The sequence below is a fragment of the Ctenopharyngodon idella genome, chromosome 1 (genome assembly GCF_019924925.1).
Source record: "Ctenopharyngodon idella isolate HZGC_01 chromosome 1, HZGC01, whole genome shotgun sequence".
Classification (NCBI taxonomy): Eukaryota; Metazoa; Chordata; class Actinopteri; order Cypriniformes; family Xenocyprididae; genus Ctenopharyngodon; species Ctenopharyngodon idella.
The window spans coordinates 14,299,906-14,371,994 of NC_067220.1; the positions used below are offsets into that span (position 1 = coordinate 14,299,906).

A 72,089-nucleotide genomic window follows, 5' to 3' on the forward strand; every position below is an offset into this window, starting at 1 on the left:
GGTTCTTTTGAACAACCTTCAGTGCAGAAAATTGTTTTTCTCCCGAGAATAGTGCAGTTCTAACTATTTCAGAATAGCAGGGGCTTTCCTAGATGTCAGAACTGTTGATCATACTAACCAGCCAGATTTCAGCCCCTGCTTTGAATGGTCTGTAAAATAGTACAAAGGAAGAAGAAGAAAAAACACTCAGAGCTGCAGCTTGACAACAGAGATTAATCAAAATTATAATCAATTGCCTATACTATGCTAACACTTCGGGTGTGCATTTGTGTAATTTAAGAAGTGCATCTAAGAATTATTGTGTGTTTGTGAGAGTATTACCACCTGTGTGTGTGTGTGTGTGTGTGTGTGTGTGTGTGTGTGTGTGCGCGCGCGCATTTTTGTGACATATCAGGACACAAATTTGTATAATGACATGGGTATGACATAGATATTACAAGAAGAGGGTGACTTATGAGGACATTACCCCATGTCCCCATTTTTTTTTTTTTTTAAAAAGGCTTATAAATCATACAGAATTAGTTTTTTTGAGAAAGTAAAAAACAGTTGGTGTTTCCTGTGATGGGTAGGTTTAGGGGTAGGGGTAGTGTAGGGTGATAGAAAATACGGTTTGTACAGTATAAAAACCATTGCGCCTATGGAATGTCCCCACAATTCACAAAAACAAACCTGTGTGTGTGCGTGTGTGTGTTAAAGGAGGGTTTACCCAACTCACATCTTCTGCTTCTTGATTAACTCTCGCTCTGGGGAAAACTGCAAGTGAACCATTTTATTTACAGATTTTGTATTTTTGTTCTCTCCCAGCTAATACTTTCTCCAATCAGCACCTTAGAGGGCAATAACAAAATAGCAGAATAAATAAATAAAATACTAAGAACGCTTATGTGGTGAAAAAAACCTTTGAGTAAATTTTAGTGAGCAACGAGGGAATATGGCCTCCAGAGAATTTCAAAAACTGTGTGAGCGCGTGTGTACGCGTGCTTGCCTTTTCAAAGCATCCAAGCAGCCCAGAAAAGTAATTACTCTCTCTGCAGAACAGAATGAGAACAGAAACGTGTGTGTGTGTGTGTGTGTGTGTGTGTGTGTGTGTGTGAATATGTGTGTGCGAATTTCTGCTTTTCAAAACACTGTTCCTATGCAGGCAGGCACACACACCCCCACACACTTAGACAGAACAGAGTGCTGATCTTTAAACTTTTAGCATACCTGAAGGTGATAAGGCTTCATAATAGCTATAAACTGCAATGTGTGTGTGTGAGAGAAGGAGGCAGTGCACAGGAGTAAGAGTGAAACAGTATTATTCAATCCCATGACTGTAAGTTGCTAATTTATCTGCAATATGTCACTGGAATTTAATGTGATTTGCAAAGTGATGTACAACATTTACATTTGTCTATAGTGCCTTGGACTAATGAACTTCCATCATTATACAATAGAATATACTAAAATTTTTAATAAAACCTTAAAAAAGTTGTGGAGCAACATCAAAAATACTATGTATATTTATGTATTTATGTATAATGTGCGCATACAGCACACCCTATACAAATGTTGTATACAAATTCTGGATGACCTACTCTAGTTTCCAAAAATATAAAGCCAATGTACTGTACGCTGCATGGAATATTGTATCACACAATGCAATGTGCTTGACTTGATTTTCCATTCACAGTGTGACGCATTAATAATAATAATATTTTTTAAAAATTCATTTTTTTCTCATGTGGTCAAGCTGTCAAGACAATTTTGAGCATACTGCACAATGTTCACACATAATTTGCAAAAAAAAAAAAAAAAAAAAGCTATTATGCTACTCCAAATAAAACCTTTAAAATTTATTATCATACTACCAACGCTGCTGGAATTTATTAGGCTGAGTCTTTATAAAGAAGAATGAAATAGTAATAATATCAAATTTGGTAACTTTTGGTATAAAAATACTGTTAAACATTTTATTTTTGGTTACTTTGACAGCCCTAAAAAATAAATATTATCTTTCATAAGGTGCAAATGTATTGGGCATTGCTTTCAAAATCCAAAAATAAAATAAAATAAAATAATCTGAGGGGGTGCATGCTTTAGTACTATGATCAAGACTCTCCCACCCTCTCTTACATAATCCTCTTCTCTTCCTCTCTTTCAATCACAGCTTTCATCCGAGTGACATCGAGTCAGCCTTCTGCTCGTGGCTCAGGTCTTAAAATTAACCCTAACACATACCTTAGCGCTAACACATGCACTTTTTAAGTATTCAAAAGCAGCCCCTAAAAATATACCAACATTAAGACAATTAAAAGAGCATGTATGTGCACTCACACCAATACAAATACTCTCTAAAGGGGAACAAAAATGTGTTAAATTCGGCACATTGGATGCCTGCAACCAGTTCTTTGGATGTGTGTGAGAAAGAGAGAGTGAGATGCTTTGACAGCGCTCCATCTCTGCCTCTGACATCAGCAAATTTACCAGCTAGACCCTTAGAGACAAGCTTTAAATATCCCGTAGGATCATACATATACACTGTCTGTGACACACACACACACACACACACATAAACTCTGATCGTTCCTGTGCTTTATATGGCTGATTATACAGTAGAGATCAAAAGAACACTCTGTCTAAGAGTGAAGAGGGTGTTTGTTGCTGTCAATCTCTCTCTTCCCCTCTCTCTCTCTCAGGCACATACTGTACATGCAGCCTCCCATCACTTTTAAATCCAGAAAACTTCCAAATGCATCATGTCAACAATGACAATAATCATTATTCCCTGCATGAACATTTGACTAATCTACCCAGTGGCTAACTTTATTGCTCAAGGTTGAGCTTTCACAACTAAGGAGAATTAAAGGGACGGTACAGCCAAAAGAAAAAAATTCTCTCATCATTTACTTACACTTATGTCATTCCAAACCTGTATGGCTTTCTTTATTTTGTGGAAAACAAACAAGGATATTTTGAAGAATGTTTTATTTGGTTTTTGTCCAGACAGTAAAAGTACAATGAATGACATGCGGGTGAATAAATGATTTTGGGTCCATCAACTTAATGGAGTTCCCAATTATGTTTTATTTAAGTTAAAATGTTTATTTTATGATAAAAAGAAACAAATTAGACAGTTGTTGACTGACATACTGCAAAGAGGCTTTCAGCAACAGGGACAGGAAGTCACCAATTTCAGTGACAGTTGGCAATTTCTGGCTATATGATGTAGGCTTGAGAAATGTTCAATCTTATGCAAACAAGCAGCAACATGACAGAGCGAATACCAATGGGAGTAAAGACACATCTCCAGTGAGATACCGAATTTGAGTGATGGTAAAGTCATTGTTACTCTGAGTCATAAAATAAATTTAGAAGATGAAAAAGTTTCGTCAGGATGGGTGAGTTTGATTCATGCATTGAAAATGCATTCTTATGCACTGCACTGCAGCAGCCTTTCCTATCCAGAATGTCAGATTTAGCCCACAAGAAAACTGATCCCTTGTCAAAATAGAATGACATCTTATTTTTAAGTGTATTGAGCTATAAAGAAGTGGTGCTTATTCAAACTGTGGCATGAGGCATGTGCTCCACAGATCAAGTTTTTCATTTTGTATCTATCTAGACACCAAATATTCTAGGACTGCCACTGATGTCCCTTCAATAAATAAATAATAAAATGCCCTAGGATCTATAAACTGAATGTGGATAGGATAGCTTATGTTATTTTGTCTTGGAAGAAGTTGATGAAAAATGTTGAGTTGAAATCTTTGGAAGAACATCAAAAAGATCTAATTTGTTATTTCTTTTTCATGGGTGTGTCACCCAGGGCCTCATTTATAAAGCGTGCGTACGCACAGATTTGATCTTAGAGTGTGCCTACACTTAAATCCATGCCAACGCTCATATTTATAAAAACGGTCTTTGACGTGGAAAAGTGCTTAGCGCCACGTCAGGGTCTGAGCAGACATACGCACTTTTCCTGGTCAGATTACTGCAGGTTTTTGGAAATCTAAGCTATTCTTGCAGCTCGCTAAGGATTTGGACGATGACTGGCGATCTTTTATATGTGAATGACATTAATTAGGTGTCGTTTACTCGTTGTTACCTCGCAACTTACAGGACTTAAAGGATCTGCTGCTAACATCTTGGTGCCAGATACCACAGCACACCTTCAGGGGTCTAGTGGAGTCCATTTATTTAGACGGGTCAGGGCTGTTTTGGCAGCAAAAGGGGGACCAACACAATGTTAGGAAAGTGGTCATAATGTTATGCCTGATCAATGTAGAAGGAAATTCACATGGCTCTTTTACATCTGACAGTTCAAAGTGAGGATGACTGATAAGCTTCAAAATGACAATAAAAGTGCACTATAAAAGTAGTCTAAAAGAGACAGAGTGAGTCGAATTTTGATTCATGAACAAATCATGTCGGATCAGTCAGATTTCTGCTCAACTTGTAAACCCAAGAATGACTGGGAAGGATTTCTTATGGTGACAAATCAAATATTTTTCTGCAAAAATACAAGAGAAAAAACAATAATAATGGTGTGTGTGTGTGTGTGTCATCGTGGTATTTGCAGTCACCAAGTCACCGCTTGTTAATGCTCAGGTGCAAATGAACCGCAACAGAGGTTGTGTCACCACGGAAACAAAAGTGTAATTGAGGTGACCGCTGGAGGTTAATTAGCCCAATAAAAAGCTGGTGATTTAGTGGGTGGGTTGAGAGGAGAAGACCTGATGTCAAGTTCCTGGTTAGCAAGTTGGAATTTACTATCCAGATTAAAACATGTAAAATTGCATTTACACAGCCATCTAATTTCACACATACACAAATTATTGCTATATTAAGATTGAAATGCTAGCTTACTATGTATTATGCAGTACATATATACTGCCTATTTTTATATAGCATATGAAACAGAATGCATCATGCAAAAATAAACATTTCAAACAGTAGCATGCTATGTTGTTGTCACACTGCATTTTTAATTCAGCAAGATGTATCATCTCAGAAATGAACACTGACATTTTGTATTTTAATCTAATTTTATGCACACAGGTCTTAATTCTTGGCAGTTTAGTTAAATGAGTGGAGGAGTAGTATGCTAGTGTGCTATTCTGAACCATTATTCTCAGAACTGTTATTTGAAACTTTCAGTTTCTGTTTTTCATTTGGGCCTGAAACGCAAACTTTTGAAACAGGTTTCAAAGTGAAAGTTTTTGAAAACAATACCATTATTGTCTGTGATGTATGTGCATGCATAATGTGTGTTCAGTCTATATGCACGTAGTGTTTCTTTACACGCCAACTACTGGCCTAGCAGCATAATACAACTTTTTAAAAAATGTTTTCACGGATCTATGTGAATGGGTATCTTTTTTTTTTTTTTTTTTTTTTTGATAATGTTGTCGTCTTTTACGCCTTTTGCATTTTTAGTACATTGTTGTCATGTAAATGTACCCTGAGAGGACCATAAACAACCTTTCAGTAGCATTACGGAGATTCTTTTGTGGTGCACTTTAGTGGATTTTTCATTAAGAGATGGCATTTTCTGTGAATATCTGGGTCTATATAAGGTAGAATACTTTGTGAACTGTTTACAATGCAAATCATTTCATTTGATGATCTATGGATAGAAGTAACACTGGGATGATGTTGTGGAGGACAACTAAATCATGGCGGATAGCTGATGTTGTTTCCTTGCAACAGATTTCCTATCCAAAATTACAGATTTTCTGAAAAGCAGCTCAGATTAACTGGTTTACAGTTCTCAAGGGAGTTTGCCATTCTGCAGTACAAAGTTCATCATTTCAAATCCATCTATAAGTCCATCTATTTTTATCCCATCTATTTTTATCCTTATCCTACAGGTATCCTATGTGGGGTCACAGGGAGACTGCAACTCATACATACTGTGTGTGAAGAAAATCACTCTTGTGTTGAATTTTAACGCTTTAACAGTTTAAAAATAGTGACGTTAAAGCAGGTTCTTTTTGACCCTATGAATCACCCGTAGTTCAAGCCAGGGTTGCCAGGTCTGCGTTTTTTTTCTACGTCAAATATTATTTGTAGCGCCTCCCATCCAATAATCGCAAAAAGATTTGTGATTCTGTTACTTCTTAAAGTTTCAGTTTTCAAATTCTGTCCATTTTATCATGAAATTCAAACAATAAATGGCGTTTTGACGCTCTTAAATGTGGCGTGTCAGATCGCTGTAATGATCAGTTCAGGCGGCAGCTCGGAGCGCGAGTCTTTTCTTCCTCATTAATACAAGTTACATCTCGAAAAACATGAATGAACATCAGAGGTATGTTGAAATATATTGTACAACTTACCAGAATGTATCATGTCTCATGTAATCACTTTATTTGTGTTTCAACCGCGGAAAGACGTCAATAAAACAGCTTGTGAACAATATGTCACATCGTGTCACTTTTATCTCAGGAATGTTTTCCAATGTTCACATTTCTTTAGCTATCTACATATATATATATATATATATATATATATATATATATATATATATATAAAAACACTAGAGAGGACCTTATTTACTGTTAATTATATGTTTGTGCAAATTTGCCATGAAGACAAGTGCTTATGAAAACTACCTTATGTGATACTAAGTTTTATACATTTCAGTTTTTATTTGAGTGTAATTATTATATATGAAAATAAACAGCAGCTGAATATAACACCTCTGCTGTTAATTGTAACCTCTAATATTGTAGTGTACCAAATGAGAGGGTTCCCTGTATAGTTTGCAACATTATTTGGGAGAGATTTTTTTTTTCCTTAATAAAAACCAAACTATCGGTATCGGCCGATATCATTTTGAATAATCGGCTATCGGTATCGGCAGAGAAATTTAGTATCGGTGCATTAGTATCAGAATTATTCAAAATGTAGAACTACTCAAAATGATGTGTCCAAGCACCTGATACTACTTCGAAAACGTTGAGTTAGAACTGTCAGCGACAGCTTGTGTGGTGTCAAAGTTACTAGAGTAATAAGGAGGCAGCACAATTGTGTGATATTACTTTTACACAACAGTGAAGTCCAATAAACACAGTTAATAATGAGTGAATTATAGACGCAATATATGATTTAAATATGAATAAATTATTTAACGACTCATTCATTAAGACAGTCTTGTTTTGTTCCTTAATGAATCAGCATTTTTGAATGAATCAAATGACTCACTCATAAAAATGGTCACTTGGTGGTGCCACCTACTAGTGGAATGATGTAACCTGCAGAAAGAGTCACTAAAGCTCCACAACTAATGCAGACTCACAGCCTGTCTGACACACGCAAACTTGCATAAAAAAAAAGCTAAAAGAGTTAAAAGTCACAGTGCTATTAGGCTCTTGTCAGGGTAATGTCTCGCTTACTCAGCTGTGTTTGCTTGAGTTGCACTGTAAGTTTGTTTTCACTGTTTGTAGATCAGTTTCTTTTGTCTGAGTTCATTGGTTTCCGTGGTTTTTCATTGATTGATTGAGTTGTATCACCTGTGTCTTGTTTCTTTGATTCTTTGCTTGCTTGTGTATTTAAACCCTGTGTTTGTTCGGTTTATTATCTGATCTTGCATGTGTTATTGGTTGTTCTGTTGTTGTTGTGATTTCTGATATATATATATATATATATATATATATATATATATATTTACTATATACTATACTTTGATCTATATTATACATTTTTTATAAATTAAACAACAACGGCAGCTCTTTTTCATTCATTGCTGCAACTGTGTGTGACAACTGTTATATCAGCACTCAGAATACTGCTCGTCCAAACAGATTCAAGTTTGCGGCTGAATTAAATTGCAAAATCATGTAACTGAATTTAATTGAAATCATGACTGTTTTCAAAGAGGTTTTCTATATATTCCCTCTGTTATCCACTGGCAAGGCAATAGATCAAACGCTCAAAGTTTTTATTATTTTTATTTATTCAAAGAACTTAATTATAGTTGCTTCTGCATATTAAGCTGGGACAGGAGAAAGTATTTTAAAATGACATACTTCACCTTTTAAAAAAATGTCTTACATTTTCTGATTTTAAAATATAAATGTCAGTGGTTTCCTTGAGATTGCATGGGAAATGGTCTTTAATAGTCATTTTCGTGGTTGTCTTTTTCTCTCTCTCTCTCCGTGTAGTGAAGGAGTAAGTGCAAGCCCTTTTGCTAATTTGTGTTTAAACACAAGCATGAAGAAGTACTGAAGTTCTGGCAGAAATGGAGCGTTAATCAGCTCAAAGGAATGTGTAAAATGCGAACTGTCTGTTGGCTACACCCGATTAAGCTTTTGAGCACCGTTATCACTGTATGTGACAAATAATAAAGTATATAATAAGACTAGCTTATAGTACAGTCAGTTCCTTCTCGTTATGGCTTTCTCTCTGCATTCCATGCACACGTGTCCTTCTTTGTGACTCACTCTCCTATCCTGTTTTTCTTTGTTCAAAAAATACATAGTTTTAAATCTTGATTATATGTGTATGTGTGCATCTGTTTGTTACAATATGGCAGGACACAGCTCAAGCTGTTGCCACATTTCAAGAATATATATTTTTAAGGCATTAGAGGCACAAATCCCACATTTGTTTTACAAATCCCAGGGACAAATCCCATTCTCTCAATTTCACAAATTCAACCCTGTTACCCAAATTATTGAAAGAAAAAATTCTAATATTTTTTTTCTTTTTTGAAGTTTTTTGTTGTTGTTGTTGTATTTCTCTTCATTATAGTAAGGTAACCACCATTTTGTTGCAAGCTATCCCCTACTGAGAGCAAGATCATTTTTTAAACCAGAATTACTATTATTATTATTTTTGTTTAAATGTACAATATAGTGCAAATCAGGGTTTTAAATTTAGCCCATGTAATATTTATTTTTTCCTTGAATATTTAGTTTTGACATTTTCTGAAGATTAAGCTGCTCCTTTCACTGGCTAAAATGCTTATTTCAGACCTTATTGTGTGTCCTATTGATGAAAATTGCCTTCTAGAGCTCCAGGAGAAGGTGCAAGAAGAGAAAGAAACATGTTGAAAAATAGAAGGTACTGCAAGCACAAAGCCAAGGGAAAGCCAAATATTTAATACCATCTAAATAAACTTTTATCAGCAATGCAAGTGTGAGATGCTGTGTGAGAGACTATAAACTGAACTACACACCCAATCACATATAAGAAGACTGTGTATAAAATGTCCTAATGATGTCCTTTGGTGAGAGTCAACAATATAGCCCAGCTCACACCAATTAATCTTTTAAAAACAGTATATAGAAACTAATAAATTTACCACCTTGATTGAATTTACGAATAATAAAAAAAGATTTTTGCAGGATGCACAAGAAGTGAATTTCTTATTAATTATAATAAAATCCTGTCCATGCAACAGGATTTCAGAGTATGTTTTTTTTATAGGATTAGCTCTACAAAAATGAACTAATCCTCCATCGATAATGTTCTCTACCTTTTCTTCCCTTCTTCCAGGAGAACAGAAAAGGGGGGAAGAGAATGGAAAACAGTGTTAATGTTCTTTGATGCCAATTCAAGGCTTATTTTAGAGGCAGTTGAAGAGGGGCCGGAATGAAAGAGTGAATGAAATAAAAGCAGGTTGAGAGAAAGAAAAGCTACATGCAGAACAAGGCCACCTTTCATGCGTGCAGCGTCCTTCACGCAGTTTAAATGGGCTGGCCACTCATCCATACCAACACAAGAGTGAGTGAGAGAGAGACAGAGAGAGGGAGAAGGTGAGGTAGCAGCGAGCATTTTTACACAGAGAAAAGGATTGCATTTTTGGCGAATAGCAGATGACCTCTTCTATTGTGCCATGTTATTGTTTTTTACCGTCATTTCAAGGGAAGTAGAAAAGAGGACGCGATATCAATAAGAGAGATATAGCCGAGCCAGCTTATACACTCAAGCTGAAAAACTATTATACCATATTTACATGATAACACCTCTTATCATCCATCACAAGCTATATCCACCCAACATACACTGCCGGAAACGTCAGCTATCCCTAAACCTCCATCTGATGCAGAACGCCTTCAGTTTATCATCTATAGAAGCTGAACATTTAGGGTTCCATAATGCTGCCATATCACTTTATGAAATTACATGTGTTGGAGAGCATTTACAGTGGCATGCGGGGTTTTAATCTATTCCTGAAAGCATAATTATCCCCACGGTTCTCACTCAGTCTCATTTTCTTTGGTAGGTGTCGAGGAATGCTTCTGACCTGAGGTATGAAATTCTTTTACAGTTTGTTCTGCAAACTCTCTTTATTCCGATCCCTAGGCAAGAACCTTAAAATGGTCGTCTGCAGTAGTATAAATAGGTGGTGTGCACAAGGATGAAATGCACTCAAACTGCAGATAATGGGACTTTGAGAAGATGATGTTGACAAAAGCTTTGACAGAAGCATTGTATCTGAGAAATGTCCCTATAAAATGAGTTTTTTGGCTTTTAGTACATGCTTTGGGGCTATCTAAATGCTAGTGTGTTCCTACAAAGTTGACAAAATGAACTTTTAGCAGATATAAATATATTGGATACTACATCCCACTAGTGCATCCTAGCATACAGTATACTAAAGCAATAAGCAATATATACCATATAGCAAATCTCAGCTATGTGATTGTTTATATAGTTGCAAAATGTAAACGGTATTATCATACAGATAATACCATAAATTTAGACATATTATATCCAACTTTATCCGCATACTGTACAGTACATTCGCATAAAGTGAGAGCAAATCTCAACTGCCTGATTTTTTTAATTTCTTTACAAAATTTAACTATATTATCGTCCAGCTCCTTAAAGTTGGCTACATGAGTATGTCCAACTTTATCTGCATACATAGGCTACTTAATATACTATTTAGGGCTGGGCGATTTTTTCTGATTTTTTTCGATTAATTCGAATTTAATGTTTTGCCTCGATTTTATTATTTTTTTTAAATCGAGAAATTGCAATTTTGAATAAAAATGTTAGCAAGCGTTACAATTAGACATGTTGACAATACAGCAATGATAACCGTATTAGGAGAAGAAAATGATCCGACCTCATGATTAACCGCTCTCATGTGACGCTCTATGAACGAAGAACACATCACTATTCTTAAGCGGCTGTTCATTCAGAAATGAGTTATTGCGTTATAAAAATGAGACGCAGGCAGTGGAATGAGAAAAAAAGGCAAAGCAAAGTTATTAAACGCAAGTTTACATGTCTTTTTTTTAACTTGACCGCTGTGTTTTTAGAATGCCGTTTCATGGGTGAGACGCTGCAAAAGACGCAAGACCCAAGTGCAACACCTAAACATGTCCGCCAAACATAAAAACATTAGGACAAATAACGCAGTGGAATGCAAAAACATGTTTGCATGATGGTGACAGGCTGAAAGCTGCTGTTGTTTTCTGTTTTTACAAAGCATTTGCTGTTAATAATAGCCTATTACTGGTGTTATTTATTGCTATTGCTTTTTGGCTAAGAAATATTTATTATTTTCTTATTTTATATTATTTCTGAGTATATAGGATGTGTTTAAGGTAAGTTTGTACAACATTTGCCTTCATATTTCAGGCATATTTTCTGCAAAGATATTTAACAAATTGTTTTACATTTACACCATGTTAATCACTTCATGTGTGGTGCACTTGGAATGGAACTTTTTTTAACCAGATTGTTAATAAAGAGAATGTTACTTAAATCATATTGTAGTTAAGTTTTTAAGTTGACTAGTTAAACTAAAAAAAAAAAAATGAAATCGAGAATCGGTCAATCATTCTGAAAAAATCGAGATTTTATGTTTTTGCCATATCGCCCAGCCCTAATACTAGGGTAAACGTACCTATTAAGCTCACCAAAATCTACATTGAGACATTTTTAGTGCACATGATATTGGTTTCAGTACAAGATGTTATGTTAAAATAAAATATTAATCTCTCACACAATAATATTTAATTTTATTTTAAATGACAAAAGAATTTAAATTAAGATGTACTTCATTAAATGCAAAAAGTCTGGCTGTGCTTAATGGGTACATTTTTGTACCCTTTAAGCACACCCCTGTTGCCATTAAGCTCACATAATGTTTTATTAAAAATTCTTGTATATTTTAAACAACCTTTTTAAAGAACTGAAATTTTTTTTATTTGAAGGTACAGAGTCAATCACAAACCCAGTATTTACATAGACGTTTAATGTGGATTGACCGATTCAACTATTATTGACAATATCTATGAAATTATACTTTCTTATTTGATGTCACACTGAAGCTGTGTGATTTTCATAGTAGTGCACCCTTTAAGCTCACCTAACAATAATATGAAGTCTTTAAATATTGCAGCATTGTAAAACCACAGACCATCAATAAACTGTAAATTTATAATATTATGGATTTAAAAATACAAGCCAGTACTGCCTGTAAAGTAATATATTAATGTGGCAAACAATCTTATTCAGCTAGTAATCTAACTATGTTCTGTAGCATCTGCACTATGTTGCTAAAACTATCTTTTGGATCTAACTGTAATTATTTTCCACATGCAGGTTCCAGGTTATAATATGCAAAAGTCTAAACATTAATCTCTTAATTCTGCAGTAAGTAGTTATAACTACCCCAAAAAAAGGCTTAAAAATGCACATTTAAGGGGCTCCTCTTTTGGTGAAAGTTTTCAGACAGCTTTCAAAATGACCGCCAGAGAGTGTGAACACATGGATACCCATATCTCAGTGTGCAATGGTCTGATTTTTTTTTTAAATTACACAAGGTATGTAGTAAGAAACACATCAATTGGTTAAGACATCAAGTAGGATAATACATTATTTTTTTCTTTTTATAATCTGAGCTCAAAGATGGTAGTATGCTTAATGGGTACTTGAGCTTAATAGGTACGTTTACCCTATATATAGCATATCTCAACTGCTTGATTCCTTGCAAAATGTAAACTATATTATCTCTCAACTCTACTCTACTATGTTCGACTAAAAGGCATGAAACATATATGTTACCCTGGACCACAAAACCAGTCATAAGTCGCACAGGTATATGTAGCAGTAGCCAACAATACATAGTATGGGTTAAGATAATCGATTTTTCTTTTATGCCAAAAAGCATTAGGATATTAAGTAGAGATCATGTTCCATGAAGATATTTTGTAAATTTCCTACCATAAATATATCGAAAATGTATTTTTGTGAGTGGAAATGCATTGCTAAGGACTTCATTTGGACAACTTTAAAGGCGATTTTCTCAATATTTTGATTTTTTTGTACCCTCAGATTCCATATTTTCAAATAGTTGTATCTCGGACAAATATTGTCCTATCCTAACAAGTGATACATCAATGGAAAGCTTATTTAGAGATGATGTATCAATTTCAATTTCAAAAAATTAACCCTTAAGACCAGGGTCACATTTAAAAAAATTTGGTCAACACTTTAGTATGGGGAACACATATTCACTATTAACTAGGACTTTGCCTCAAACTCCTTATTTACTACTTAATAATAGTTAGCAAGGTAGTTGTTGTAGTGGTTAAGGTCAGGTATTGGGTAGAATTAAGGGATGTGGAATATTATGCAGAATAAGGCATTAATTTGTGGTTTATAAATACTTAGAAACAGCCAACATGCAAGCTAATAAGCAACTAGTTAAAAGTGAGAATTGTTCCCCATACTAAAGTGTTACCAAAATTTGATTTGTATAAATAACATAAAATACTTACTGTCAGAATTCTCAGACAGAATCTCAAACTGCTCACATGAAAATCTAAAATGAACCATTTGTGAAAACATCCATGTTACACATTTGTTACACATTTTCTCTTCTGGGAAAATGGGCCCAAAATATTGATGACTCATCTTGTTGGCAAGAGTGTATACAAATATACAATGCTCTCAAAAATAATACCTCCAGTAGCAAGTGGCTTAGCCAAGCTGTGATATAAACTAAAGGCTATTGGCTATTCAAATAAAGAACAAGCCCATACGTTTGTCTCACCCTAACTTCTAGGACAAACATCAACACAGAAAATAATTATTTCATGCAGTCTTCAACAATAAAATTCACACATACCTGTAGAAGCCAAGCTTAAAAATGACTTTTACAAAACATCAGGGGTAAAATGAAGAACTTCTGAGATGGTGTCTCCCCAATCTAAAGCTCCACAGAGCTGAGATATCATAGGTTTAGTGAGGTTTGTCAGAAATGAAATTGATGCCGGTATTCAGGTGCTGCTGTAAATGTGTATTTATGTATTCAATGTGTGGCGTGACACACAGAGGAACTCAACACTCCAACTGCTTAGTGAAGAAAAAGCGAATATGAGTCTCACACGTATACTGTTCAAAACACACTCTTGAAGATAATACAGTGTGCCTGAGGACAGCCACATCGGGACAGAGTTTTCTTCTAAAAATGTGGTTATCGATGTGGGGATTCATAATACTTTCAAATAATCTACATAAAAGGAGTATTTCGAGAAACCTCAGAGCCTCATACAAATACCTCATACAAAAACCTGCCAGGCACATTTCCTGCAGTTAATACATGTTCCTGGTTGTCATGCCCACATTTATATTCACTGCAATCTGTTGAGCCTGTCTAATTAATTTCTAATTCATTTCAAATATGCTGAACATTATATTTGCATTCTGTAATCTGTGTCTGTCTTGCACTTTACATAATGACTTGCACTATTATGTGTCTTTAAATGGTGCACTTCACATTTGATCTTGCTGCTGTCTTGCACCTGAACTTCCCCTCAGAAATCAATACAATATTGATTAGTTATAGAGTATGTCTATCATTTGTCTTGGTCAAACTGATCCACACAATCCCCACATGCATTAGTGTGCACTTCTCTGATATTCTCTGTGTGAGAGTTACCTGGTATGACCTTCGAGAAAGCCCGGGGTTAACCGTGATACAGCCACTTTTTATTCTTTTATTCATGAATTGAATTATTGCCACAGTGAATACAGTGTGCTTGGTGTGCACTGCCTGGATTTGTTCATGTTGTGTATGTTACTGTGTGTGCCAACACACTGTTCTTTTTACCACGGCCCACCTACACACCACCTCTTCATACTGTGGGATCAAAGGACTTCCTCTCTTTTTTTTCTCTCTCTTCCATATTCGGCATGAGATCTTCAGTGTTACCAAAGAGGATCTTCTCTGACTACAAACAGTAAATATTGCTTTTCTATGACTCTTCAGGCATTTCCATCTTGAGTCTCTGTTAAAATAATCATTCGATGAACTCTTCAGTAAACCCTATTGCACAAATGGCAGTTAATAATAAATGGCAAACACACACTATGTTTCTATGTCACTTAGCACAGCCATGAGTGACATGCTTAATCATGTGACACCTACACCACATGTAAAATGTATGAATGTCACTGCATTTGAATAAAAGCATCAAGTGTCATTTGTTTAATGATATCACAAAATGAATGTAGTAGAACCTGTCCTTAAAGGATTAGTTAACTTTCAAATTAAAATTTCCTGATAATTTACTCACCCCCATATCATCCAAGATGTCCATCCCCTTCTCTCTTCAGTCGAAAAGAAATTAAGGTTTTTGATGAAAACATTCCAGGATTTTTCTCCATATAGTGGACTTCAATAGTCTCCAAACGGTTGAAGGTCAAAATTACAGTTTCAGTGCAGCTTCAAAGGGCTTTAAATGATACCAGACGAGGAATAAGGGTCTTATCTAGAGAAACCATCGCTCATTTTCTAAAAAAAAATTAAAAATTATATACGTTTTAACCATAACTAGCTCTCTTCTTCTTCTTCTCTATTAGAATTCCGGCAGTCTAGACACTGCTAAGTGTATTACTGCCCTCCACAGGTCAAAGTTTGAACTAATTGTTATATACTTGCACTAGCATATTGTATATGAAAATTTAGTTCAAACTTTAACCTGTGGAGGGCAGTAATACACTTAGCAGTGTCTACACTGCTGGAATTCTAATAGAGAAGAATAAGAAGAGAGCTAGTTCAAGATGAGCATTTATGGTTAAAATGTATAAAATTTTATTTATTTTTTTATAGAAAATGAGTGATGGTTTCTCTAGATAAGACCCTTATTTCTCTTCTGGGATCGCGTAGAACGCTTTGAAGCTGCAGTGAAACTGTAATTTTGACCTTCAACCGTTTGGAGGCCATTGAAGTCCACTATATGGAGAAAAATCCTGGAATGTTTTCATCAAAAACCTTAATTTCTTTTCGACTGAAGAAAGAAAGACATGAACATCTTGGATGACATGGGGGTGAGTAAATTATCAGGAAATTTTAATTTGAAAGTGAACTAATCCTTTAAATGTTCATAGAAGCATCACCGTTTTTTGTTTTTGTTTTTTTTTGCTCTTGAATGTGCATGAATATTAGCTAGACTAGCCTGAAAACTATTTGAGCTAAAGAAGCACAGTTTATGATATCATTTTTGTTTTGAAATATGTTATTTATATGTAACATTGAGAGTTTCAGAGATTTCAATCTTTGCTGGCATATTGGCATTACCAATATGGGCACTGAATGAACTTACTTTCCTTAAAGGGATAGTTCACCCAAAAATGAAAATTTTATCATCATTTACTCAGTCACGTCATTCCAAAATGGTATGACTTTCTTTCATCTGTGGAACATAAAAGAAGATATTTTATACTATGGAAGTCATTGGTAACCAAAACTGTTTTCCACAGAAGAATGAAGAAAATCATACAGGTTTGGAACAAATTTAAAGGGTTAGTTCAAAAATGAAATGATTTCTGTCATTAATTACTCACCCTCATGTCGTTCCACACCTGTAAGACCTTCATTAATCTTCGTAACACAAATCAAGATATTTTGATAAAATCCGATGGCTCAGTGAGGCCTCCATTGCCAGCAAGTTAATTTCCTTTTTCAGTGTGCATAAAGGTACTAAAAACATATTTAAAACGGTTCATGTGAGTACAGCAGTGTTAATTTTGACAGCAAATTTTGATTTAGTTTTAGTCATATTTTAGTCATCGGAATTTGTTTTAGTTTTAGTCGACTAAATATCGTAAGATTTTAGTCGAGTAAATCTACAGATTTAGTCAACTAAAATCTAATTTAGTTAAATTGTAATGCATTAGGCATTTCTCCAACAATACACAGATCCTATACACTGATATACATCTGATATACTCTCTAATCTGTTTGTTCACTTAAGACACTGTACTTTACTCGCCAAAGCGGACGGTTTTTGACCGTTCAAGTGCAAAAACACATGAAAGAGAGCTCAATTCAGTGCTTGTCAGGGATTGACACACTTATCATTGAGGTACTGTTATAGATTTTGTTTAAAATTTTGATTAGATTTGATTTTTAGTTTTTGTGCTTTCATTGTAATTTTAGTTAAAGGTTTTAGTAATTTTTTGTGTGTTTATGTCTTTTAGTTTTTGCTTTTAAATGTCTATGTAGTTTTTTATTTCTGTTTTAGTTATTTTAGTACATCAGGTTAAGCTAAAGCTTGGAAACTAGATGAAATAAAATTAGTTTACATTTTGTATATATTTATTTTATTTCAGTTAATGTTTATTTCAAGTAATTAAGATTTTTTTATGGTTTTAGGTTTAGTTAACTATAATAACCCTTATACCTGTAAAATGTATAGAATAATGTGTCAAATAATGTTCTTAGTCTTTCCTTCCTGTGACAGAAGATAGTAGTTTACTATGAATTAAATAGAAATTAAATTAAATACAGTTTATTGTGTAAACAAAATAACAATAATGACTAGGAAAAAATAATAATTATAAACCATCCCGAAATTGTCACAGACACGCCAGGCTCTACACTCACCCAATCACATCGCACTCCCTCTCCTGAGTACTGACAAGCCACACCTGACGCTCATTCACAATCATCACCACAGCCACATATAAGTCACGCCAGTTCACTCAGTCACTGTCCGGTCTCGTTAACACATACTAGTGTTTACTTACCTCCAGGACTCCCTACTCGACTACTTACCTATCTCCAGCGTCTTCAGTGATTCCCAGTGTCTCCTCGTCTCCTGTGCTTCTCCTGTGTGTTCGTCTGCTCCTCGTCTCCCAGTATCCACGCTCCCTAGAGAACACAGACAAGTATCAGTTTCCAGTTCATCGGCTCATCGACCCATTCATCTGCCATCACTCACCTGCACTCTTCTCACGCTCTGCTTACCTGAAATAAACCTGTTAATCCTTACCTGTGTCTCCGCTCCCTTCTGTCCTGTAACAGAAGACCGGACCAACACCGTCCAGGTAACAGCATGAGCACCCCGGATCCCATTCAAGAGCTGGTCGATGCACTTCGTCGCACCTTCACCAGCACCTCCATGACAACGCCACCAGCGAACACTTCCGCATCCACCGCCACAGCTCCTTCACCTCCCGTGGTTGCCAGTCCCATGGCCAAACCGGCGCCCTTCTCTGGTCTGGCGGAGGATTGCAACGGTTTTCTCCTGCAATGTTCGCTGGTCCTGGAGATGCAACCGCACTTATACCCAGACGATCGTTCAAAAGTGGCTTTCATAATCTCTCAGCTTCACGGGAAAGCACTGCGATGGGCTGAACCTCTCTGGAGCCTAGACAACCCCGTTGTATCATCCTTGTCAAGTTTTACAACCCACTTCAAGGAAGTTTTTGGAAAACCCGCCTGGGACTCGTCGATTGGTGAGAGATTATGCAATTTAAAGCAAGGTGCACTAACTGTGTCTGATTATGCCCTCCAGTTTCGTACCCTCGCTGCTGCTAGTGGCTGGAATGAGCAGGCCTTAATAACCACGTATCGTCAAGGCCTCGATCCCCGTGTGCGGTTGCATCTCGCTGCATACGAGGATTCCATTGGGCTCGAGAAATTCATTCAGCTGTCTATCAGATTCGCCACTCGTATGCAGCTGTGCTTAGAAGAGCACCAGGGCCAGCCGCTATTCCCCTCCATTTCCCGCCAGCCAGAGTCCGTCAGCTCCCCAGAACCAGCAAACGATAATATGCAAGTTGAGCACTCACGCCTTTCAGCAGCTGAGCGACAGAGGAGGCTGACCCAGAATCTCTGTTTGTATTGTGGTGGTGCCGGGCATTATATCGCTGAATGCCCTTTACGTCCTGCCCGATTTTTGGTGAGTGCCGTCCTGCCCACTCTAAATAAAATGAAACCACTCACAATTGTAGTAACACTTACTGCTGCTGAACTTTGTCTTCCAGCCAGTGCGCTCCTCGATTCTGGGTCAGCTGGAAACTTAATCTCCGGAGCCCTCTGTCGCCAGCTGCGTCTCAAGACCACCCCAACGCCGAAGATCTACCAGATCCACGCGATAACAGGAAAACCTTTACGGAAGGTACGTTACAGCGTGGGACCTCTCCGTCTCCAAGTGGGAGTGCTTCACACCGAGGAGATACAGCTGCTGGTTCTGGAGGAGTCTACATCTGACGTGATCCTAGGGCGCCCATGGCTTGAGCAGCACAACCCCACCATCTCCTGGAGGACAGGAGAGATCCTGAAGTGGGGTAACCAATGTTTCCAGGACTGTTTTCCCGAACTCCCAGCGCCCAGTTCTCCAAGTTCCCATGAAATCCAAGTCGGGGCTACCACAGTGGAAAGCCCTCTCGAGAAACGTTCCACGGACATCCCAGCCTGTTACTCCCACTTCAGAGATGTCTTCTGTCCTAAGCAAGCCTCCAAGCTGCCTCCTCACCGGCCATGGGACTGTGCCATTGACCTCATCCCAGGTGAGCCAGTGCCCAGAGGGAAGATATACTCCCTATCCGTCCCGGAGGAGAAAGCCATGGAGGAGTACATCGACGAGGCTCTCAAGCAAGGTTACATCCGACCGTCCACTTCCCCTGCTGCTTCTAGTTTTTTCTTCGTGGCCAAAAAGGACAGAGGCTTGCGGCCTTGCATTGATTATCGAGCACTCAACCAAATCACCATAAAATTCCGTTACCCCCTTCCTCTCGTCCCAGCAGCCCTGGAACATCTACGCGGCGCCACTGTGTTCACCAAGCTGGACCTCCGCAGCGCGTACAACCTCATCAGAATACGTGAGGGGGACGAGTGGAAGACCGCCTTCGTGACACCTACCGGCCACTATGAATATCTTGTTATGCCGTATGGCCTGGTCAACGCCCCCTCCGTATTCCAAGACTTCATGCATGAGGTGCTCCGGGAGTTCCTGCACCGGTCTGTCCTGGTCTACATCGACGACATTTTGATCTACTCCCGGAGCCTGGCCGAACATCGCCGACACGTTGCGGAGGTCCTCCAACGCCTGAGAGATTACCACCTCTTCCTGAAAGCCGAGAAGTGCACCTTCCATCAGCCTTCCGTGCAATTCCTCGGCTACAATATCGACCACAGTGGCGTCCGCATGGACGAGAGGAAGGTCACAGCTGTAAAAGAATGGCCCATTCCCTCCACTATTAAAGAGTTACAAAGATTCCTAGGATTTGCCAATTTCTACCGCCGTTTCATCTAGCACTACAGTTCCATCACCGGTCCACTCACCAACCTCCTCCGTGGTAAGCCCAAGTCTCTGTCCTGGACCCCAGCAGCCACCCAAGCCTTTGAGGCCCTCAAAACCGCCTTCACGACCGCTCCCCTCCTGGCTCACCCTGACCCTGAGCTCCCCTTCATCGTCGAAGTTGACAGCAGACTCCATCCATGCGCTTTCTTCTCCAGGAAGCTCAACCCGGCGGAAGTCAATTATGACATCGGCAACCGCGAACTCCTCGCCATCAAGCTTGCCCTAGAGGAATGGAGGCATTGGCTTGAGGGAGCCAAACACCCTTTTGTTGTCTTAACTGACCACAAGAACCTAGGATACTTACGTGAAGCCAAGAGACTAAACCCCCGCCAGGCCAGATGGGCTCTGTTCTTCACGAGATTTAATTTCACCATCTCCTACCGTCCCGGATCGAAGAATGTGAAGGCCGATGCCCTATCTCGTATCCACAGCCTCGACGAGAGCAACGAGGATCCAGAGCCCATCATCCCCGAAAGACTCATAGTAAGTCCCATATCCTGGTCGGAAGAGACGCTCCCCGAGTCCAATGCCTCCACCAGCATTCCGCCGGGTTGTCCCCCCGGATTGAAGTATGTACCCCGGTCACGACGCACACCCCTCATCCATTCAACCCATACTTCACTGGGCACTGGCCACCCCGGGGTCAACGAAACCCTCTCGCTGTTAAAACAGCGCTTCTGGTGGCCCAACATGACATCCAACGTCAGAAGGTACGTGCAAGGGTGTAGGGAATGTGCCGTCTCCAAGAGTCCACGCCATCTTCCCTCCGGAAAACTCCAGCCTCTGCCCGTTCCCACTCGTCCCTGGTCGCACCTAGGAGTGGATTTCATCACCGACCTTCCTGTCTCCGATGGATGCACATGTGTGCTGGTAATCGTCGACCGCTTTTCCAAGTCCTGTCGTTTAATTCCCCTGCCTGGACTCCCCACTGCCATGGAAACGGCAGAACTATTATTCAACCATGTATTTCGCTACTTTGGATTACCTGAAGACATTGTATCAGACCGTGGATCCCAATTCACCTCCCGAGTCTGGAAGGCCTTCTTCAAACTCCTAGGTGTGACCATAAGTCTCTCCTCCGGATACCATCCACAGACGAACGGGCAGACGGAGAGGAAGATACAGGAGATCGGCCGTTTCCTGCGTACCTTCTGTCACGGCCACCAGGACTCCTGGAACCAGTTCCTGGGCTGGGCCGAGTACGCCCAGAATTCTCTTCGTCAACCCACTACAGGCCTTACACCTTTCCAATGCGTGCTCGGCTACCAGCCCCCGCTTTTCCCCTGGGATGGGGAACCATCAGACGTTCCGGCGGTGGATTACTGGTTCCGGGAGAGCGAGAGGGTCTGGGACTCAGCACATCTGCAACTCCAGCGAGCCCTACGCAGGCGCAGGTTGACAGCCGACCTTCGACGCTCCCACGCACCCAACTTCCAACCAGGGCAGAAGGTTTGGCTGTCAACCCGGGACATCAAGCTGCGCCTGCCCTGTAAAAAGCTGAGTCCTAGATTCGTTGGCCCCTTCACCATCATCCGGCAAGTCAACCCCGTCACCTATCACCTGCAACTCCCTCCTGAGTATCGAATTCACCCAGTTTTCCATGTGTCACTCCTGAAGCCTCACCATCCCTCTGTTCTTCCCTCCACAGAGCCTGGCGACCCCGAAGATCCCCCTCCTCCACTCATCGCAGAAGACGGGGTGGCCTACCAGGTGAAAGATATCCTGGACTCCCGACGTCGTGGTGGGTCCCTCGAATACCTGGTCGACTGGGAAGGCTATGGCCCCGAAGAACACTCATGGGTCCCGAGGAATGATATCCTAGATCCCAGCCTCCTTGACGACTTCCACGCCAGACACCCCAGCAAGCCAGGCCCCCGAGGCAGAGGTCGACCACCACGACGTCGGGGTCCGCGGTCCTCAGGAGCGGACCGTGGAGGGGGGGGTAATGTCACAGACACGCCAGGCTCTACACTCACCCAATCACATCGCACTCCCTCTCCTGAGTACTGACAAGCCACACCTGACGCTCATTCACAATCATCACCACAGCCACATATAAGTCACGCCAGTTCACTCAGTCACTGTCCGGTCTCGTTAACACATACTAGTGTTTACTTACCTCCAGGACTCCCTACTCGACTACTTACCTATCTCCAGCGTCTTCAGTGATTCCCAGTGTCTCCTCGTCTCCTGTGCTTCTCCTGTGTGTTCGTCTGCTCCTCGTCTCCCAGTATCCACGCTCCCTAGAGAACACAGACAAGTATCAGTTTCCAGTTCATCGGCTCATCGACCCATTCATCTGCCATCACTCACCTGCACTCTTCTCACGCTCTGCTTACCTGAAATAAACCTGTTAATCCTTACCTGTGTCTCCGCTCCCTTCTGTCCTGTAACAGAAATACACCCTGACTCTTATTCTGAAATGTCTACAGTCTGCACAGTAGCAGGCTGCTCATTTAAGTTCAGATGAGGGAGATAAAATATGCATTCTTACAACCGTCTAAAACATATATCAATTAATGTGAAGCAGTCTAAAGTGCTGCTGGACGAGCCTGTAGAGCCCGCAACAGCGCCGCATTTCCTGCGGTTAGATCAGCACATTACACTTCAGATGTGTGCATCTTCCACACAGGACAGCATTCCTGACTGGATATCTTCCCAAATCGTCCCTCTTTATCATTTTCGTCTCGTTTTTTATTCGTTGATGAAAATTAGAGTAGATTTTAGTCATAGTTTTAGTCATTCATTAACACTGGAGTACAGTGGTTAAACCTTAATATTATAAAGCGACGAGAATACTTTTTGTGTGGCAAAAGAAAAAAAAAAGAAAAATTATTTAACAATATCTAGTGATGGCCAATTTCAAAACACTGCTTCATGAAGCTTCGAAGCTTTACGAATCAGTGGTTCGGAGCGCGTATCAAACTGCCAATGTCATGTGAACCACTGAAATTTCGAAACACTTATGATGTAACGAAGACTCGTTTACTGAAATTACGTGACTTTGCCGCTCCGAACCACTGATTCGAAACAAAAGATTTGTAAAGCTTCGAAGCTTCATGAAGCAGTGTTTTGAAATCGGCCAATGTTGAATAAAGTCTTTATTTTGTTTTTTTAGCGCACAAAAAGTTCTCGTCACTTTATAATATTAAGATTGAACCACTGTACTCACATGAACTGTTTTAAATATGTCTTTAGTATCTTTCTGGGCATTGAAAAAGGAAATTAGCTTGCTGGCAATGGAGGCCTGAGCCATCGGATTTTATCAAAAATATCTTAATTTGTGTTCGGAAGATGAACGAAGGTCTTACAGGTGTGGAACGACATGAGGGTGAGTAATTAATTATATAATTTTCATTTTTGGGTGAATCAACCCTTTAAAGTGTCAATAAAGACAAAAATTTCATTTGCGCGAACTATGAACTGTTTGGGGCCGCTGTATATCTTTTTCAAAGTCAAATTTTTCCTTCACTTACAGCTCAATATATGGATTAATATGTCACATTGAACTGTTTTACATTTCTGTTTGTAACTCGTTGCTAAACACAGTTAAATAATTTGTTATGTAACTTTAATCTCCGCTCTAATGTTGTCAGCGAAATCCAAAACGTCCACAATGTGTGCCGTAACTGAATGTTTCATCCGTTTAATTCAGCGGTGTATCATGAGGGAGTCTTTTACATTATTACTGTACTTACCAATAGGAGTAAATAGGGATAGGCCGCACGATGATCTATGAGTAAATTAAAGAGCGAGTCTCCATGGGCCAAAGATAAGAATCGTATTTCCATTAAGTCGATTGCTTAGAGTTCCAATAGCATGAAAAATGTGTTTCACGCGCTCTTCCTGCCTCCCCTTCGCTCTGTCTTCCCTGCAGAGCACAGGATCTGGACGCAAAAAGTGCATTGTTTCAACATAATGGAGATGTTAAACTCGATGAATATGTTTGTATTATGCGGGTGCATTTAATCCACCTCCATGCCTACGTGGGATAATTAAACTGTGAGGCGCCCGGAACAGAAGCTGGACACAAAAGGACTCAAACTTCTTAATGACTTCAGCCAAAAACTCTGCATCTCGGGGTCGCGCATGCTCGAATCGATCCATTCCCTTGCTGCTACCGCGGCGCGCCCCTGACCTTGTCCTAAGTTAGTGTAATTAATTAAAATCTGGAGAGGCGTTGACGCTTGATGGATTGTTCCTTCTTGTTTGTTACAGCTGCGGCGGTAATCGCAGAGTAGCGTTTCCCCCTGAAGCTGACTGCCTCTCTATATATATTTATTGTCATGTCAGCATCGAAGTCTCTAGGAGACTTAAAGCTGGAGTCACTTCATTAAAGAATAACATTAAAAATTCGGACCAACACACACACACACACACCCTTCCTGCAGTTTGGTAAATTTTATGTCCCCATGCAACAGTAGGCTACTTATTTTACATAAAATGCTTACTTTCATGCTACATGGTTTTCCATGCATAAATGTACCCAATTAACACAAATTCATAATGATTAGAAGCTATATGAATAGGCTAATAAAGGGGGAAAAAGCCCTTTGAAAGACTTGACATTTAGATTTTTAAATGTACATGTTTAGTGTACATACAGTATATTTACTTATTCTCTTTGACATAAAATACAATTTTTTGTGATCGGCTCTACTTGCCCACTAAAATCTTAAGCATATAAATCACATGACTTGCTAGAAGTAACATCATTTCCTTGGAGGAATGGCAAATTCCTTTTTAGAATACTTATTTAATAGTTTAAAGTAAACCATAACATGTCCACTCTGTTGTGTTAATTTATACCGAATATGAAAATGTTTATATATATATATATTACCACATTCAAGGTCCAGAAAAGTAGTAAAGACATCGTTAAAATAGTCAATGTGACTACAGTGGTTCAACCTTAATGTTATGAAGTGACGAGTAATGAGCTGACGTTCTGACGAAGAACCTGGAAGCTCTGCAATGTGTCTTCAACGTAAACAGCGTAGGAGACTGACAGGGTAGAGAAGAAATTGTTGAATAAAGTTGTTATTTTTGTTTTGTTTTTGTGCACAACAAAGTATTCTCGTCACTTCATAACATTAAGGTTGAACCACTGTAGTCACGTTGACTTTTTTAAAGATGTCTTTACTACTTTTCTGGACCTTGAGTTGGTAATTTCGTTGCTTTTTATGGGAGATAAAAAACCTCTCGGATTTCATCAAAAATATCTTAATTTGTGTTCTGAAGATGAACGAAGGTCTTACGGGTTTGGAACAACATGAGGGTGAGTAATTAATGACTGAAATTTCATTTTTGGGTTAACTAACTTTTTAATTATGTTGTTCTTTCCTAGCTAGTAATGGGCTTCATTAGCTTACAACCTTTTACATTGTAAAAAATGTAATGTAACAGGGTGGACAAATTTCCAAGAACACGTGGAATATAAGGATTCTTAGGTTATATAGCCTGAGCTTGACCAGTTTTTCTAAAAGACAGACACTGATGATAAGACTAAAACATGATAGTAATTGTAACTTTTTTCAACAAACCTGCTCACTCCCAAATCCACCAAAGTGTAGGAATAACCCAGTTACATTCTTAAATTTACAGCCAGAAACTCAAGCCTTTCAAATAATGAAGACCACTTGAAAGGGAAAGTGTCAAATTATCTTGTATAAAAACTTACCATCTTTTTTTAAAAGTAACACGGCATGTTTGTGAGATGGCAGATGACCTTGAGCTAAATGTTAATCATTGGTTACATTCATTATTGATTCAAACTAATTCAGCTAATTGTTGAGTGTTCAGGGTCTCTCTGTAAGAATCACAATGGTGCAACAGTCATATTGAGCATGAAGATCACCCACACTCTCACCTTAACACTCATGCCTACGCCAGCATGCGTCCAAAAGAGGATTCGCTATTCATCAACATCTCACTTATGCCGAGCGAAATCACAGAGAACCCACTCCAAAAGCCAATTAACCCGCACATTCATGCAATCAATGACAGCTATACAGATCCTACACCTTGGGCGAGAATGAAATCTGTAATGAAGTCTTACCCGGTCAAACACTCGCTGGCTGTTGTGTGTGTAATAGCCCATTTAACAGAGAATTGGTCCGGCTTAGTGTCAGTAAACTTTGACTTCAATCTCATTGTTCTCACATCATATTTGAACAACACCGTTATTCCACACTGAGTAGTGTGAGGTGGGATTTGGGAGGGATGAGTGAGGTTTAAATCTTTTAAAGAGTTTGATAGTCGCAGCACAAAATCAAACAAGCCAAGGCCCATCTTATTCCAGACATCGTTCGCAGAATAATGTTGCTGAGAAAGAGAAAGTGAGACAGAGATGAAAAGAGAACAATTATTGGTTGGCTGCCGGCAGAATCGGCAGATGCTCATCATGTCATATCCTGGCAACCATCATTTCATTTCTCAAAATGGCACAATATCATTACCTCTGTCCTCCTCTCTGATAGAAGCACACAAGCGCACTGATTTTAAGTAATAGATGTGTTTAGTGTGTAAGGTCAAGGAGGAAGAAAAGGAGTGGTATAGTCCGACACCCATCATCCTCCTGCTGTGACGTGCTGATTGATGAATGGAACACAAATCACTCCATCTGAGAGAAAGACAGAGTGAGAGAGACAGAGACATGTTGTAAACCAAAGAAAACCTACAAATCTTCCATTTTAAGATCTTAAAGACATAGTTGACTCAGAAATGAAAATTCTGTCACCATTACTCACTCACATGTCTTTCTAAACCGGTTTCCTCTTCTGTGGAACACATAAATATATTTCCAAAAACGTCTCAGAGTTTGCTTGTTTTTTCTAGTTTGTCCAAGTCAATGGTGTCCAGTGTTGTTATGGACCCCTCTCATACTTTCATCGTATGGACAAAAACAAGTTTGCACAGAAAGTAAGACATACAGGACTGACATGAGTGTGATTAAATGATGACAGAATTTTCTTTTTTTTGGGGGGGGGTGAACTATCCCTTTAAAGCTGTCTGTATTATTTATTATTCTCTCTGAAATACTTGTTTCTGATTGGTCAGTCAGGCAAATATTTGAAACTGTTGTCCAGGGAAGAGCTGTACTCTATAAATGACTGCTCATGTGGGAAAGCTATATGTTTTGCTCTTTTTTTTTTTTTTTTTTTGTCTCACTGTGGTCTCTAAACATGAGCTAATGAAATAATTCAATATTTCATGTCAATTTATTCATTTATTTAGTAAGTAGCCATGTGATAAGTGGTATAAGTATGTGCAGTCAGCAGGGCATACACGATACACCCCAACAAACCCCCCTGTTCACTCATTCAGGGTTTATTTTGTCTTAATGACCATCTGACGGTACATTATCCATTAGCTATTTTGTGCAAATCCAAATCCCAGCTGAGTTCCTTTGGAAAGAAATAACTCATTATTTCCATCAAAGAGTTCCTGCCTATCTGTATCTCTCTTAAAACTGTACTATCATCTCCACGCTGGCAGAGTTACAGTGTCAGTCATAAATGCTTATTTTACAGCTCCTCAAAATTACTTTCGCATTAAAGCTTCTTAATTATACACATCTCCATAGCCCAGATAATCATCTCCAGCAGCATGACGGATGATCAGAAGATTTAACAGACCGCTTGGAGGCGCTGTTGTTTGCTGAAATTCATCTAATGTCGAGAAACTGACGCCTGTGAGGAGTTTTCTAATGTGATGACAAATTCGTAAATTATAAAGGGCAAAAAGCAAACTCTCGTGTCATGATAGACGTTTCAGAAATATAGACGCTGTTTTTGAATATTTCAGTGTCTTGTTGTTGAGAGCTTCCTGTCAAAATGACTACTGAGAGCAAAACACTGTCGGTTGTTTACAATCGTCAACAAATCCGTAGATCAAATCAGTACAACATTATAATACGTATTATTTATTGAATTTGCCCTCGAGGTGACGATTAAAATACATAGTAAAACGCCACCGGTCTTGTCCCCGAAATCTCTCCTCTCACACGACAGACCAGTAGTTCGCTGTGCTTCCGCTAGAGGGTGCATAGTGCACGTGGAAGAGACGGACAGCGCAAGAGCTTTCAACTCATTGCCGACACGAAGAGAACTTGGTATCCGTGTGACAAGAGCTTAACACAGCACCCACACATTACCGTGTTAATAACAGAAGAAAAGAGAGTGGTGCATTCCGAAATGAGAGTTTGTTTCTTGATATCAAACAATCAGTTTAGCCTGTCGCAGTCATACAGCAGTCTAGAGAAGGAGATAAAACGGAAGGAAAGACGGAGAGATAAATCTTGTTACTGATATGAGGCTCGCTGGTAAACAATCGGATGACAAAATCTCATTAGCTGCAAACGGGTCCACCACAAGAAGCCACACTATATAAAATGTTACATTTTCGTTTAAAAACCTTTCTTTGCTGGAAACAGTGATGACATATATTTTGCAGGTCTGTGTCATTAAATTGTGTAGTTAATGCCAGTAGTATACCCACCAATTTGAACTGTTTGTTGCTGTAAAATGTACTGATGATAAAGCTGGTGGTATAATGGAAGACCACATCACTCAAAGTCGGTATGAAACTAGTAATAACAAAGACTGAGTTACTCACAATAACACAAAACATCATCAGGGTAACACACATGACGCCTAAATAATGCAAAACACTAACTATATAGCATTAAACACTAAATGTAGGCTACTAATAACAAACAAACTTGATGGTTCATGCAGGGAATTCTGGGAATGCTCTTTGTCCATCAATTATAAGGAGATTCATACTTTTTTACTTAAAAGCATATACTTTCAACAATATTGTAGGCTAATGTAAATAGGCATATACACAGGCTATACATTTTCCCCATATATGCATACACTATTCCTATACGGTTTTTTTTTTTTAACAATAGCCTATTTCACCCTAATAAGATGTAGCCTATTTTACCTTATACTGTAAGGTGACTTCCAGTAAACTCGTTTTTACTGAATATTTTTCATCCGTTTCCCCTATTGAAATTACTAGCATGTTTTTTCCAGAGATTCCTCCACATCCACGCGCTCTCAGCATGCGCGCGCGTGAACTGCATACTAAAGAGTACACTTTCCGTGCTTCAGATTCAAAACATTCACGTCATCATTATGAATTGATTCCTAAATAAGTATCACATTCATCATTTTGCCAAATACAGTCAAACACATACATTCAACTTATAATAAAACGCTAAATTGACAAATTAATGAATTGGTCAAGACTAGAAACTGACAGATAAAAACAACGGTAGAAGGATTTCAGAACGCCGTGAATCGTGTTGTCCCGTGCTAATATTTACCTTGAATGCGACTGTTTGACTTTAAACGGAGAATGAGAATTGATTCACATGTCTTATAAAGTGAGCTGGAGTGGGGATGTGAGGGCGCACTGAGGAGGGAGGGAGCGTCTGATTGACATTCCCACGGGCTAATCAGGTGACGCAGCGCTGGCAGTCCGGAGCGTCCATTGGCTGCTGGTGGCAAGAGCTCTGCGCAAAACAACGCACTGATGCTCACTCTCCTTGCAGAACTCGAGAAGAGGGGACCTACGGATTTCTAAGCATCCCGCAGTTATTATGGACCATTAGACAACTATATGTAGAAAAGTGTTACTTGTCTGCATTAGGTCGCATTTTCAGGATTTTATTTTAAATTGATCGATCCACTTATTAAGCAAAAGAGTTTTGGTAAGGTTGTGCTGCTCAGTATTAAGGATCGGGCTATCTGTAGGTTCTGCAATGTCTTTCTGTGACGCACGGACTACTAAATTCTGCTCTCCTTGAGACAGCTTTATATCAAATGGCTATAGATCTTGCGCATATGGCGACATGGTTTCAGGCTGACACTGTACAACAAAGGAGCTTTCTTGTTCGTTTGGGAAATTGCACAGTGCATATGTTTTCTTAGACCAAAGCGATGGGTAATTCCTAAGCTGTGACTGGAGAAGAAACGGTGTCAAGACAGAGCGAGGGAATAAAGAGGAGTGCACTTGTTGTTTGGAGATGATTTTGATATTTCTCTTTTTCTCGATCTTGGATGGAGGGTTATCGCAGCTGCACTTCTCGGTACCGGAGGAGCAGGAGCGCGGGACGGTTGTGGGAAATATCGCCGAAGATCTGGGGCTGGACATCACCAAACTTTCCGCGCGCCGTTTCCAGACCGTGCCTAGCTCGCGCACGCCGTACCTGGAGGTCAACTTAGAAAACGGAGCGCTGGTGGTGAACGAGCGCATCGACCGAGAGGAGATATGTCGCCAGACCGTCCCGTGCCTCCTGCACCTCGAAGTATTTTTGGAGAACCCGCTCGAGCTGTTCCGCGTCGAGATCGAGGTCATGGATATTAACGACAATCCGCCGAGTTTCCCAGAGACGGACATCACCGTGGAGATCACCGAGAGCGCCACACCGGGCACCCGCTTCCCGGTGGAGAACGCCTTCGACCCTGACGTGGGGACTAATGCCTTGAACACATACGCCATCACCACCAACAACTACTTTTATTTGGACGTACAGACGCAGGGCGACGGCAACCGCTTTGCGGAGCTCGTGCTGGATAAACCCTTGGACCGAGAGCAGCAGGCGGTGCACAGGTACGTGCTTACCGCCGTGGACGGAGGGCAGCCGCAGAGGACCGGCACCGCACTTCTAGTGGTTAAAGTACTGGACTCAAACGATAACGCGCCCACGTTCGATCAATCCGTTTACTCTGTGAGCTTGCGCGAGAACTCTCCAGTTGGCACGCTCGTTATTCAGCTCAATGCCACCGATATGGACGAGGGCCAGAACGGAGAGATTGTTTACTCTCTAAGTAGTCACAATCCGCCGCGTATTCGGGATCTGTTTAACATCGACTCGCGCACCGGGAGGATTGAAGTGACCGGCGAGGTGGATTACGAGGAGAGCAGCACGCATCAGATCTACGTGCAGGCTAAAGACATGGGGCCGAACGCCGTGCCCGCGCACTGCAAAGTTCTGGTCAAACTCATCGACGTCAACGACAACACGCCAGAGATTAGTTTCAGCACGGTCACGGAGTCGGTAAGCGAGCAGGCTGCCCCGGGCACGGTGATCGCTCTGCTGAGCGTCACTGACCGGGACTCCGGCGAGAACGGACAGATGACCTGCGAGCTGCACGGCGAGGTTCCGTTTAAACTCAAGTCGTCTTTCAAAAACTATTACACGATCGTTACGGACGGTCCGCTGGATCGCGAGAAAGCGGAATCGTACACGCTCACGGTGGTCGCCAAAGACAAGGGGGTGCCCACTCTCTCCACAAGCAAGTCCATCAAAGTGCACGTCTCGGACGAGAACGACAATGCGCCTAGATTCATGCAGTCGGTTTACGACGTGTACGTGACAGAGAATAACGTCCCGGGCGCTTACATTTACGCGGTGAGCGCAGTGGATCCTGATGTTGGACAGAACGCCTATGTCACTTACTCCATATTGGAGTGCGAAATACAGGGTATGTCCATCTTAACCTACGTGTCAATCAACTCTGAGAACGGCTACTTGTACGCTCTGCGCTCTTTTGATTACGAGCAAATAAAAGAGTTCAGTTTCATGGTGCACGCCAAGGACTCCGGTGCGCCTGAGTTAACTGCCAACGCCACCGTTAATGTCATCATAGTGGACCAGAATGACAATGCCCCGTCTATAATCGCACCTTTGGGCAAAAACGGCACCGCGAGGGAACATTTGCCCCGCTCAGCCGAGCCGGGATACCTGGTGACCCGTATTGTTGCCACGGATGCTGACGATGGCGAGAACGCGCGCCTGTCGTACAGCATCCTCCGGGGAAATGAGCTCGGGATGTTCCGGATGGACTGGAGAACCGGCGAGCTACGTACCGCGCGCCGGGTATCCAGCAAACGGGATCCGCCGCACCCGTACGACCTGTTGATAGAGGTGCGCGACCACGGCCAGCCGCCGCTCTCGTCCTCCGCGAGTATCAACGTCGTGCTCGTGGACAGCGTAGTGGAGGGCCGGAGCGGCGACCGGGGGTCGGTGAAGTCCAAAGAGGGCTCTCTGGACCTCACTCTCATCCTCATCATCGCTCTCGGCTCCGTGTCCTTCATCTTCCTCCTCGCTATGATCGTGCTGGCAGTGCGCTGTCAGAAGGACAAGAAACTGAACATATACACGTGCATGGCCGGAGACTCGTGCTGTCAGTGCTGCAGTCGCCAAGCGCGCGGGCGCAAGAAGAAGCTCAGTAAATCGGACATCATGCTCGTGCAGAGCACTAATGTGGCCAGTACCGCACAGGTGCCGGTGGAAGAGTCGGGCAGCTTCGGCTCGCACCACCAGAACCAGAACTACTGCTACCAGGTGTGCCTGACACCGGAGTCTGCCAAAACCGACCTGATGTTTCTCAAACCGTGCAGCCCGTCCCGGAGCACAGACACAGAGCACAACCCGTGCGGGGCAATCGTTACCGGATACGCGGATCAGCAACCAGATATCATCTCTAACGGAAGCATTTTATCGAGCGAGGTGAAAACACATTTTTATTACCTATTTGGGCAACACTTTATCTGAATTCAGTATGATATGCTTATATACATCAATAGCATCTCATAACAATTTTAACATATATCATTAACATGTTCAAAATGTTGAGAAACTTTAAAATATGCATACAATATGTGTCTGTGTGTTTGTATGCATGTATATATTAAGTGTTGCCATTTTTTTTCTATAACAAACTATCAAATTTCACACTGTAAAAAAAATAAATAAATAAATAAAAATAAAAATAATAATACATTTAATTGATTTAAGTAAAATCAAAGTGGTGCCAAAGTTACAATATTCACTGATAAGTTCATTTCTCTTTTTCAACCACTTCAGTTTTAATTACTGATAAAGAAAACTAAGACTCTAAAAACTCATTGAGTCAAAATGATAGAAATTCATAGAAATGATAGTCCAGTGGATGGACACAGTGCACTGAAATATCTCTCTCTATATGTATGCAGCATAAAAGTCTATTCAGTCGTGATCTTTCAGCTTCATGTGTTTGTAATGTCAGACAGTAATCATCTGCTTGCTTATGACTCACATAGTGCTTTTGAAGGTAGCTCGGAGCTGTAGTGCTTTTTTCAGATCCTTTAATTACACTACAGCACTTTAGGGTCAGTTACATACAAGGATGTAACCACATATTCAATACTGGAGGGAATCCATATGTAAACATTTCAGAAAAGATAAATGAAAATACTATATTGATTGACCAATAATTGGAATATATGGGGAAAGTGAATATTGAGGGTGGTTATAACCAGCTATAACATTTCTACTCTTATTGTAACATCTTTGCTTTTTGCCTCTGAGACAAGCCATTTTATCTTAAGTGTTCCTCCGCCATCCAACGAGGTATATTTTACTACCCCCTGGCATTCTCTGAAAGGGTGTAGCCCTCTGGAGTCAAGACTGAGGGAGGGAGGGGGGAGTGTATTGGACAAGGGTTTAAGTATGCTAAGCACACAGTCGCTGGGTATCAGTGGAACAAAGGCGGTTCTATGGTTGAGGTGCTCTAGTGCATGGACAGAGCAGAACAGAGGCCTGACCAGTGTTTTAATGACAAATGGAGAATGTCATACTTAGAATGTCATACTTAATTATTATTATTATTATTATTTTATGCCTTTTAGACCAAGCACCAGAGAACTGAGCTCAGCTACCTGGTGGATAGACCCCGTCGTGTTAACAGGTGAGATGACTGCTTAAATTTACTGTACACACACACACACACACACACACACACACACACACACACACACACACACACACAGGTTTGTTTTGCTATCAAAGTGAGGACATTCCATAGGCATAATGGTTTTTATACTGTACAAACTGTACATTCTATCCCCCTACACTGCCCCTACCCCTAAACCTACCCATCACAGAAAACATTGTTTAGTATGTTTTTTAAAGCTATTTTAAATATGAGGACTCATGAAATGTCCTCATATTTCATGTTTACGTCGTAATACCAGTGTAATACCCATGTCATTATACAAATTTGTGACCTCATAAATCACAAAAATGCGCACTCACACACACACACACACACACACACACACACACACACACACACACACACACACACACATACACATATGTACGTCTGGTTCACTATCCTTGTAGAGACTCTCCATAGACTTAACGGTTTGTATACTGTACAAACTGTATATTCTATCCCCTAAACCTAACCCTACCCCTAAACCTACCCATCACAGAAAACATTCAACATTTTTACATTTTCAAAAAAACATCATTTAGTATGTTTATTAATCCATTTCCCACATGGGGACTGAAATTAGTTATCACAACTTAAAATTTAACATTAGAATAACTAATAATATGTTCTTTCAACTTAAAACAGTTAGTGTTCATGTTGCCTTAAAATTTTAAGTTTAATCAACTTGGATATTTGAGTTATCTCACCCAAAAAACTACTAAATTTTAAGTTGTAATAACTAATTTCAACAGTCATTTTTTAATGTTTTTTTTAAAGACATTTGGTTTACGAGGACACAGGAAGTGTTTATGTGTTCATGTTTATGTTGTAATACTCGTGTCCTAATAATACCTAACCCATACCCTAACTCTGAAACCCTAACAGAAATCTTTCTGCATTTTTATAATTTTCAAAAAAACTATATATATATATATATATATATTTTTTTTTATTATTTTATTTTACAAATGAGGATGTCCCCAAAAGGAGGTTTTGTCAAATTTAGCTAACTTCTGGGTACTAATTTGTCCCAAAAATATGGTTAAATAAGTACAGACACACTGATATAAAGAAAGAGCAGTATAAATGATGTGACCCCTAGCCACAATCCCAAAAACTGATTCAATGTCGCATGTGTCATCGTAATGTTTCAAACTACACAGCACAAATCTGATTCAGAATTTGATATAGAATTTAACCAGCAGTCTAAAATGTAAAACTGTGCCAAAAGTTTTAAATAAAAAACACAATCAATACTTCTAATGGAAAAAGGCAGTACAAAGCTCCAATTACCAAATGACTACTAAACAAGGAAAATTCCCTTATAGTTCAGCGTTTCAAGAGGCAGATATCGTCAGTTCTAAAGACAGCGGACATGGAGACAGTGAGCAGGGAGACAGCGACCATGACGCCACCAACCGGGGCCACACAGCAGGTGAGTTGATTACGAGTTTCTCACCTACTGTCGACCTCACGGTAGATCTGAAAGAAGCGTAGACGGGTGAAAGGCCCCTGGGGAATGAATGCTGAGGAGAAACATAGGCAGCGATAGACATTTGGAAATTGTTCTCATTTTGGCTTTGAAAGCAACGCGACAAGCCTTTAACCGTTTCCAACAGTGGATCAATATAGGGACTGCGTGAAAATTATACATCTGTCAACAGAGCTAAACGGATTTCAGTCAATGCCGCCTGACTTGTCTGATGGACAGGCTTTCTGAAGCATGTAATGAGTATTTGAAAGCTTCCACGGTAACAAACCCAAACAGCTACCCCCCCCCAAACACAATTATTTTCCCATTCATATCAAATGTCATAAGCGTTTGAGTCAAGCACTGCAAAATGGCAATAGTTCGTTGGAGATGAATTTGATTTTATTTTGTTTATTCTTTCTTTATATTCAATTTGATGAGCTTTTTGACTTTCATGTTCTATGTTTCATTTCTGCTGGTTTATTGATCAAGGTGGAGCCTTACGGCTTCGACTGGATAAGGCTTTGACCTTTCTCTCCAAAGAATCATGACATTCAGCCTTCGGTTTGGCAAACAGTTAGATGACGGGTTGCCAGATATTACATATGCGCTGCACACAATGGAATACAAATTTTTGAAACGAGCATGGTTTCGCATTTTAGGTAACTACAGTATGAAGGAAGTTTACTGTAGAAAGGCCTTTGGTATGATCCTTTCTGGGGGGAAAAAATCACAGAAGGAGGAAGGACAAGAGACAGAGGAATTGAGATTTTTTTTTTTGAAAACTTATTAGAGCATCAAATAGGTAAAATGAGAAGATGTGTGTGTCCTTTCCTTCCCTTCTCTCCTCTGGGTGTGTGTTGGCAAGCTCGCAGTTTCTGCACTCCCATTTCAGTGCCTGTCTCCACATAGCCAATTATCACAGCAAGGTTAAGATGAAGGCCTGGGACACGGACAGGGGTAGCACCACTGCATTAACAACCACTTACACACACACACACACACACACACACACACACACACACACACACACACACGTGCTATCTCCTTCACACATCCCTACCTCGCCTCCTTTTGTTCTTACAGCGTCAATTTGGAGATATCAGTCTAAATTAAGAAAAGCCCTGCCAAAAGATAGAAGGGAAAGAGAAAGAAGCATTTTAACCCTCATTTCCTGTAGAAAATTGACTCTAATGCTCTTATATTTAGGGTCCCAGTGATCTCAATAATGTAAATTTGAAAATAATAGGTAACACTTTACAATAAAGTTCCATTTGTTAACTATATTAGCTAACATGAACTAACAATGAAAAATACGTCTAATGCATTTATTAATGTCAAAATTTAGCAATATATCAAATTTATGTTTAATACAAAACATATTAGCATCAAAAGTTGTATCTGTTAATATTTAATGGATTTGAGCTAACATGAACTAACAGTTTTTTGTTTTTTTTTAATTATTAAACAAAGATTAATAAATATTGTAAGAAATGTATTGCGTTACCAAATAATAATAGTAATTTCCAAAAATCTTCTTTTCAAATTCTTTAATGTACTATTGATCTCATTAAAAACTTAAAGCAGACATTACACTCTTAAAAATAAAGGTTATTTATTGTAATCTATGGATCCATGGAACCTTTCCATTGCTTAAAAAGGTTATTTAAAGAGGAAAAAGGTTCTTTAGATTATTAAAATATTCCTCACACAAAGAGAAATGGTTCTTTTAATTGTTCACTGAAAGGTTCTTTGGGAACCCAGAATAGTTATTCTTTGGTATCACTGTGAAAATCATCTTTGGAACATTTATTTTTAAGAGTCACTCTAAAAGATAACTTTAAAAAATGAAACAAATTTACACAGTAAAATACTGTTTTCCATTAAAACAGTAATATAGCATAAAAACAATACATTCTGGGTGATATTTGTCGTTTCTGAGAAAGTACGTTATACGAAAATGAAAAAAATATTACCCAGAATGCATTGTTTTACGGTATATAACTTTCAATGGAAAATGGTATTTTTCTGTGTAAATTTGTTTCGTTTTTTTACAGCTATTTTTTAGTGTGTGTATATCGTCTGCCTGGGTGCTATCCTTCTGTTTCACCACACACTATGCATGTGACTGGTATCCATTTTAGTAACATTGTTTCTGTTTGTTGTTCATTCGATCTCTTCAAAACACATGAAAAATAGAATAAAAGCTGGGGAGGATGTTTGAAGCACATTAAAATGGTTGAAATTTTCTTTATAATCAATTCTTATGAGATAAGAAAAGCCTGGTACTTTAAAGTATATCTTTTAAGTTATTAAAAGAGCCTTGGGGTCTCTCAAACGAGCATGAGTGTCAAGCTGGAAGAGCTGGGGTCAGAGAACGGCCCTTTTACATGATTTAGACTGTTACATCTGCATTTGTTTGCAAAGAGACAGAGGCGTGACAAATTGCACAATTAGATTAACATGAGTGAGAGATAGATTGATGATTATCTATAAATGAGGGATGTGTGGTGATGACGTTAATCAAATCACTCCTGTCGCTGCAATTTAATGCTATCAGATCCCAATCAGAGCAACTCCATTTGCTCTGCACACACACAGAAACACACACACACAGTTTGTAGGTGTAGTAAAAGTCAATGCTGGGGAAATAACTTTACCAAGCTTCGAGCTATTCATAATTTAAAGTAGTTCAACTACAGTCAAGCTACCATCTTGAAAAAGTAGTAAGCTTTGCTACAAGCTACTACAAAATGTAGCTAAATAAACTGAGGCTATTTCAGGGAGCAATATCTTTTTAAACATATCAAATAATGTAATTTATTTAGCAATTTATTCAATAAAGATCTCAATTTAAAGTAAGACACATTATGAATTTATGCATTTACCATGTTTTGCTATGAAAAAAAAAAAAATACCATGCAACAACTCAAATGAATCAGTGATATTTTTAAAATGATTCATATACTTGAACCATCCGAACAGCTGTTTATTGTTTGGATTATTGCCTCAGAACGCTCAGTATGAAGTTCTGTGTTCAATACAATGTGACAAAAAGCAGTGATGCAGTGTTTTGTCACACCACTTATTAGAAAAAGCTTGTTACAGATACACACATTACTGAAAAATTCATTTAAGTTAGTAACATTGCTAATTAATCATTCCCCAAGACAGTAGTGACTATATAGGTAAATTCATATGGTGGCTAGTTTATTTTTTTTGTGAAAGCCCACCCAGATGTTCAGCAAATCATCATTACTTCCACTCTTGTTCTTCAAAACAAATTTAACATAGTTTCCTCCCAACCCTAGCAAAAATGCTTGTCGTCAGCATGTGAGCTCAGGTCTTTGGTCAGCCCGACGACAGGTGTTCTGAAGGGAAATTCTGCTCATCAGGGCTTTGGCAGTGTTTTTCCTTTTCATTCTGTTGCTTTTGCACACCATTGATAAAAGATGTGATGAGGTCTCCAGAAGAGAAAATGCAAGAGAAGCGGAAAAGAGACGAAAATAACGCACACAGTGGGATGCAGAGCGCTTCCTGATAGAGAAAAGCTTAGTTAGTCAGTGTGTTTGTACTCAACGCAGCATCCCTTTTTCTCTCGGTGTCTGCAACCCCAGAGTCCAGCAGATCATTAATGTTTTCAATAAAGCTCCCAGACGCACTGAGGATATCTAATGTCTAATCGAATACAGGTATGCAATTATAGGATTTCACAAGCAATTATGTAGATATTTTTATTAATTTATATATTTATCGGCCATGAAGTGCAGGTGTTAATCTATAGCATACAACATTTTACACTATATTGTCACTGTGAGGATGTATTGTATTGCAGAACAATGGAATAAACTGTGAAAATGCAGTTTGCTGAACCATATCGCTTTTAGGTTTTAAACACAATTATTCTGACAGCTCAAATTTCTCTTGACGGCTAAAAAATCATAAAATCCTTGAGGTCTACTTCTTTCAATGCATAATAGATGCCACATTGTCATGTTCTTTTTATCCAAAGAGCACTAATGCTGAACTATCAGCTCAAATTTCTGCATTTAACTCAGATTGAACCATTTAATGACTGCATTCAAACTTTGTTTTCTAGATAATTTCAACCTTAATCCTCATTCGAATAGGACTTGTTTTCCCTGAGGATGGTAATTTTGTGTTTCACAGACATACTTTGTGACTTTAATCCCATCCAAATTGAAAATGTCTGTTTTTCTTCCACAACCATTTCTGTTTTTAAGTGAACTTATGGTCCTCTGAGAAATCTAATCCTGTTTGTATAGGAACATCTGTGATTGCAGTATATTACTTCTTCACAAAGTTTCTTTTCATTTTTTTTTTTTTTTTTTCATTTTGAGCCTGTAACACCATAGCTAAATTTCTCCGTAAATTACGCATTTTAATACTGATATTTAATTCTATCATATGTATGCTAATTTTAATGGGCTGTAAATGGGAGTTAAAACTACAGAGATCCCAATCCTGCCCAAATCAATACATGAAATCACAGATGTTCTGTGTGAATAATTGTAACACTATTTAAAACTTAAAAATCACATCTAATTTGTTGCTTCAATGTGCCAACATTTGCATATGCTCTATCACCCGCAGTCGCCACCAAATTTGGGTCCTGTTCTGCTGACAAGGATCTGATGGTTAAAGTATACATTACAGGATACTATTCTACCACTAAATCACATGCTAAAATCATATTCGTTAAATTCATAAAACATTGACAATATTACTGAGTCTGGTTCCTCCCAAGTTTTTTCCTCCTCCATTTCTGTCACCTTATGGAGTTTATGTTCCTTGCCACTGAAGCCTTTGGTTTGCTTAGTTGGGGTTTAAAAGACTTAACTCTTTCCCCAACATTGATGGAATTTTCAGTCATTTATGACAAAAGCTTTCCCACCATTGACAGAACTTTTGGCAAATTCATGTTTTCACTGTTATATGGTAGGGGGCGCTATTAAGCATCTTCTGAAAGAGTACAGAATCTCCGGATCAAAACAAAGATGAAGAAGAAGCAGAAACAAGCAATAGAAGCATTGCTTATGTACATGTAAAATAACACAATCATCAAACATTAAAAAGAATATAAATCAAAATGTTACCGAATGAAATGTTGAACCCAGGAAGAGGTATAGGACTGTGAAGCTTTGGGGTTTTTTAATGGACTCAAGCTACTCCATCTATGTTTTGATCATCATTCTGAATCTGACCTGGATGTAGTCTTTGACAAAAACGCGATTTTCTCAGCTTTTTGTTTAAAATGTTGCTTTTTGCACAAATGTTGCACAAAAAGTATTCTCGTCGCTTCATAAAATTAAGGTTGAACCACTATATTTCTGCGCCTTGAAAGTGGTAATTGCGTTGCTGTCTATGGGGGATCAGAAAGTTCTTGGATTTCATCAAAAATATCTTAAAGGATTAGTTCACTTCAGAATAAAAATTTCCCGATAATTTATTCACCCCCATCTCATCCAAGATGTTTATGTCTTTCTTTCTTCAGTCAAAAAGAAATGAAGGTTTTTGAGGAAAACATTCCAGGATTTTCCTCCATATATAGTGGACTTCACTGGGGTACAGCAGGTTGAAGGTCCAAATTGCAGTTTCAGTGCAGCTTCAAAGGGCTCTACATGATCCCAGACGAGGAATAATGGTGCTATCAGGTGAAACAATCAGTCATTTTCTAAAAAAAAAAAAAAAAAAAAAAAAATTATATACTTTTTAACCACAAATGCTCATCTTGCACTAGCTCTGCGATGTGCCACGCATTACATAAATCACGTTGGAAAGGTCATGCGGAAGGTAGGCGGAAGTAACGGCGAAAGCAAGTGTTTACAAAGCGACCTTTAAAAAAAAAAAAGGTAAAACAACGATTTCGGACGATTTTGAAGGTGGAGTACTTCCACCTACGTCACGTGTGGCCTTTCCAACGACAAAGACATAAACATCATGGATGGCATGGGAGTTAGTAAATTATCGGGAAATTTTAATTCTGAAGTGAACTAATCCTTTAATTTGTGTTCCGAAGATGAACGAAGGGTTTACAGGTTTGGAACGAAATGTGGGTGAGTAATTAATGACAGAATTTTCAGTTTTGGGTGAACTAACCCTTTAATTGAGCTGGATGAAACTATGAACTAATTTCATAATTAATGAACTTTACGCAGTTATTGAACTGAACTGAATCAACACTGAGCTGACTTGAGCTGAATAATGACACTAACTGTTTTCTGTAGAGCTTTGAATTGGTCTCATATTTAATGAAGTTTGCATCATTTGAAAAATCTGCATTTTATCAAGCGCTATTGAAATAAAGGTGACTTGACTATTGCTTTTCTGCCTTGAAAGCACTAGTATTGTATTCAGGATATGCCAGTCTAGTAGTTTTCTGTGTTATTCAAATGTTGTTTTCACATAAAAAAGCAGACCTCAGTCATATGAGACGGTATCAGGTCCTACATGTTCTACACGAGTCTCTGCATGTGACTGTGATATCGATGTGAAAGTCATGCTGTGAGCTTCTGTCTGCTCGCTCGGTTGGGGCTATTTAGAGACCACTGTTCTAATTACATTGAGTTTGATTGTATGCAGTCAGGTTTATCTGTGTACTTAATATTGATGATGTCACAATGGCCTTGGATCCCTGCTTTAACAAGATTTACGCCTCTGTGTACACCCGCATATCTCTGTCCATATATATCACCCTGATATAATGGTGAAATAACAAAGTGGACAGCTTGTGGAATTGATCTATAGATTTCACAACACATCTGAGCAGAGATGTGAGCTGAGTGTGGATTCAGATGTTGAGTCTGTAAGATTAGAAGCACTGAGTAGCACGTAGGAAAGAAGAATCACATAAGAAATCTCTTTAACTTTGCTTATCCTTGACAGCAATGATACATAGAGCAAACGGAGACTTTTGCTTAAGCTTCTCAGATCTTTCCTTAGAAAAAAAGGCTAGAAATCTCACTTGTCTCCTCTAGAGTTTCAGAAGAGATCTCAGCAATGTCAAAAACTGCTTAGACACCAAAGTCTGCATTCAAACACCAAAGATTTCAAGATGAACCAAAGTATCTTAATTTTATAGCTCTATTCTTACTTATTTAGGAGATCTGAGACAGAACTGATAAATGATTTGATACTTTATATATTCTTTGCTGTAACATGAGCTTTATAAGAGCAAACTATGAGTAATAAAAGCAGGTAGAGGTGTATCACGTCTTGCTCTAAGTGTATGTTTATGCCTAGAGACTAACTTGATACGCACAATCCAGCAGTAATTATCTTGGGTATCTTGAGTTTTCTGTGCCGTCCAGTAAATGAAAGAGGCGTTACAAACAAGCTGATTTCTCTGTGCCCAACATAACCAGACACTTTGATCACTAAATAATGTTTCATCATCTATCGAAGTCTCCTATAGCGATTCTAATAAGCACAGAATTCTGGGTCAGTGCATTTTAATCTACATCCTTATATATCTGCAGGTCCCACACTAATAACATGTTTCCTGGTCACTTATGCAAATCATTACAACAGCTCACTAATAAAACATCATTCCCCTGTGTGTTCATTTAAGCATCAATACACACACATTCTTATAGTATGGCCAGGTTTATCAGTAGCACAGATTTGTCCTTTGATCTCACTCAGAAAAGCTTCTGTCACAAGGAATTAGAGATTAGAGATTGGCCTGACATGCATCCACCCCCTCCCTATCCTTCTCTGTGGGCCTTTGTCTTTACCTTTGTCTCAAATTTCCAATATACAGACTCTTTCATCCTCTCCTCTTTTTCTTTTACGTCATATGTTCTCTTTCTTTTTTTTTTACCATTGCTCTCCTTACTTGTTCAAATCTGACCTTGGTGTATCAACAGTGCTGTATCTTCTCCCTTTCTTTCACTCTTATATGGGTCATTTTGTTATGGAACTTTGTAACTTTTACAAAATGAATAAACTGCTGCATTTTAAGAAAGAATTTCTTTAGGCATATAGAAGACATGCAGTATTCACTCCGGTCAGGCTCAGAAACTTTTATTATAACTTATTAATTACACACCAGGACCTGAAAGTCAGCCATTGCTCAGTGAGGGACTGAGAGTTAGCTTACACACTCATTCATGCTACTTTTGATATATTCTTTTAAAAAATAATCTTTTAAAATGATTTATAACAATGATTTCAGTAATTTTATCAAACAGGAAAGAATATTATAAATTGATTCCATAAAACATCACAGAATTCATCAAATTCATTGCTAATACTTACTGATGTTTGTGCTACTGCTTTCCTACCAAAATTTTGTCATTTTCTGGAAGATAGCATCATTAAGGACCTGGCTTTTTGTAATGGACTCTGCACAATCGCTTCCACATTGGTCACCACAACTTTTGGTGCAGCGAGGTGTATGGAAATTGTGAGAATATTAAGCACAAAATTAAATCTTGAGGAAGTATCACATGACAGGACGAAGCAATATTGATGCAAGACACTTTTACACTAAGGTATTTAAAGCTTCTGGATCTTATGACCAAAATGTTATGTTTACTATAGTTAATAATATATAGAATATACACTGTAAAACCTGATAAGTTCAGAATACTCAGTTTTTGTAGACACCGATTACCTCAAAATATTTAAGTAAAGCAACTCAATTTTTTTAAGTAAACAATTATAAATAACAAGTTAAAAAAGGTTAATTGACGACGTGACGTGGATGACGTCACATTATGTCCCTCGGTAAACTTAAAAATAATAATTTAAGTATAAGGGTTTACTCAAAAATGTTGAGTTACACAAAAATAAAAATTAACTCCTCGTTTAGAAAATGTAACTGTTTTAAGTTGCATCAATGATTTAACAGACTTTAATTGCAGTGTACTCAGTCTTTATAAGTTAGTAGTACTGTTCGGGTTTATTGTAATATAATTTGTTGTGCTCGACACTTATTAGAAATATGACAGAAATTGTTTGCTAGTACCACAGTTTGCAATGGCAAAATACTATGAAGCTCATGCAGCACTGAAATTTTAGCAGAAAAATGTTAGTAGGCATAGAGTCCAAAAGGATGGAAAGTGGTATTGTGAACAGAGGCAAAAATTATAAAATAATTCACATAATTCACTACCATTAGACGTTAGTGCAGAGCACCTAGTAACATACATAATGCCTTATTTAATTGTGATAAAAGAACTAATAAGATTTCTATCTTAAATAAAAAATTAGGAGTTTAATAATATATTAAGACAGGGCATGCAGGTGCTGCATAATAGATCATACAATACCATATTATGCTGCTCACCTTGACTATGATTTTACTGATGATGACATGCTCCTGTAATATTTGTTTTAGTATTATCAAGTAAGAAAATGTGCAGATGAACAGTAACATCATCACGGTGCTGATGTGGCAATCCAAACTTGAGGAGAGGTTGTAAGAACATAGACGTGTGTTGGACGTTTTGAGGCAGATAATGACTGCAAATAATTTAAAAAGCACCATGTTTCTGTCTGCACTGTGAAATTGCCTGTTACATGTTCATGAATAAAAAATAATACTCTTTAGCAGAAAATCGTGCAGTGCAGATTTACATGTGCATCTGTGATGGTTCACGCCAGGTTGAATGCGTCACTATAAACAAGGCTTAACCCTGATTCCTACTCTTACCTTTTCTCCTGGTTCAAACTTTCAAATCCCTAACCTTGATTCCAAGCTAGCACACATTTTACTATAGTGCTGATCCTAGTCTGTTGATTAGGACCCACAGGTAAGATACCTAACCATTAAGTACCCCAAAAATAAGTGGGAAATAACAAGTTGTTAATGACAATTTGGTGCCCTTATGAGTACCAAAGCTCAATTTATGAGGTGGCGATTTCGTATGAATTTGTACGATGTGAACTGTATGGAATTGTATGATTTTTAGAAAAATGTAAGCATGAAGGTCCACCCCAAAACATAACCATCAGTGGGGCATAAGCAGATCATACAAAGGAGTACGAATGAGATCACGAATTAGGCATCAATTCACCAAAACGTAAAATAGTAACAAATTGTCACAAGATTATGGGCCAGATTTACTAAACGATCCCATAAAAGTGGTGTTGGGAGTGGAAAGTTCTGCGCGTGATCATTTCCATAATGACCAAATTGACCAAGAGCAGCACAAATTAGTGCCTGGTTTAAGACAAGTTTTTTTGGCCGTTAAATAATGGCGCAAATACCAGTAAATTGACTAACGCAAACCTTAGTAAATCACCTTGCATTATTCATTTAAATACTCTCTTCCCATAAATTTTGAGTCTGAAAGGGAAACTCCCACAAAAGCATATGCAATAACGTCAGCCACAAAAATAACTGTCCACGCCTTTTCAGCGCTAATTTTGCACTGCGTGTCTTTAGTAAATCCTGACAGTAGATTTTTAACGCCAAAAGAGGGTTTGCGCTGGCGCAAACTGTTAGTAAATCTGGCACATAACCTCTAAGCCATGACTGTGATTTCTTTATTCATGTGGTCATCTTCTCCTTCCTAATTCTGAACTGGTTTTTACGCTTATTGAAACACTGAGCCTCATGTTGGGGTTGTATCCAGAGGCCTTTATTAGAGTTCAGTGTGACGCCACGCTGCTCTCTGCCCTTCTCTTTCATTTATTTCCCTTTCAAGCTCTCCTCTCGTTCTTTTTCTCTGAAACCGGCTAATTATCATGCTCTGTGTAGTCATTAGTCAGAAAGCAAGAGCGTGTATGTGTGAGTGTGTGTTTGGAGGACCGTTTCTCCCAGTGTTGTTAGTTTTGGTTGCGCTGCCTAGTGTTTGTACGAAGGACTTGAGAGACCGGCCGATGAGAGACACAGTGAAATTAACAGCCTGAAAAGAGCATGAAAACATCACAGCAGATTCGTTTAATATCGGTTGGTGGGAGGGATATGGAGAGGCAGAGATGGAGAAACAAAGGGCTGGAGAGTTCACTGCTTTGTGTATATAACTATCCTTCTTTCAGTGGGCTGCCTTCCAGTCAATTACCGTGCTTTGCTGAAGCCTGACAATGACGGCAGTTGATTATAAAAGGAGCAAAAAGCTCGCAATCTGTCTGGTTAAATAATCATCTTCATTCAAATATGAATAATTTCAGACTCCGCGCTCTGGATAATTCATAGTAATTTTGCCTTTGTGTTACTGTTGACATTGGATTGTTACAGACGAGACAGAAGAGCAGTGGATGAAGTGAAAGCAGAAGATCTCAGAGTGTGAAGAAATATGTATAGCTTCCACAAAACATATTTTTTTGTTAAATTGATCTCGGAACGTGAACCCAATTGGACATTGACACACACACATTGGGTTTCCATGTTTTATGGGGACTTTCCATAGACATACAGTAATGATATTTATACTGTACAAACTGTATATTCTGTCCCCCTAACCCTAGTCTCAGCTTCAGACGTCACGCCCACGGACTGCTGGCTGAATGTGTGATGCATATGGCACGCTTAACTGGAAACACTTCAGGAGTTTCGAAGTCGTCATCTGATTGGTTGAATTCTACAGGATTTCTGGGAGATGTGTGTGTCGCGTTCATTAACATTCCGTCTGGAAACAAAGATGCCGTGACGCAAAACCCCCTCATGGATGAAGAACGCTGTCGTGTTCTTGGCAACTGTGAAAATGAGCGATTATCAGGATCAACTAAAAGCTGAATTTTCAAAAGTATGTGAAGTATGTAAAGCTCGCGGCATAGACTTTTTAAAATATGTCCAAAAGTTTTACACACCGGTCTGTTATTGTAGGGACATCGACGTTACATTTTCACACCCCTAAACATGACGTGGAACAAAATGAACTGTGATTGGTTGCTTTACATGTCAGTCAGACAGCTTCTGGGTGGTCCTTGGCCAATGAAAGCTGCCATGGAGTCCAGACCTTCTGCTGTCTGAAGGCAAGAAACTTTTTTACATAAAAAAAACAAACATAATTTAGCATGATTTATAAGTCATTTTCCTCATGGGGACCAAAAAAAAAAAAAGAATCCCCACAATGTCAAAAAAAATTCTGGTATTACTATCTTTGTAGGGACATAACATAGGGTTTATCTTGTTCATGGTCTTTTTTGTTTTTATATCAAAGATAATCTGAAAAATTGTCTTTGACAAAAAACAACAGCAGATTTTTACCTTTTCTGAAGAAGATGTGAGTGATGCTTATGTAGCCCCTCTAGTTTGTACCTGCCCGCTCTGAACAGGGACACGAACCCGGGCCTGTCCGCATGGGAGGTGACGCTCTAACAAGGAGGCTAAAAACCGCAGTCTCTAGCGTCAGTCGCTAGAGCACCTCTTGAGTACAAGGGAGTGGGGTTTACACACAGCGCTTACTAGCCTATATATCTGTTACACTCACCCTCCGAAACCTCACTCCCATCCGGGTCACAGCACCAGTGTAGCCCCTCTAGTTCGTACCTGCTCGTTCCAAGCGAGACACAAACCTGGGCCTGTCCGCATGGGAGGTGACGCTCTAACAAGGAGGCTAAAGACCTGTCACTTTAAGATCTGACACACGGGTTCATTATACTGTTACACATGCGTTTTCTTTCTCAACTGTTTACAGTCACTTAAAACATAACTGACTGTGTTTACGTGAATACTCACTGAGACCGGCATTTTAACATTATTTTGTGTGTATTTGACTGTTTAAGTGCAATAAGGAGTGAAAAAGAACTCAATTCGAAGCGTTTTTATGTGCGCACACTTTAGTTGTGTGCACAAAATGATTGCGCAATATGTGCAATCCTACTCCGAAATTCGAGCTTTGTAACATTATAAAGTAACGTTAGTAACATTATTAACTGTATATTGTTTTACATTACGTTTGACTAGAATAAGTTAACATTTCCTCCCATCTTTCCTCTGTCTTCCACAGGAGCTGATCTTTTCTCCAACTGCACTGAAGAGTGCAAGGCTCTGGGTCACTCCGACCGTTGCTGGATGCCCTCCTTCATGCCTGGCGACAGTCGCCAGGGCGCTGATTACCGTAGCAACCTGCACGTCCCAGGAATGGACGCGGTGCCGGACACTGAGGTACAGGAGAGCGTGGTTCCGGGCGATGCGTGCAATCGGGCCGATGATAGATCATTCTCTACGTTCGGCAAAGACAAGTCACACCACGGCACGCTCACACGCCACGAGCTACACACACTCTTACCAAGCGCCCGAGCGCCTTACAAACCCAACTATCTGTGTGAGTACTCACTCAAAATGTACGATTTCTGAACTCCCCAGATCTGATCCACTGCCATCATCTCTTCCGAATCTAACCCATGGCTCTCTTTGTATAGAACTATTTATATTTCTAAAAAAAATAAAGAAAATATGTAATCCCATTTCTCAAAAACACCATTTCTTGACCTATTCTCTCACTTTCCAATTTGCTTTCCCCTTTCCTTCAAAAGCAAAATGACAAAAAAAACCCAAAAACAATAAATGTATAATATATGGACATATCAATAAAGGATTTTTTTGAGTGAAAGTGTGGAGTTGTGTTCAACATTTTGTCCTTCCCCTACCCTCTAAATTCTCCCACCCAAAGCATCTGAAGATACTGGTGAATACATCTTACAACAAATTTGGCTAATCAATGCTGAATTTGCAACTAATTTGTCATCCAAACCTACATAACACATACTTTTGTGCTGTGACTTTTCCTTAAGCTGAAATCTATCTTTATCATAATCATGTTAGACACATGGTATGTATAACATGCCTATATCTCACTACATGCTTCTGCATCTCTTATAATCATGATTTAGCACATTTCAGCACGTTTGTGTCATAATAAACAGAAATATACAGCATGCCATATGGAATGGCAGCGGTTATTTCCCAGCTTTCATCTACATCCTACAAAATCCTACATTATCTACCTGTGTCTTTCATCATGCACTGTTCTAATCACCATATGCCATAGCTCTACTGTAATCACACTCATAGCGCACTGCCTCCTCGCCTCTGATTATAGCATGCAAACTGTGGTAGCATAAACACTCACTGTCACTGAAACATCCAGCACTTTGTTACACCCGTTTTAATGCAGTATTGCTTCTACTGCACTAAAGCAAGGCCAAGTGTACACTGTGTGTTCTCCTGTGGGCGGAGACTAAGTGTGCATGTGCATGTTTGTGTCCTTCCAGACGTGGATATGGGTGAACGTGATTTCACCAAGTACAACATGTTCCTGGATCAACATCTTTGTTGATCCTGGAACAAGATTCCAATCAATTAATCAGATTTGAGGGACAAGTTCACAGTTTGTCAAGTTTAGGCTAACAACCAGGGTTAGGAGCTTCTACATCAGTGTTATCAGTATCATTTCCATCTGATTTTAGGGATAAGTTATGGGTAGGGTTGGGTTTAGGGGTAGGGATAGGGTTAGGACTAAATTTTCAGACAGGAATCAACAAAATATGTTGATGCAGGAATGTGTCTTACTGGCAAAATCACGGTGACCTGTGATTTCACAAAGTACAACATGTTCCTGGATCAACGTCCTTGCTGATCCTGGAACAAAATTTCAATCAACCAATCAGATTTGAGGGATAGGTTTATAGATAATGTCAAGTTTAGTCTTACAATAAGGGTTATTGGCTTTACACCATTCCTATTTACCTATCATTTCCCTCTGATTTTAGGGATAAGTTATTGGCAGGGTTAGGTGGAGAGGTAGGGATAGGGATAGGGTTAGGACTACATTTTTGAACAGGATTGTTGATCTAGGATCAACAAAATATGTTGATCCAGGAACATGTCTTACTTGGTAAAATCAGGGGTCACTGTGTTTTGCCAAGTAAGACATGGCATATATTATTCCAATACAAAATTCCAATCAACCAATCAGTTTTGAGGGATGGGATTACAGTTTATGTCAAGTTTAGTCTTACAACAAGGGTTAGCAGCTTCTACACCATTCTTATTCACCTATCATTTCCCTCTGATTTTAGGGATAAGTTATGGGTAGGGTTAGGTTTAGAGGTAGGGATATGGTTAGGACTATGTTTTTGGACAGGAATGTTGATTCAGGATCAACAAAATATGTTGGTGATCCATGATTTCACCATGTAGAACATACTCCTGGATCAACATCCTTGTTGATCCTGGAACAACATTCCAATCAACCAGTCAGATTTGAGGGATTGGATAGGTTTACAGTTTATGTCAAGTTTAGTCTTACAACAAGGGTTAGGGGCTTCTACACCATTCTTATTCACCTATCATGTCCCTCTGATTTTAGGGATAAGTTATAGGTAGGGTTAGGTTTAGGGATGTGATTAGGACTATGTTTTTGGACAGGAATATTGTTCCAGGATCAACAAAAGATGTTGATCCAGGAACACGTCTTACTTGGCAAAATCATGGCGACCGTGGATATGATGGACCTTATATCCACAAGCCCCGCCTCTGTCCTATTTGCATAACTGCATTTTTTTATACTTGGGAAATTTGGGCAACACTCTCACAAGAAAACGTCACAATACTGATGTTTATCAGTGCACCACCAAAATGTCGCTCTAGTAATGTTTTGCCGTGTTTCAGAAGGATCTGTAAAGCTTTGGTTATTTTTTTTATGTCAGATGTGGCTTTTCATGTGATTTGATTGTTTTTTAATATATAAAATTAAGATAATTCAAATTAAAAAATGTATTATAATAAATACATTTCAATCAAATTTTACATGCAAGTAAATTTGATTACAATTACATTTAAATTAAATTTAAGTGTTAAAGTTGCTGTAAATTATCATAATGTCACATTTTACATGCTATATAAAATGTGTTTTATTTGCTATATTTAATAACTTGATTTTATAGTATCTCAACTTTATTTTAAGTTTTTTTTTTAGGATTTTACATTTAATCCTGCTACAATACATGTCCCAGAAAACAAATTTAACATTCACACAAAGATCATTTATACAGTTCTAACTCAAACGCAAGATCTAAAGATAGATTTATGTAATTGTCTGAAATATGAAACACTTACAGAGCGATATTTTTGCAGTGCAAGAATAAACATAGCTACAGCAATACTTTTCCTTGTGAGATCAGACTCAATCTGGGAAAATAAATGTAAGGATTGGTAAGAACATGATTTTAACGTTCCATATGTTCTCTGCCTGTTCCCTATAGCACGCAAAAGGATTTCCTAGCACCTTCCGTGTGGACATTCCTGAAAAAGCGTGAGTTTGCACAGTAACGCAACCGGCCAAAAGCATCAAGGGTTTCTTTTTTAAATTTCCCTTCGTTTCTTCTTCTTCTTTTTTTTTTTTACTGAACTCAATCACGGCCTATCTGGTCGTTTCCAGCTCTGTTGGACATCTGAAACAGATTAAATCGGATGCGATCAGATGACGTAAGGACCCTGAGAATTCTCAGCAGGACTGAGAAACCTCGCCAAATCTCCTCTGAAAAGCTGGATGAGAAGAGGGAAGAACAGAGGGAGAGAGCTCAAAAAGCGGATTAGGAGTGATGGAGAGACAAAAGGAGAAAAATGGATGATCAATGGACACGGTTGTTTCCTCACTCTCTCCGCTCTGTGATCAATGTGTCTCTGTTTACAGTCCACTGTAAACTATATCAACTATCTGAGCCCTTTACCCGTTTCGACACACATGCACACACACATATACACACTGTACAAACGTACTGTACAAAGAGCAGCCCAAACTATGTGCATTATAAACTCAACTATCCGTTTTAGACTTGACTGTTTTCTATAGTCGTTTATTTTTTCTTCTTAATCAGTGTGGTCAAGTGTTCTTCTGAAGTTACTATCTTTAGAAAAAGCGTGGATGCAGGGGACAAAAAAATGGAAAAAGTATATATATATAAAAAAAAAAAAAAAAAATAGATGATTCTGTCCTCTCATTGGCCTACGGATACTTCATCTGACATTGTGGTTATCTTCATGTGTGCAAGTGTGTACTGTTCTCTTTTAAAGCTTCAAATAACTATAAATCTATATATATATATATAAACACATATATATATATAATATATAAATATACTTTTTTTCTGAACCTGTGTAGCCCATTGGATAGTTTCCTAAACACCATATTGCCATAAATCAATACAAAGTGCTGAAAAGACTTGCATTAAAATTGGGGCTTCAAATTGTGTGGCCTCTCTGTCTATAAGTGCAGAATTATTTTATGCTGTAGTCATTTGACATAATTCTCTCTCAAACACATACATAGCAGATTACATACAATATAGGTGAGACCGGGACTAGTTGTCAAATCTGTCTTAACTACAAAAAAACATACTGAACATTCACATGGTTATTGCAAAAATACACAATTCATGAAATATATAGGACACACACTGACCTTTTAATGACCTTTTTTGCTTTTGTATACAAATACAATATATGAAACAATTTCCCTCAATATAAATGTGACAACTAACTTGTTGAAGAAGAACAAACCATAGTTTTATTTTGTGTGTGTGTGATTAGACTTTGGACTCAAAACTTAGTCTTTTGTGACAACTCACACGGTCTCCTCTCTCTATATATAACACACATTAGCTCACAGGCTTCATAGTTTCATTCAAAGCAATTCAGAACATCTTTTACTTCTTGGCCTGAAATGATAAGCACGAGTATGAAAGACTTTGATTGCGGATGTTTATTCAGTCCTGCCACACTGACTGTGATTAGAGAGCTGTTTTGAACATTAAACTTCTCTGGCCTTTTCTCCAGTGTTCCTGATTGGCCATTAGAAAAGAGAGAGAGAAAAAAAAACCCACCCAGTTTTGTCATGGGTAAAATCAGCATGTAAAAACAAGGCTTTGAATTCCCGCATGAATAATCAGCAACAGAACAACATCAAGCACTCCTTTTACTAAGAGGACAAATATGGTAGAAATTACTTTTCACTTGCACAAAATGGACACAATGAGTCCTCACAAATAACAGGATGAGGGCTTTTAAGTAAAGATGAGGTCTCCATTTAGACCAACATCCCTGTGGGGTTTATCCACACCACTGAATAATAAGATCTTTAATAATTTAGTAAGGTTTTTTTCTTGTTGTGGTTGTTAATTTTACTTTATTAAATGTTTGTTTTAATGAATACATTTGAATGTTTTTGAAAGAAGTCTCATCAATGCTGCATTTATATTATTCAGAAATACAGAAAAACACTAATATTGTGAAATATTATTACAATTTAAAATAACTGATATTTCAAAAATCACCATTACTCCAGTCTTCAGTGTCACATGATCCTTCAGAAATCATTCTAATATGCTGATTTGGTGCTCAAGAAACATTTTTTATATTATTATCAATGTTGTGAATCATTTTTTGCGGCTTAATATTTGTGTGGGAACCGTTTTTTTAGTTCAAAAGTTCAAAAAGAACAGCATTTATTTAAAATAGAAATCATTTGTAACATTATAAATGTTTCTTTTGTTTGTTTTTTTTTACTGAAACTTTTGATCAATTTAATGTGTCCTTGCTGAATAAATTTTGAATGGTAGTGTATCACAGTTCCCACAAAATATTAAGCAGCACAACTGTTTTCCACATTAATAATAATAATATAAAATGTTTCTTGATTACCAAATCATCATATTGGAATATTTTCTAAAGGATCATGTGACAAGTAGACTGAATATCAGCTTTGAAAATCACAGGAATAAATTACATTTAAAAAAATATATATTCAAATAAAATAAAAATAAATAAATAAATAAATAATTTCAGAAACAAACTGAAAAAAATAATAAAAAAATACAGACCCAAATATAGGTTATCCACCTTTTTTTAATCCACAACAAAATAAATAAATAAAAATCCATATTTAGGCACAGTTTATTAAATGGTGTATACAGAGGTATGCGAGGGAAACAAATAAATAAATAAACAAACAAACAAACGAATAAAGAAATTTAAACTATGGCACAGATAATAGGTTATCTACATTCTGAAATACAATTTTAGATTTGTAAATATTTTGTAAAAATCCATATTTAAATTATAAAGCTATTAGGATAGCAAAATAAAGTAAACTGTGACATATTATACCCAGAAATTCAGTGGACTACCGGTAAAATTGATAAAAATTTGGAACCAAAAATTATTCAGACACTTTGACCTGACCATGTTTTGTTATCTAACTTAATTAAGATTAATTTTTTCTGACACAGTTTAACTCTGAGATCTTGTCATATTTTATTACCATTTTTTTAAAAACTATAGTGAATAAACTGTATTAATGAATGAAATGTTCAAGGTGTCTGAAATTTCGGTTTGACTGTAATATAGGCTTATATAAACTGTGACACATTTACATTCGTGATCAGTTCTTTCAGGACATTTCTGTGTTTGTATGAGGCTCTGGCTATTACGTCCCTAGAGGTCTCTGCATACATCACTGTGATTTTGAGAATGTAATGGTGACCAGCGCAAACCGCTGAGTTCGTTTTCAAAATTCTCCAGATACCAAGAATAAGATATCTGCTTTCTCTCAAGTCACACAGCAGCCGGGGGGTTGAGGGGTTAAAGAGGGGGTCGGAACCATGAAATGTCAGACAGGCACAGCACCCAGATAAAAACGAGGTCAAGAGATATCAGCGAAACACTGAATGACCACAGACAAAGGCATGTTATCAGCCAACCTCCCCCTCCTCTGGGCCCGGCTGCTCCACACAGACACTGCCAGAGCTGGAGAAGATCATACCAACAAGTAAGTGATTGTAGGAGGTCGAGCTCTTCTTATCTCCTTTCATTCTGGAGTTCTTCACAAGACACACCACTAACCAGAAAGACTATCTTCAGTGTGAAAGCATGTGATGGAGTGATAGGAGGAGGAATGTGAAGGAAAGCAGATTTGGCTTGTATAATGCCCCAATCCCCTCCCTCTCCCCCACCTTCTTAAAGACAAAAAGGTCCCACAAAAATGTTTCACAGGTCAATAGTACCCACAAGCACTAGTACCACATCATTCTCAGCAAAGAGAGACATCTGTGGGATGATCATTTTTACGTTTTTTTATTAATTTCATTTCAAAGAAAAGTTACTAATTAGAGGAAAAAAATTCTAATTTTTAATACCCCCCAACCTTCAAGTCCCTCCAATATTAACAAGTTATATATATATATATATATATATATATATATATATATATATATACTCTAATTAGTAACTTTTCTTTGAAATTAAATTAATAAAAAAATGTAAAATATATATACATATGGGTCAATGACGTATAAGGATTTTCGACAGGCCTTTTTTAAAATACAAAAAATAATAATATCTATTGCAATTATTCAAACATTAAGAATGTTGTGTACACATAAATTCATATTAAAATTTTTAATTAAGTGATTTTAGTATTTTTTTTATTTAGATGAATTGGCCATAGCCTTAAAAAATGTCATGTGGTACGACTGATTTATCTTAAAATTAATTCATTTCCTTAACATGCTTAACATTTTTTTTACAAGTTCTCTGTAATTGAAGTGTTTAGAAAAAAAAAAAAAATTGCAGTTCGTTTGAGATTCTGTAAAGAATGACCTTATATTTTGTTTCTATAACTTCAGAGTTGCTTTCTTAAGTAGTTAACAGACTTATTTTTTCTGTAAATCGCATAAAATTGATAAAAATGTTTTAAAAATACCATTCACTTAAGCATACTGTATCAGTGATTCATATTTCAGCCACAGAAAATTAGATATTTTATGCTATTATTGGTCGCACCACATGATGTGTGGTCATTCCAAATGACACGAAGACCTTGAATATAATTAAAATTCTATTTAAAGAGATCAATAAACAATCAGTTTTATACAAAAAAATAGATTTAAACCAGATTTTATTAAAATTTCACAGAATTTTCATGAACACAAACATTTTATAAACTTTTTTTTATATTAAAAAAAAATCACATCGCAAACATAAGTGCACCATTTCGTTTAAGTTGACTTTTTAATTAATACTTTAATTCATCAATGACACATTAGGCCTAAATTTATCAAAAGTGACAGTAAAGACATTTATAATTTTACAAAAGATTCTATTTCAAATAAATGCTGTTCTTTTGAACTTTCTGTTCATCAAAGAATCCTGACAAATAAAATATATCACAGTTTCCACAAAAATATGAACCTTGATAATAATCAGAAATGTTTCTTGAGCAGCAAATCAGCATATTAGAATGATTTCTGAAGGATCATGTGACACTGAAGACTGGAGTAATGATGCTGAAAATTCAGCTTTGCCATCACAGGAATAAATTACATTTTTAAGAGACTATTTGACCAGTAGTTCAGTATGTTCTTTTTATCAGTATCTTTCTATTCTTAAATTCTTATCTAAGTAAGTAACAGTGACAAAAAAACAGCAGTGTTTCCTGAGAATGACTGAGCACCAGCAGCTCAGAGCTATGATGTGATGACCTCCAGCAACAAAACCAGACCTCAACTTACTTGTATAATTATAGACATCGACATAAGACATAGCTCACAGGCATTCACACACCTAAACAACAGAGAATACAAACACAAATGCCCTATGGCAAGGACTGATGCCTTAATCATTTAATCATTGCTACAATTCCCAGTGAGAACGAGTCAAACAAATCTGACCCTGTTTTACTCTCCACTATAACATTATTGACAGAAACTCAATGGTTTGTTACACAGAATTCTCTATCAGCTAGCACAGCTAGGACATGCACATATTTATAAAGCAATATCACATCATTCATTATGCTGTACTGTAAGCAGAAAAGGCTCCTGCTGCTCCTCATCCACATCTACACTATTCAATAATGCCGCTCATCAGGAGCACCTTCTGAGGGAAATATGATATGAGCTTAGCCAGAGATGAATCGATCAGGCATTAATGAACACCTGGGTGGACCTCATTTATACAGAGAATAAGCAAGGGAGAGAGAGCGAGATGTTTGGACTTATATCCAAATATATTCTGAGTACTTGCATAAAGAATGAATAAAGAACCACATTTGCATTTCTTGAAGCGCTTGCAAGGCAGCAAACATTAGCAGCTAAAGGCAGACGGGTCAAAGGCCACGTATCCAAAGACCACTGCCAGCACTAAAAGCTCTATCGGTGTAGGTCACAGAGATTTTAAAACTTATTTTAGTTCGTTAAAAAGCCTAGAAAGTTTACAAAAATACATAAAACATAAAGCTGAAATTATCTACATAACACCAGATGGAGATTACTGTGAAGTAGAAGAGATTTCAATCCAGTGTTTTCCTAGCAAGTACTATATTAATAATAGAAAATGTGCTATTAACAGCAAATGAAAACAGACTCATCTAAGAACTTCAGGAAATTAAGTTTATAGATGAAACAGAGAACTGGAGAGCATAAACTTAAGGAAAAACAAACACTAGAAAGACCAAAGCCAGACTAACTAGATAAATGATTTATGAATACACAGCTTTCTGGAATACTCATATCTGACTGGTCTAATATTTTTGCATAATGACTGTTAAACTGTATAATTAACAGATTATAATTTTTTTTTTTTTTACTAGCATTGCTGTGCTAGTTTCATGTCTCTTGTATCAACCTACGGTCTCTGTTTTCTCTCTTAATAAAATCATTTTGACTTCAAATCAATATTTCATGTCCATTTATTTATTTATCAGCTAAGTAGCTGTGTAATAAGTTGGATAATGCACAGTCAGCTGGTCATTATCTCAAAACAAAACCTCATCTCAACACCCGTTGGGGTTTATTTTGTGATAATGGGTGGCTGACTCTCTCTCTCTCTATATATATATATATACATACATACATATATATATGTAAGCAATAAGGTACGAGAGGCTGCGCTGTATCGTGAATAAGCCACGGCTCAAGGGCGTTGTTAGGCACGATGCGAAGCTTATTGCTTTTATAAAACGGTTACCACACAATTCAAATATTAAAGCCAAAAATATGATATCAATGCACCTTTCATGAAGTAAACTTTCACTAAAAGCCTTCCTTCCGCCGGAAAAAAATAGTCCCTGACCATGAACAGCAACAGAAGTTACATTATTACGCCATTAGATGGCAGCAAAGACTGTCTTTATGAGTGTGTCAGTCAGTAGCAAAGACTTTTACATTGAAAAGACTGAATTGTTGTAAACATGGAAGAAGACACAACTGACAAATGCTTTGACTAGCGCTGTCAGTCACGGGAAAACCCCTTAACTGTTAAAAGGACAAGATAATACATCGGACATTTAAACAGATTTTTTATTATGAACATAGATGACCTGAAGGAAAATGCTAAATCTGAATGCAGGTAATAAACTCGCTCACTCCATCTTTTTCTCACAATACTCTTCTACATAATACAGTAAGCTTCAATAAACAATATCAATTGAGAACATACAGTTTATGTTGCTAAGAGTGGTTGCTAAGGGTGTTGTGTAGTGATATACAGAACAGAGTTTTATCGTGAATAAAACACAGCTATTGACCAATCAGAATCAAGGACAGGAACTAACCGTTATATATATATATATATATGTATATATTCCTGTGGTAGTCATTACACCAGTGTAATTTTTACATTATAAATATATAGACATAATATTAACATTATAAATATTCATTTAAAATCTTACTGACCCCAAACTTTTGAATAGTAATATATACTGTATATACTTGCATTTTAAATGGATACGGATAAAGGTATGAGCGGCTATCTTGTCATCACTTTTCCAAAAATATCAATTTGTTTGCAATGTTTTTGCAAACCTTGACTGGTTACATGAGGGACATAGAGGCAAAGAGATATTCAGGAAAAAGACGAACCTTTTGAACATTATATTTTAGCCATCCCATGAGAAAATACAAGCAGATCCATGATGCAGTGCCTGTCCAAGGACAAGAATAGCGAGCAGGCAGCAGAAATAAGCCCTGTAGCAGCAGCACAGAAAGAGTGCCGACAGAGTCAGTCTGCGGCCCCACACATCAGCTAATTCACACACACCTGCTGTTGAGCGCACAGTCGCTGAACATTGATTCTGGCTCCACCTAGTCACACTCTGTGTAAAAATTTGCTATACAGTCAAAATGAAATTACAACACTAGCCCACTGTGCTGTCAAATTAAAATACTATAAAAGGCAGTGCGTTGTGGGTGAACAGAGATTCCTGCAGGGTAAAGGCTGTTGCACTGTGGATCTCTGAAATAAGAGGTCTCTCATGTAAGACATCTGAACTCTCACTGGGACCTACCTGGTTAAATAATGGTTTATTTCAAAAGTAAAAAGTATGTTAGATGAAACTCTGAAATTGGATACTCTGTTTGCCAATCGGAGGGTCACAAGGTCAAATCCCAGTTGGAATCGACATTGAATTATACCTCCAAGCTATGACAGAAAAAATGTCAGATAGAGAACTTATCCACCTTTTTATGTACTCTCTCATGTATACTATTAAATAACATGGTACACTTTATTTCTATAGTCCACTTTAGATATACTAACTACAAGTAACTTTGCAACTTCATGGCCTGGTTTCATAGAATATGTTAAGTGGACTATCAAAATAAAGTGTTAAAGGGCACCTATTATGCAAAATTCATTTTTACATGGAGTTTGAACATAAATGTGTGTTGGCAGTGTGTGTACACAACCACCCTATAATGATAAAAATCCACCAACTCCTCTTTTTTTAATCCTCATAAATCAGAAGCAGTGTCTCAGAACAAGCCGTTTGCAGATACAGGGCAAAGTGACATCATTTTGCTCAAGCCCCGTCCATGACTGCTGACATAGACCTCCCCCTGAGCGAGTTGTACACTGTCCGCCATTTTCTCCAGGCCACAGCAGATGTAGCGACAAGAATGTCTCGTAAGCAATTCAGATATTTTGTTGTTGGATGTAAGAATGAACATCATGTACTCCTGACATCAGAGCCGCTGAAGACGCAGTGGATTCGTTTTGTTTTTGAAGAGAATGCGCCCCCACATACCTAAATTTGTTCATGTCTGCGTGAATCATTTTATACCAGACTGCTTTGTGATCGAGGGTCAATACAAAGGGACAATAGAAAACAGGTTTTGCTAAAAAGTTGTTACTCAAGGGTGGATCAGTACCAACTGTTCGTGATCCAGCTTATAGTCTCCGGAGCGATACTAGTCATGGCAGCAATGAAGGTAAGAGCACGCACTTTATTACAGTTCATCAGTTGTTTTATGGATAAAAAGTTTACCAGTTTATTAAGCATCCCCCAAAAAGGCATAAGGTCTGTATATATTTGTTTACTGTTAGTTGTAATGAGTGTTTTTTTGTAATTCGCTGTGTATGTTGATGATAATGCAAGGGAGAGAGAGAGAGAGCTTATGGATAAGACTTTGATTCGCACTTCTTGTACTGTGTTTTATTAAGCTCTTACAGTGATTTTCTGGAGTGAAAACGGATGCTTCATGATTTGTGTGATGTACAATAAACTTTGTAAAACTCATTAGTAAAGTTTTGGCTATCATTCGGACGGGGTCCGCTACAACAGGCTTTTAATGTTACTAATAGTGGATAAAAGCAAGATGACAACATAATTTATAACCCCAATTAAACTAAACTATACCTGTTCTATGCAGCATATATTCTCTGGCTCTGTAGGCATCATTGCCCGACACCGCTGCCGACAGTTTCAGACATTTTGAGCTCTTGAAGCCCAGCCCTCTTCTTGAAAGTAGGCCGGGAGCAGCAGCAGCTCATTTGCATTTAAAGTGACACACTAAAACGGCACGTTTTTACTCATCCCCAAAAAGTGGCAATTTTAACATGCTATAAAAAATGATTTGTGGGGAATTTGGAGCTAAAACTTCACATACACACTCTAGGGACATCAGAGACTTATTTTACATCTTGTAAAAAGGGGCATAATAGGTGCCCTTTAATATTACTTAGTGATATATAATAGGTGCTGGACACTTTAATATTTATTAAACTACCACATTAGAAGCTTGTGTTTGATGCAAATAATAAAGAAACCGCATGGAATCAGTTAATTATGTGTGTAATAATGAATTATTTCCCTGCAGTAGTGTGTTTACCATCCTACCAGTCTGCTAATTAACACATTTACACAACTGAATCAGGTAATGATAGTAAATCATTTTTAAGTTATGTATCTTTGTAGCTAAAATTTGAATATATGCATTTTGTAGCAATAATTTACCAAAATCCTGTTTTTAAAAAAAATAAAGCTGCTTAAACTAGCCTATGCTCATCTGCTGGTCTCCCAGCCTGGCCAAGCTGGTCTTTAGCTGTTCTAACTGGTCTCCCAGCTTGGCCAGATGACCAAAACCCCTCTTAAACCAGCCTTAGAAGCAAACCAACTTACTTCTTACTGTTAAGTTTACATCATTGTTTTATCAATTTATTCCAGACAGTAACAGTTATTTTAGTATAATTTAGTATAAGAAATATAATTTCTATAGTATTTATTAATATTTAAAATGAGCAAAATTTTAATATTATTAAAACTGGTGTCCTTTTGGGGGTGTGAATCTGTTTGGGCCCCCCAAACATTGCAGAGACATGGGAAATGTCTACGTTTTCATTTAACCAGGAAATGGGAAAACATGGGAAACGTTTACATTTTCATTTAACCAGTTAAGATTAAGCACAGCTTGACACATGAACCAAACAAATAAACAAACAAACAAACACAGCTAGAGTTTGTTGTTGGAGTCAGTGTGATAAATGCATCTGACATCTGCAGCGGATGGTGAGAGATTCTGGCTGTACTTCTACTGATGTTTCCTCACTGTGGATGGTGACGGAGGGACAGAAAGTTCTTCAGGCTGTAACAATAAGTACACATATAATGGTATGAGATATACATATAATGATATCATATCAAAACAATATAAAACTTTTAAACTTGGTTAATATAAAATTATTGCTTTTAGCTTTAGAGAACAAACATGGTGTTCCAATCATTTTGAAAACAAAAACTTTCACCTCAACACAGTAATATGAGTTTTCACAACAATGTTTTTGGATTATCTTTCCTTCTTTTATTACTACTATAGTCGATATACACATACACACACACACACAAGGAAAAACAACTAAACATCAGCTGTAAGAAATGTATGGCACTCATGGACAAAAATAAAGCATTTCTGTGACACAAACACACAGAGACGCATCTGTAAATGATCAGTGTGTGCAGTAAAATCGACAACATGCTCTAATGAGCTGAAGGCTTGTTTGTGCGAGTTAATGTGTTATGAATGTGTCTGACGGTTCTGGTTCATACTGTACCTGTCCTGTGTTTCTCTCAGGAAACAATTACTGGTCATATCACACACACACGCGAACACACACATACTGAAACACACACACACAGACACTCAACAGCAGAGAGACAGAGATGTGTGAACAACACATGCACAAACAAATCCACACGTACAAACACTTAAGTATTCCACTCACAGTAACTGTGAATTAGCCAAGACACGCAACGGAACCCAAACCTCGAAAATGTAGCTATAAACTGTTCACATCTTCTGGATTCAGTCAGATTGTTTGAACTGAATGTGTTTGTAGCCTGTTGCTGCATTTAAAACTTCCATCAATTTGAAAAAGCAGCGTTATGGATAACGGAAACTAAAACTAAAACAACACTTGCATCATCCATCCATCCCCACATACCCATTCATCCATCCATCCATCCATCCCCACACACCCATTCATCCATCCATCCACACCCACATACCCATCCATCCATCCATCCATCCATCCATCCGTCCATCCATCTGTCCGTCCATCCATCCATCCATCATCCATCCATCGTTCCCCACATACCCATCCATCCGTCCATCCATCCATCCCCGCATAACTACCCATCTATCCTTCCATCCATCCATCCCCACATACCCATTTATTCATTCATCCATCCATCCATCCATCCATCCATCCATCGTTCCCCACATACCCATCCATCTGTCCATCCATCCATCCATCGTTCCCCACATACCCATCCATCCATCCATCCATCCATCCGTCCTTCCATCCGTCCATCCATCCATCATTCCCCACATACCCATCCATCCATCCATCCCCGCATACCCATCCACCCATCCATCCCCACATACCCATCCATCCATACATCCATCATCCATACATCCATACATCCATTACCAACTAGCATCTGTTGTCATTAACAAAAACTAAAACAAAAGCAACATTTTCATAATCTGAAATTAAAATAATTTAAAAATTTAAGCTAATCTAAAATACATTTTCATGGCTCCAAAAGAAACAAAAATAAAATGAGCAAATTAATGTTAGTTTTGAAAAAGAATATTTTGTAAAGTTTAACATTTTTTATATTGAAGTTGGCTTGGAACAGAACTGAATGCCCACAAAGCAAAAATGGCAGTGTTGTTGATCCAGAAACATTCTACTTCACAGCCATTGTGTGTTCAAACACACAAAACCATGACACATGTTATAAAATGCATAGAAATATACAAACATATTAGAAACACATGCTATTTTTATAACGGCATCCGTTCCACATCTATACATGAGCAAATTCCAATAGTTCTATTTATTTCCATAAGTGTGACATCAACAGGAACTACATCTTCACACATGCATACACACACAAAGAGAGAATAAACAAGAAACAACAGGGGAATAGAGGAAAAAGAATGTGAGAGAATAAAAACTGGGAGTCTTGCCTCCTTGTGAAAGAACAAAACAAACTCCAACCACCTCTGACAGCTTTCCACAACGATTACACAACAAACAAAAAAGATACAAGACTTGTCTCTCTATTTAAACCTAATCCACTCATGCAATACTTTCACACACACAGCACATCTCCCTAAGAAAGATGCGATGTATGAAGGCCTGCCTCCGACTGTTAGCCTGACCAAAGCGGAGATTGTGGAGAACAGCAGTTCTGTGGGTGATACAGCAGGGAAGGGCAACCGCTGCGCTGCTGTAGTATCTGTTGAATGCACTTAAATCATTTCATGCATATACTACATTTGCATAGGAAAGAGAATGCACTGTGATACTGTCACAAAACAAACACACACATAAATGCTAACTCATAAAGACACATTCATTACAATAACATTTATCAGTAGATTTACACTTACAAAGCAACTTACAGTGCATTCAAAGTACCTGTACATTTTATCACGATGGGTTTCCTGGGAATTAAACCCACAGCTTTGGCATCACTGGCGCTAGTTGAGTTACAGGAACATTTATGATTATGCATTTAGCAGAAAACTTTCCTGCAAACAAGTTCTTTCAAAATGTTATTTTCAGTTCAAAACACTGATTACGAAATGGGTAGTTCTGGTCCTGGATGCTAATTGGTCAATACCGTCATGCTAAATTGCACAATATTTAGCCTATTCACCAACTATTAATGTTAGCACTGGTAACGTTTACAAGCATTTTTGGTAACACTTTACAATAAGGTTTAATTTGTTAAAGGGTTCCTTGATTATGATTTCACTTTTTAAACTTTAGTTAGTGTGTATTGTTACAGTTTGAGCATAAACAACATCTGCAAAGTTATGACGCTCAACGTTCAATGCAAAGGGGGATATTTTCTTTTACAGAAATGGCTTTTTAAGGACTACAACAAACGGCTGGTAGGGACTACAATGAGCTTTTTCCCGGGTTGGTGACATAACAAACCCAAAAATTTACATATGCCCTGCCTCACGGCAACACGCAAAAAAGGGGGTGAGGCCATGTTGGGCTGCTTTAGAGAAGAGGAAGAGTTGTTGTAGTAGAGTGTTGTTATCATGCCGTCATTTTACAAACGAGGATCAATTCAATGCTGGATTTGCACAAAAGTTTAACATGACGGCACATGCTAGTCGATGAGTTGAATCGACTCCACAGCAACTACATAAACGTATCCACTAACCTTTCAGAAACATCCACATGCATTCTAAAAGTTGTAACTTCTTCCTAAGTCTCTCCATCAGTGTCCGACTCCGGTTTGAACAATGTAAGGCTGAACACCGTTACTGACAATCATCATTTTGGCTCCGTGAGATTCTCCAGCTTTGTTGTTGTTAAGCAAATGAAGCGTGATCTGTTAAAGCTCCGCCCTCTTCTGGAAAGGGGGCCGGGAGCAGCAGCTCATTTGCATATAAAGGGACACACACAAAAACTGCCCCCTGGTTTCACAGACAAGGCTTAAGCTAGTCCTAGACTAAAATGCATGTTTGAGCTGTTTTAACTGAAAGTAACCTGCACTGACATATCTTAAAATATGTTAGAGCCATTGTTTTGTCTCAAGATTCACACCAGTAATGTTTTGTTCTACTGTACATTTATAAAAACTACTTTAATATCCTAATTGAACTAAGGCTTAATCCTGGCTTAGGCTAAGCCCTGTCTGTGAAACCGGGCCTGAGTGTTTTTGATCATACCCAAATAGTGGCAAATTTGAAAAGTTAAATGATCTGTGGGGTATTTTGAGCTGAAACTTCACAGACACATTTTGGGGACACCAGAGACTTATATTACATCTTGTAAAAAGGGCATTATAGGTCCTCTTTAACATTAGTTAACTACACTAGTTAACATGAACATTTTTATTAATTAACATTAACAAAGGTTAATAAATGCTGTAAAGAATATATTGTTTGTTGTAAGTAAATGTTATTTAATGCATTAACTAATGTTAACAAATGAAACCTTATTGTAAAGTGTTACCACATTTTCTTCTAGCTGAAGGATGTAAATAATGATAAAATAATGCTATAATATGTCTGTAATATTTTAATACTGTTATATAATAATTTAATCTTGACCTTGGCCATTGGTCCTCTCTGCATGGCTGCATGATGTGTGCGTTCATGAGACTGTATCGCCCAAAAAAAGCACACAAGTTGTGATGAGAAGACCAGCGGCCAAGGTCAAGAATTTCATTAAATAATACATTCAATTTCGGTTTGTTTTTCACTAAACCCTATTTGAATAAGGAACATGAACACATGAACATTTTCCCAAAAAAACACTTTTTGACAAATTCTTTCTATGCACACTGCAGTGCTCACAACATGATGTAACACGAATGTGCATGAATGTTTTAAAAAACATGATTCAACATATAAATAACACTTTTTAATAGCCCACTTAAAGTGTTTATTACAAATAAATTACTAAATGCTAAAAATGAATAAATGTAAGTGAGCAAAAATTTGTGTTGGATGTACAATCCTGTGAAAACAGGGGGTGCTGCAACACCCCCAGTACCCCTACTTCATGCGCCCCTTCTTTTGCGTCTTTTTTGAAAAGCTTGATGATGGTCGCTATTCACTGCCATTATTTGGACGAGCGTGAGTGGGACATTTTTTGAATTCCTTTGGTGTTGCATAAAAAACCTACGGCATACGTCATTAGAACAACACCAGGGTGAGTAAATGATGAATAAATTCATTTTAGGGTGAACTATCCCTTTAATAAGTAAATAGATATAGTTAATAAATAAATAAATAGGTACATAGAATATTTTCATGGAAATACATGACAAATGGTAGACCAGACTAAACCATGTCTTTATGCACCCAATTTTGTTTAGAGGGTTATTAGCATTTTGGAGCAGAAAATGACCCTCCATAAACTGTTGCAGCAAAGTAGAAAGTCAACATTTGACCTCACTGAAATGACTGGAATAGCTAATCCCATTAATTAGAAGAGGGTATCCACATCCTTTTGGCCATATAGTGTATTTTCACCCAGCTTCAATACACAAACATTCAAAGAGAACAAGAGCTGCAGCTGTAACAGACAGGCCAATTTGAGTTCTATCGACTTATCGCAGTGTAAGTGATTCAGCCTGAATGAATCAAGGCAAGTGTCTGTTATTGTATGCATTGTACACATTTTCACAAAGTTAGCACTAACACACATTTACAGATGAATACTTTCAAGTCAATCTTATAACGACAATATAATTTAGACTCCACCAATCAACAAAACACAGCCCTCTGTGTGCGTTTACTGTAGCCTGAAGTAGATTTTTTAAGTAAATTAATTTTCCCACATGTCAAATGAAGTTTTGCCCTAAGCCAACGCAAACGCATGAGTTACTGCCTCGTGCTTGCCAAACAAAAAACAACACAACATGCTAGAAGCCATTTTGTGAGTGAGATCTCTACAGGCCAATCAGAGATGACTGTATCAGTGAAGACTCATGGGTAATGACTGCTGGGGTACTTCCACTTACCCTGTCATTTATTCAGCCTCCCTTTATTTCCTGTCCCTCTGACCTCACACCAAAACCTCTGCAGGGTCTGTGATGCTGGAGAGAGAGAGCGAAAGGGTGAGAGAGACTGAGAGAGAGAACAAGGGTGTAAATAAACGAGTGGAGCACCTCATATTGCTCATTAGTGGTTAGCCAGAAGTAAGTTGCTGTGTCAGGTTAGGACAGGACTGTCTCATTAGGGATACAGAAACACAGCCAGGCCAATGACTGAGAGAGAGCGAGAGAGAAAGAGAGCAAGGACAAACAATTTAAACCTCCCAGAGGGTGCGTGTGAGAGAGAGAGAGAGAAAGAGAGAAAGAGGTAACAAGGACAAAGAATTTAAATCTCCCAAAGGGAGGGAGCAAGACAAAGAAAGAGAGAGAGAGAGAGAGAGAGAGAGAGAGAGACCCTTCACCTTTGTAATTATTATGCCAATAAACAAGTTTTCATTTAGGGGAGACACAAGTGTGTTATGTTTTCATTGCTGCATATTTGCTTGGGTTATTATTTGTGTATTGCATCATACCATAAATCTGTTTTCTCTCTGTGTGCTTTTGTAAAAAATACTTTAAAATTATGTGTATGTGAGTTTATTGTGGTCCAGAAATCTGAGACCACTGGTGAAAGTAAAAGAAGGAAAACAAAAATATTATTATATTATATTATTTTATAATATAATATATTATAATCCTACAGTATATGTATGTTTTATGCATATTAAACCATAACTTAAAGATGAGAAGAAAAAAAAACATATTGTAAATGTGGTCTCAGACTTCTGAATGCCTCTGTACATCCAGGTGGTGACAGTCCCATTACGTGTTACAATATATAGGCACCCAAAGTGACGGCGGGCCTCTGATCCGATTTATGGAACTTAATTTGCCGCCTGAGGTCAACCTTGTTAGGGCGACTGATTTGACCGTCGCACCAGAAGGCTAGGAGTCCTCCTGATAGGCCAGATGCTCTCTCTCCCCTCACAATGTCCCTGTAAACCAAACCTTAACCCCTTTATCTTCACCTCAAAACATTTATACTGACCCATGCCCCTCAGAACAGGATATCAGGGTCATGATTCTGAAACAACTTCAAAACACAGATACGCACCCAAAACAAACACCCACACAGGAATGTTCCGAGGTTAAACACAGGTTAAGCTCTATCACATCTGTTGTGTCCTGTCGATTATTACAGACATTAAAATCTTGTGTGCAAAAACAAAGCATTTACAGTAACATATTTACAGTAAAAGTCTATTGGTAAGGCAGTATCTAGGGTTTAGCAGAAATATGTAGCTTTTATTTGTTATTTTGTACAAAATTGTGTTATTTGAGATGCTTATATAAAGCAGTACAACTACAGTTCTAGGCTAATTAACTTAATCTTGGTATCCTGGCAAGTTACATGGTTTATTTGTTCATGAAACAAGTTAAAAAAAATTGGATATAATTTTCCATGTACAAGGTTAGTAAACAATTTTATTACAGTAGTCTCATTTTTGGCTGAAGATTCAAAAATGTTGTGTATCTTAATATTCATTCTCCTGCTGTAATCCCCTGTGTAAAATTCATATAAACTTTTTAATCATTTAAAGAAAGATTGAGCATATGAAAAATATGCAATAAAACATTCAGGCCACTAGTCTAGCAGCTTCCACAAAAAGTGACAAAATCCAAGCAATAACTACTCTCACACAATTAATTATTACTCATTACCAGATGGGATAACAAGCTTTAACAAACATACTTAAGCCCGTGAATGACACAAAACAATATTACAACAAATGTTTAAAGCCTACTTTTGGGTATAAAAGCTTGTTCTGAAAAGTGCAATGCAAAGATAAACGAATAAATCTAAATTAAAACAAAACTAAACCATTAATGCCTTAAAGTGATACAAAACAGTGTGCAAAACATTTAACAAAACACATTCTAGATACAATATTTCACATTCAAGGTCATTTAAAACAACTTAAACGTGTACTTCTAATAAAACTTGGCTGCCTATACATTAGAAAGGCAATTTTTATTATTATTGTTATTTTTTTTATTATTTTTTTTTTTTTGTAATTGGTGCTACCTGACTAGAGAAAAAGTTGTTGTTTTCCCTTTTGCCAAATAGGTAAGAAAATTTCAACACCCATAATGTACTGGGCATGTTCGCCATCCAAGGCCACTCCTACCAGTCTGCTTTGGATACGCTTACTAGAGTCAAATACCGCCTTGCTTTATTGGGAAATACTTCTTAGCAAACTTTTAGTCACAGTTGTGTCGACTTGTATTGTTCCTGTGTACAAGAATTCAAGGAGTAAATGTTTAGCGGGAGTTACTTTCGGTTTCCAGGATCCAGCGCATTGTAGACAGCGGCTGAAGGCTGCAACGGAAAATCTGAAAAACCTCTGTTTTTTAGTCAACATTTCAGTGGATGAATACGAACACAGTGTTTTATGCCAAATTTATTTTCCGCTTTACTTTCATTTTGTTCTTTATGTTATTTTATTATTAAAGCTATGTGTAATGTTCGCCGGCTCCTGCCTCCTTCTTCCATGAGCTTTAACATCGTTACAGTGGTGCCGAAACCCGGGAGGAAGGAGGACTGCGCTGTCAAACAGAGGAATTTGCAGTGCCATTGCGCATAGATAGAGCAGTCTGCCACCTTGGGCATTTTGAGAACCGGACTAAGAATTATTATTATTATTTTTTGAATGTTAAATATAATTTTAATAATAAAATAAACATAAAGAACAAAACAAAAGTAAGGCAGCAGCCCCTCACAGACGACTGCCACATAAACTAAAACAAAACACCAACATAAAGTCCAGGCCTGGTTCTCTCTCCTCCTTCACTGTCGTCACTCCTCCTTTTGTCATTCCGTAGCTCCTCTGTGGGACTCAAGACCGGTGTGGTGCACGTGATGCTCATTAACACTCGCGCCACCGGCCTCGCTCCGTTCCCACAGCTCTCTGCCCCACCCTGCTTCACACCACAATAACCCCTTTGTCAATCCACTTGTCTGTGGGTGGTGATACAAAAATAAAAAGTATCTGTAGTTTTCACGAAAGCCCTGGGGCTGTTAAAAGTCTATAAACGTAAACGTGGCAAATAAATGTAAATTTCTTGGTCCAGGTAACACAGAGAACGAGCAAACATTGTTCATTTACATATACTACAGACACTGTAACAATACAAAGCGGGATGAAAATCAGTGAAGTTACACTTTAATGTTAATGTTAACAGATCTACAGATGGAAGGTCTAAAAATCAGCTATAGAACTGGAGGTAACTTTTGGCAAACCTCGCTCAGTTTCAGTCTAAAAGTAATTAGCATCCACAGGTGGCTAAATGCTAATTATTTTAGTGGACATCTGCACATCATATGTGTGAATTTATATAAAATTCAGAAGGGAAAACACTAAAAATCTGGAGCACTAATTGATTTTCACACACCATTATGATTCAAGGACTCTTATGTTCAGCATTAATTAACTAATAATGTAGCTGACAGAATTTACCACAAAGCACGTCTAAATGTATTAAAAGGCTGCTGTGTTAAACAAAACAAAAAAAAAAAAGTGTAATAAATTTTAAAGTATAATTTAAGAGAACTGAATTATGTTGCAGTCTGACTACAGATTCATTTAGAGGGTCATCAGAATCTTGGTTGGATGATTAGGTGATTAATTAATTAATGAATTAATGATCTTCATACAAGCAGCCTCATTATTTATTGATTATTAAAAATCCTCTTCGATCTAGGAGGTGACAGATGGATTCTGCTCTCCACACAGCTCACAACGAAAGAGTGAAACTCTGAGTACATGTAGGTCCTGATCCGCCGGTCTCACCCTCCCTCTAGGTGAAAGCAAACAAAATGTCTCATGCCAGCTCTATTAATCTCTGGGATGACTTCCATTTAGCAGGGTTAAGGCAAACTGGCTGCTGCATGAGCACTGGCCTTGCTCGTGCAGTCTGTTCTGTAATAGCTCTCAGATTGATAGATATGATTTAGCATATGATGTGTAGGTGGCCT

At 38.1% G+C, this 72,089-nt stretch overlaps 1 protein-coding gene and 1 long non-coding RNA gene across 7 annotated transcripts; one reads left to right on the forward strand and one right to left on the reverse strand.

The window, feature by feature from the left end:
- Positions 1 to 25,707: 25,707 nt before the first annotated feature.
- LOC127510885 (uncharacterized) lies at positions 25,708 to 30,019 on the reverse strand. Of its 2 annotated transcripts, none has more exons than XR_007929830.1 (4): positions 29,875 to 30,019; positions 29,040 to 29,127; positions 26,999 to 27,162; positions 25,708 to 26,864 (listed from the first exon to the last, which is right to left on the reverse strand). It is a non-coding gene; the product is annotated as an uncharacterized LOC127510885 (long non-coding RNA). The 2 variants fall into 2 exon arrangements; XR_007929864.1 differs by lacking the exon at positions 29,875 to 30,019 and adding an exon at positions 29,490 to 29,857.
- A 76-nt stretch (positions 30,020 to 30,095) lies between these two features.
- Positions 30,096 to 52,975, forward strand: pcdh10a (protocadherin 10a). 5 transcript variants are annotated; one of them, XM_051902540.1, is made up of 6 exons: positions 30,096 to 33,066; positions 34,227 to 34,285; positions 35,644 to 35,750; positions 48,710 to 49,027; positions 51,969 to 52,018; positions 52,145 to 52,975. In XM_051902540.1, the coding sequence occupies exons 1-5, from the start codon at positions 30,577 to 30,579 to the stop codon at positions 51,986 to 51,988; spliced, it is 2,994 nt and encodes a 997-aa protein (XP_051758500.1). In that variant the 5' UTR covers positions 30,096 to 30,576; the 3' UTR covers positions 51,989 to 52,018; positions 52,145 to 52,975. The 5 variants fall into 5 exon arrangements, with proteins under 5 accessions (XP_051758500.1, XP_051750312.1, XP_051742759.1 ...); XM_051910621.1 differs by having other exon boundaries at positions 30,097 to 33,066; positions 48,710 to 48,867; XM_051894352.1 differs by having other exon boundaries at positions 51,969 to 52,975.
- The last annotated feature ends 19,114 nt before the right edge of the window (positions 52,976 to 72,089 follow it).

Bases quoted from the DNA above. Each gene is read 5' to 3' on its own strand.
- pcdh10a (XM_051886799.1), top strand. From the start codon at position 30,577: ATGATTTTGATATTTCTCTTTTTCTCGATCTTGGATGGAGGGTTATCG. The intron at 33,067-34,226 runs GTGAAAACACAT...TATGCCTTTTAG, and splicing joins GAAGCATTTTATCGAGCGAG to ACCAAGCACCAGAGAACTGA. The intron at 35,751-48,709 runs GTGAGTTGATTA...TGTCTTCCACAG, and splicing joins CAACCGGGGCCACACAGCAG to GAGCTGATCTTTTCTCCAAC.